The 53,738-nt window shown below is 41.6% G+C and overlaps 1 protein-coding gene across 1 annotated transcript; it reads left to right on the top strand.

The window, feature by feature from the left end:
- Positions 1-8,326: 8,326 nt before the first annotated feature.
- Positions 8,327-52,794, top strand: LOC112252717 (transmembrane and coiled-coil domain protein 3). Its single transcript, XM_024424221.2, has 7 exons — positions 8,327-8,638; positions 39,043-39,243; positions 47,642-47,731; positions 47,841-48,145; positions 48,393-48,830; positions 49,534-49,669; positions 49,998-52,794. The coding sequence occupies exons 1-7, from the start codon at positions 8,573-8,575 to the stop codon at positions 50,298-50,300; spliced, it is 1,539 nt and encodes a 512-aa protein (XP_024279989.1). The 5' UTR covers positions 8,327-8,572; the 3' UTR covers positions 50,301-52,794.
- The last annotated feature ends 944 nt before the right edge of the window (positions 52,795-53,738 follow it).

Raw genomic sequence — 53,738 nt, forward strand, 5'->3', positions numbered from 1 at the left:
GTCCCCAAGAACACAGTGGCCTCCATCATTCTTAAATGGATGAAGTTCGGAACAACCAAGACTTTTCCAGCCAAACTGAGCAATCTGGGGTGAAGTGCCTTGGTCATGGAGACGACCAATAACCTGATGGTCACTCTGACAGAGCTCCAGAGTTCCTCTGTGGAGATGGGAAAACTTTCCAGAAGGGCAACCATCTCTGGAGCACTCCACCAGACGCCTCACAAGCCCTCCAATGGCAGCTTCATTAAATAGTCCTCGCAAAACACCAGTCTCAACGTCAACAATGAAGAGGCGACTCCGGGATGCTGGCCTTCTAGGCACAGTTGCAATGAAAAAGCCGTATCCTTGACTGGCCCAAAAAAATTAAAAGATTAAGATGGGCAAAAGTTCACAGACACTAGACAGAGGAACTCTGCCTAGAATGCCAGCATCCCAGAGTCTCCTCTTCACTGTTGATGTTGAGACTGGTGTCTTGTGGGTACTATTTAATGAATGTGCCAGTTGAGAACTTGTGAGGCGTCTGTTTCTCAAACTAGACACTAATTTACTTGTCCTCTTGCTCAGTTGTGCACCGGGGCCTCCCACTCCTCTTTCTATTCTGGTTAGGGCCAGTTTGCGCTATTCTGTGAAGGGAGTAGTACACAGCGTTGTATCTTCAGTTTCTTGGCAATTTCTCGCATGGAATAGCCTTAAATTTCTCAGAACAAGAATGGACTGACGAGTTTCAGAACAAAGTTATTTGTTTCTGGACATTTTGAGCCTGTAATCGAACCCACAAATGCTGATGCTCCAGATACTCAACGAGTCTAAAGAAGGCCAGTTTTATTTCTTCTTTAATCAGGACGGTTTTCAGCTGTGCTAACATAATTGCAAAAGGGTTTACTAATGATCAATTAGCCTTTTAAAATTATAAACTTGGATTAGCTAACACTATGTGCCATTAGAACACAGGAGTGATGGTTGCGGATAATGGGCCTATGTAGATATTCCATAAAAATCTGCTGTTTCCAGCTACAATAGTCATTTACAACGTTAACAATGTTTACACTGTATTTCTGATCAATTTGATGTCATTTTTATCTGCAAAAAATGTGCTTTTCTTTCAAAAACAAGGACATTTCTAAGTGACCCCAAAACTTTGAACGGTAGTGTAGGTCCAGATGGCATTGGGCAGTGTGCAGTTCAATGGCGAATTGCGTCATCCGTGGATCTATTTGGGCGGTATGTAAATTGCAGTGGGTTTAGGATGTTGGGTAAGGTGGAGGTGACATGATCCTTGACTAGTCTCTCAAAGCACTTCATGATGACAGAAGTGAGTCCTACGGGCGATAGTCATTTAGTTCAGTTACCTCTCGCTTTCTTGGTTACAGGAACAATGGTGGACATCTTGAAGCAAGTGGGGACAACAGACTGGGATAGGGAGAGATTGAATATGTCCGTAAACACTCCAGCCAGCTGGTCTAGGGATGCCGGCAGCCTTGCGAGGATTAATGCGCTTAAATGTCTTAGGTGGCACTGTGTTTCCCTTGAAGCAGGCGAAGAAGGTGTTTAGCTTGTCCGGGAACAAGATGTCAGTGTCCACGGCGTGGCTTGCTTTTGCTTTATAATCCATGATTGTCTGTAATCCCTACTGCATACATCTTTTGTCTGAGCCATTGAATTGCGACTCCACTTTGTCTCCGTACTGAATAATAAAGCATTGCATGCATTTTCATCACTTTTGCGTAGTGGCACAGAGCACTAGATCAGTTGCACACTCATCACAGGAGGCCGGTGGCACCTTAATTGGGGAGAACGGGCTCATAGTAATGTCTGGAACAGAATAAATGGAATGGTATCATACTCATCAAACACATGGTTTCCATTCCAATTTTAGCCATTTATTATGAGCCATCCTACCTTCAGCAGCATCCTATGACAGACATAGCTGTGGGAAGTAAGGGTGCAGAGGATGCTGCAGCACCCCTTGAAACCATGTTTGATACCATTTCACTGATTCTGCTCCAGCCATTACCAGGAGCCCATCCTCCCCAATTAAGGTGCCACCAACCTCTTGTGGATCATTCTGATCCAGATGTCACAATGATCAACATCCTACAATCTGGATTTTCAGTGCATTGAAAAATCACCACCTTACTGGACAACTCAAATCATTCTAAATACATATCATCTGAAAACGCAACTTGAGCTTCTTTCAAGTGTGCTTGGAGTAAGCGAATGCACAGTTTTGTCTCTTTGTTGGAGCATGACAACTTGATTTTCAGCCAACAAGTCTGCTTTTCTGCCCTTCCATAGGCATTATCACTGGTGTCTTTCTCAAGATGCATTTTATCCTAATCACTATCTTAGAGCTTTGAAAAATGTAAAAACAACATTTAATCCTGATTTAAAGGTGAGATTGGATGACTCAATCCTTATCCCTATCCAGATGATCAGAATCACATTTTTCAGTTCTGAAAACCCAATTCTAACATTTAATCCTATCCGATTGGGGAAATCCTAGCAGATCATTTTTGAAAAACTGGCCCCTGGTCTGTACAGGCTAATTTAAATGAATGAATTGCAGTAATTCCAGGTCAATTCAATGTAAATCCGTAGAAAATGAGGCAGAGGAATGGGGAGATTCCAGAGTTAAATTGCTTTACATATGGAGCTGGTTTCCCAAACACAGATGAAATCTAGTCCAGATTAAGCCTGGACTAAAAATCCAGGACTATGCTTAAGTCTGTGTCGAGAGAACCTGCATTTAGGATTTATTGATGGTGACCCCAAGCTTTTATTCATATTCAAAAAGGTACAGTATGTAATGTCTTAATGGACTCCCTGGAGTCAAGTGTACTTTCATTGTTGCTGATATTGATCTCTACATGAGGTGAATTGGAGTTAACCACATGCTCTCAGCTAAATGGTAATAGCAAGTGTCCCATTAACCCATACACTCACTTGTATTATGAGAGGCTTTAGCTAAGAATGTATATAAGCAGCTTTAGGCGTATATAGGCTATAAGAGTATAGCTAAAAAGCTATACGCATGTGATTTGCTGCAGAATTTGAGAGAATTGATATTGCTGAATATCACAAAAATAATTTGTCATTCAATACGGTTTGAGTAGGTGAGACACAGAATGAGAAATTGCCATTTCTATGGATCATGCTGCTGGACTGATGTTGCGTACCCACTGTTTCAATAAATTGAGAAGGTCAACAATCTGCATCATGAAGGTTTCTCTGTGAGTATCAGAAAGGGGGCAATTATCTACCCACAATGCAGTCACCTTCCCAGGGTCCAAGAGGCTATTTCTGACCTGGATTACCATATTTCCCAATAATATTGACTGACTTTTCTGGGGGGTTTTCTGTTCAGATTGCATTGCTTACCATTCAAAACAATAAGAATCTATAGTATAATTGCTTATTATACTGTGTGTAGATAATCTTGACCTTCTTATGACTGCGACTTATCCTGTTGTGACGTTGTTCTTGCAGCGGACTATGCCAGAGGTATGAATATCTATTATTGTTTTTGCAAAGAGGTGATAAATGGTGACCAATTCGATAAAAATAGGCAAGTCTCCCCAGATCCAGATTACGTTACAGCTCTCGGTCTGTGTTCACACAGGCAGACCGTCATTTTCTTTCACGAATGAAATCTGTTGACCAATCAGATCAGCTCTGAAAAGGATGTGATGTGAAAGATCTATTGTGATTGGACAAAAGACCAATTATTGGAGAAAAAAAAAGAGTTGGTCTGCCTAAACTCAGCATTATTATGTTGGTACCATAATGAGCAGCAGTAAATGTTATTCACATAGGCCTAGATGATTTACATGTCTTTACATGTCAATTTTGCAAAATCTGTATATTGAGGTCCTAACAGCTTTGTGTTATCTGAGTCAAATGTCTTAAAGTGGAAGTTAGTCCTATTGGTTGATCAATATTTTATCAGGCTGATGCACATGGGGTAGTAGTGACACAAGCACAGACATATGTCAGCCCTGTTTTGCTGTTGTCACCTGGTGAATGTCTCCTAAAAATGGAACTCTCATTAAAACTTGATGACCTAGTGAATACATTGCTGGCTTCTGTTTTTAGATTCCATTGTCACGTAACCAGGGATCTAATATCCTCATATCTGATTCTACCGCTTCTGCACGGCCCCGATCATATTATCTTTTTTATTTTTATTTATTTTTGTAAATACATTTTACCCCCTTTTTCTCCCCAATTTCGTGGTATCCAATTGTTAGTAGCTACTATCTTGTCTCTTCGCTACACCTCCCGTACGGGCTCGGGAGAGACGAAGGTTGAAAGTCATGCGTCCTCCAATACACAACCCAACCAAGCCGCACTGCTTCTTAACGCAGCGCGCATCCAACCCGGAAGCCAGCCACACCAATGTGTCGGAGGAAACACCGTGCACCTGGCAACCTTGGTTAGCGCGCACCGCGCCCGGCCCGCCACAGGAGTCGCTGGTGCGCGATGAGACAAGGATATCCCTACCGGCACATTGGTGTGACAAGGATATCCCTATTATCAATCAACTTCCCTTTTGCCCCTTTTGGCATTGGAACTATTATTTTACTGCACTGGGCACGAAGCATCTCTGAGTAAGATCACGTCCTCTCTGTCCATATAATCAATCATATTCATTATGATTGTAGTGGAATTTGAATGTGTCTCTTTCTGCTTACTGTGTCTCACACTTGTCATACATGCTTGACCTGTTGCATACTTAACTGATCCTATATCAGCACTCCGACTCTTTGTGAGTACGGGCCCTGTTCTCTGTCTGTGTCCATACTGGTGACCACTCACTCATAAGAAGTTTTGCATTTCAGACACAACCCAAGCCTCGCCAACAGAACAGGAGACGTCGTAACAACAGCATGTCTGTTTGAACTCCAAATAAGGTATCCTATTCAGGTAGTAAGCCTTCAAACACCTTCAAATCTAAGAACAGTAACAATTGTTTGTAAAGAAAAGGAACAAAGTTAAGCAATTTATGATGCAAGATAAACTAGTCTGGAATGGCTGGCCTTTTCCCAATCCCATGGACTCTGGTCCTGGTAGGGTGGGTCTCTGAGCAAAGAGTTAACACTCAAGCTAATGTCCTGATAAATCCTTAATCCTTAATTGCTTTGAGGGCTCTGTTTGGTGTTTGGTTGATACTGGCTTCGGGGGGAATAGGCTATGGGTGTGGAGGTTTAGATAATGAGTGGATAAGTGAGTATGAAATGTGTACGTGTGTGTGTATGTATGTGTTTTTGTGTATGCGAGCGAGAGATAGAGATTAAGTGTCAGTCTGCTTTTGTCCTTTCAGATTTTCAGAAATTTACCATGGTGTCATCCGTTTCTGTTGTTGCACATTTGTTACGGTTGGAGTAGTGATAGGATAGGCTGAGCCATTTGTCAGACACTTGTTAATGTTTGTAAACTGCTCAAGAGTCTCACAGATGCAGTCTGGCAATATTCAGAACTGTTCTTGCGCTCTCGCTTTTTCTCTCTAGGCTTCACAACAATGCTGCTCGTAATCCATGAGATGAAATGATTGAACGACCGCAACAGGTTCCAAACACGTAGAGAGTAGAGCGATAACACAGGCGAACTACCTTTTATAATCTAAATACGCCAATACTGAGTTGCATAGACATTGTCAGCGCAGCAGTTTTCAGAGAGCTCACACACAGGTAGGATAGCTGTATTACTTCTGCCTTCCTGACAGCGGGTGCACACTTAAAGTGGCAACGCACGGTGAAGGCTCTGTGCAGGATTTCGCCACACTCCTCCCCCCCATTAAAAAACCAAGCCTGTAGAAACCGAGACAATGCAGGCTTTGGCAGGCGAGATTCATACTACTCAAAACCAGGGAAGTTCTCATCATCAGAGTCCTCCAAAAGAGTTCCTGCAGGCGATATCTGGGCATCAGTCCAATTTGTGTTATTACGCAGTTAGTACAAGCCACTGTCAGCAACATTAGCATAGCAAGGAATGATTGGACTGGTGTGTAGATATATCTGATGCTACATGAGTCACCGAGGGCAGTACAGACTTACTTTGTAAGTATTAATTGAGGACCAGGTGAGGAGGGACACAATCGTGTTGGCTGCCAGGTCCTCTGCTGCCAGGTCCTGCACCCTGATGGACACAGTGATGTGGTAGAGCTTGAAGAACCTGTCAAGAACCTGTTGGGAAGCACGGCACCAACTTCCCTGCTCACTGTGGCCTCCAGCCTTACCATGGTGCACTGCAGCACTATACACAATTGCTTGGCCAGGTCGTCCGACAGGCCCTGCACTTTGCTAAAGTAGTTTCGAATGAGGTTCATGTTGTGCGTGTTCTTGATGCCCATGCAGTGCTGATCGTACATAAGGTCATTCCATGAGCCCTCCGGGTTCATGAGCTTGCGGTGGCCCTACATTAGCTCTGCCGCTAACTCAGGCACTGCACAGGAAGGGATGAGAAGTATTAATACACAAATACATTGTAGCTGTACAGTATCACATCAAATGCAATGCAAGACAACCATAATAGTTCCCAATCAAGTGGCATGTAACTGGTGGAGTTAAAACACACCTGAAAAGATATTATTCAGGTTCCCCACGGCTGAGGCAAGCTGACTGTGTTGCAGGATCCGTCCCAGCATTATTCTATGTCCTTCGCGTTTGATTTGATTTAGTAATATCCTCATTAGCCGACACCAATGGCCATAGCTATTCTTACCGGGGTCCGACACGTAACAGAAAATACATTACAGACAAAGACTTTACAATTGACATACATTTAAAAACATGAACGTGTAGTGTGTGTGTGTGTGTGTGTGTGCATCTATCAGTTACACATACATCTCAGTACATACACACAAGTAGATCACATGGGGGAGAGGCGTTGTGCTGAAAGGTGGTGCTTTAAAAAAAAAAATAATAATTCAACCAGCTTTGCTGATCACTTGCACTTTATGAGCTGGAATTCAGTTCCATGCACTCATGGTTTTGTATAATACTGTACGTTTCCTTGAATTTGTTCCGGACCTGGGGACTGTGAAAACACCCCTGGTGGCATGTCTGATTGGGTAAGTGTGTGTGTCTGTGCTGAGTGTAAATTGACTTTTCAAACAACACGTTTTTTACAAAAACGAGAAGTGATGCAGTCAGTCTCTCCTCAACTCTTAGCCAAGAGAGACTGGGATGCATAGCATTAGTATTAGCCCTCTGATTACAATGAAGAGCAAGATGTGCCGCTCAGTTCCAGGCCAACTGCAGCTAATCCAGGTCTTTGCAACGCTTGACCATATGACAATGATCAAGATAAGATCAAACTAGAGCCTGCAGGACTTGCTTTGTGGAGTGTGGGGTCAAAAAAACTAAGCGTATCTTTATTACAAACAGACTTCTCCCCATCTTTACAACCATTGAATCTACTAAATAATATGATATCCTACGGGATTGGTGTCCCTAAACCAGGACGGTTGTTGCTAATGTGACTAGAATGTCGTAAGTAACAGCCAACTTTCCAGGACATAGACATGTCTTATATGAGCAGAAAGCTTAAATTATTGTTAATCTAACTGCACTATCCAATTTACAGTTGTCACTACTGTGAAAAAAATAACATGCTATTGTTTGAGAAGAGTGCACAGCAACAAAACACTTATCACTGCAACTGGTTTGCTACATTCACCTCTGAAGGTAAATAATGTACTTGCATTCAGTAATCTTGCTCTGATTTGTGATCCTGAGGGTCCCAGAGATAAAAGGTAGGTAGCATAGTTTTGTTTGATAAAATCCCCTTTTAGATTCAAATGTAGTAACTGGGTTCTACAGTTTGAACCCCTGCTGTCTCAGGCCCTAAACACCCACCCCTCCCGGCCATCTAGATGTGTAAAAGGTTAGTGTCTTTTCTGTAGGGAGGTTAATTATCCATCATTTATGACATTCCCGGGAGTGTGTGGACTTACATTTTTTATTACTATAGCATTTTCATATGTTCTATATAATTATGTAGTTATGCTTCACTGGATCAGTCTCAAACTTTGCACACACACTGCTGCCATCTGTTGGCCAACAGCCAAACGACACCTAAAACTATCTAACTGTCCTTTTCTCTTGCATTTCAAATATGTTTTTGATCTAATGTGTTATATTCTCCTACATTCATTTCAAGTTTCCACAAACTTCGAAGTGTTTCCTTTCAAATGGTATCAAGAATATGCATATCCTTGCTTCAGGTACTGAGCTACAGGCAGTTAGATTTGGCTATGTCATTTTAGGCAGAAATTGAAAAGAAAGGGTGGTAACTAGTTGCGACCACTCTGCAGAGGCTAGGACTAGGTGGAGGGTGGAACGATAGAGTTGAACTCATCACCCTTGCGTTCGGCAGAGCTTAAAGTGGGCGGTGTCGGAGTGCACGTTGTTTTCTTGTATTTTAGGACTTGGAAAGGAGAAACGAGAGTGGTCAGCTCAGTGTGTGAAGGGTTTGTCGACATGGTGGGAGAGTACAGATGATGAAACATTGAGAACGGAACACTAGACCGATCATAGTTCCTAAAACGGACCGCGAGACGAACACGGTGATTATGCCCAGCGCAGCAGTGAGACGTTTATCACAAGTCGAAAAATACCTCAACAGCCGGAACGATATGGTAACTTGACGACTTTTTGTTTTCCCTTTCTTTTACTCAGCGTAGTTTATGGGCTAGGCTGCTCAAACATTGGAGGCATTGTACTGAATCGTCATCATAACGGATCGAATGCCTCCGTATGTGAACATCTGTTGTCCTACTTCTCGCTCATATCTGATCATTCACTGGGTTATGGGCTATGCGACTATTGCCCTGAATAGGGTTTAGTTGCGTTTTAAGTAACGTTACGCGATTGTATGCTACACTGTGTACACTATTGTTTGTGTTTCATATAAATGTTGAGGGGGGATTGGAGGAGTCTATTCTTTATAACCGTGTTAATATTTTCAACAGATTTTAATAACACAATCATGCCGTTCAGTATTGCCTAACATAAATTTGGATTATTATTTGAGCATTTCAAATAACACAATTGTGTTTAATTGGTCTTCATAAAAATAAATTGTTACCGTTTTTTAAAAGTTGAAAGAACACAATAGCATATAAAGGGTTAGCAGCTCACCACGACAACCACTCACTTGGTTTTGGTCCAATATGACTTCCTAGTGTCCAAAGCAATGTTCTGTTCTCTATTATCTGTTCTGTTCTCTTACTGTTGTTGCTGTTCCGATTGACAGCTGGATAGACCTGTTATCACTCAGATAAAAACGTTAAATATGGCTCACAGTGGGATACAGTTAGCTATTCCATGTTATTACAATGTTGCAGCTGTACAAGCATTATCGAAACCCCAGTGTACTATTGAATAACATGGACGTGTGCACATCATGTACTTGACTGGAGTATTTGATCATTTATTGATAGTTTACCCCTTATTTCAAATTAGAGTATAAAACAACCTTATGTTTTGGCTTATGATGGGGTTAGACAGTTTACAAGGATGGAAATATCACAGAGTGGCCCTTTAAGGAAATAGTTGTGTCACTGTTGAAAATTGTCCCTAATTCTAGTCCACTGTACAAATTAAAAACAGATTGGTCTTCTCGTAGGCCTAATGACACACACACACACCGAGTGTACTAGTACAGTGACACACACACATTGGAATGCCCGTTCCCTCGAGCCTGGAGCACGGTGTGTCCCATGGTTATGTGTGAACACTCAGTGAAAACCAAAAAAATCACTCAACTGTCAAAGAGAGAGCATGTTGTTTCTATCTATCCTGGAGGATATCATGCCTGCCAGCCAAATAACCACAAACCTTTGAGGATTAGCCAGTTTGTCTGTTTACTGACTGTTTGGCTGACTGGTTATTTCCAAGCTGTTTATCATGTTTGAACATGAGGTGGATCATCTTGAGCCGGATGTTAAAGTGTCAAGTACACGTTCCTTGATTGCTGCACTCAATGCCTCACCTCTCCTTTGCAATATACACTACCGGTCAAAAGTTTTAGATCACCTACTCATTCAAGGGTTTTTCTTTATTTTTTTTATTATTTTCTACATTGTAGAATAATAATGAAGACATCAAAACTTTGAAAAAACACATATTGAATCATGTAGTAACCAAACAAGTGTTAAACAAATCAAATCAAAATATATTTTATATTTGAGATTCTTCAAATAGCCACTCTTTGCCTTGATGATCAATGGAAACAGCATGCACCTGAGCTCAATTTCCAGTATCATAGCAAAAGGGTCTGAATACTTATGTAAATAAGGTATTTCTGCTTTTCACTTTGTCATTATGGTATTGTGTGAAGATGGGTTATAAAAAATGTTTTTTAATCAATTTTAATTCAGGCTGTAACACAACAAAATGTGGAACCAGTCAAGGATTATGAATACATTGTGACACCAATGTACTTAATGCATTGCACTGGGATGCAATCAGATATGTAGACGTTTTAATATGTAGTTATGTTCTTGCCAATCTGACAACTTTTAATCAGGGTGCAATACGACTGAACATTGTGAAAGGTTATGGCTGTAACTCACACTGCGGTTATGCCACTTGATAATCCCCCACTGATTAAAAGTTTCACATTCACAAGCTGTCGAACCTTTTCATACTTCTTCCGAACAGGGCATTGTGCCATACAGCTCAACATTTTAAAAAGTTAAAGCTCTACCAGCAGTTATACCACTTGATAATGCCACTAATTTAAGAGCTTCACATTCGTAAACTGTCTTGACTGGGTCATACTTCTTCATCTTACCTTCTTAGTTGCTTCTTTACCCTCCATTCATGCTTTCCTTCTTTCTGCAGCTAATGAATTGACTGCACTTAATCTCCAATAGTCAGGGTTACGCAACACTTTAAAATGCACTGGGCCTAGGCTATACCTGCTTAGTCAAGGTTTTGTCTGTCTGATTGGTTCTCAGACAGGTGCTGCTTCTTCCTTACCTTGCATTCATGCTTTCCATCTTTCCATTTTCCCTTCTTTCTGCAGATAATGACTGTGCACTTTTTCCGGAAACAAACTAGATGCATAAGGGGATCAGGGGCCCTCTGTTATGCAACACTGCTCTAGCTGTAGGCTAACTGCAGTGCTGCTTAATTTACTTGCCAGCAGCATATCACTACTTTCAGTCTCTTTACAGATTTTTACAGATTTTTCAATTTTTTACTAACGACATGCCACTAACTTTGAGTAAAGCCAGTGTCTATGTATGCGGATGACTCAACACTATACACGTCAGCTACTACAGCGACTGAAATGATGGCAACACTCAACAAAGAGCTGCAGTTAGTTTCAGAGTGGGTGGCAAGGAATATGTTAGCCCTAAATATTTCTAAAAGTATTGTATTTGGAACAAAACGCTTACTAAACCCTAAACCTCAACTAAATCTTTAAATAAATAATGTGGAAATTGAGCAACTTGAAATGACTAAACTGCTTTGAGTAACCCTAGATTGTAATCTGTCATGGTCAAAACATATTGATACAGTAGTAGCTAAGATGGGGAGAAGTCTGTCTATAATAAAGTGATGCGCTGCCTTCTTAACAACACTATCAACAAGGCAGGTCCTACAGGCCCTAGTTTTATCTCACCTTGACTACTGTTCAGTCATGTGGTCAGGTGCCACAAAGAAGGACTTAGGAAAATTGTAATTTGCTCAGAACAGGGCAGCACGGCTGGCCCTTGGATGTACACAAAGAGCTAATATTAATAATATGCATGTCAAACTCTCCCGGCTGAAAGTGGAGGAGAGATCTTCATTTTCGCCTGTCACATTATTTTACATTATGAAGCTTACCGTAGTTCCCCAGAACAGTGTAGCCAGTAATGTGTTTGTTTGTAAATAGCACAACGGGAGAAAGTGGGAGCAGGTGAGTCCAGCAGTGTCCAGCCAGGGGTTGCATTTTATATTGAAAGTGTTGTTGTTTTTTGCTTCAATAGAGTAATGAGGGACATGCAACTATAGTTTCCCTTCACAGAAAATACATTAGTGAAACATTGTTTTTTTTTTGCAAAAACAATGCATCGCCATCATATTTCTAATGTTTATCATAGAGAATGTAACCAGCTACATTTCCTAATGTTTTGCTGAAAGTTAATCTTGCATTTTTCTGGAGAAGTGAACCTGAAGCACAACATTTGTTTGATGCTGAGCAAAAAAATACAGTAAGAAGCATTTATGTCTGTTTTTTATACTTTTCTCGGTATAGCCAGCCTACTTTTCTCAGATAAAATGCGAGGTTAGCTTTTTCACACATAAGTTCCAAAAATATCTAGCGGTCGCCCCAGCGTGAGTTGCTTTCTGCACGTGATGTCAGAATGCACTCACTGTTCCAAAATGTGATTGGAAAGTTAACGCTGCCTGCTAATCAAATCTAGTTTTATTTGTTTAGCAGATGTTATTGCGGGTGTAGTGAAATGCTTGTGCTTCTAGTTCCGACAATGCAGCAATATCTAACAAGTAATATCTAACAATTTCACAGTAAATACCTAATATACACACATTTAAGTAAAGGAATGGAATTAAGAAAATATAAATATATGGACGAGCAAAGTCAGAACGGCATAGACTGTAAGACAGTAGATAGTATAGTTTCAGTATATACATATGAGATGAGTAATGCAAGTTATGTAAACATTATTAAAGTGACATTTTTAAAGTGTCTAGTGTTCCATTTATTAAAGTGTCCAATGATTTCAAGTCTGTATGTAGGCTGCAGCCTCTGTACTAGTGATGGCTATTTAACAGTCTCATGGCCTTGAGATAGAAGCTGTTTTTCAGTCTCTCGGTCCCTGCTTTGATGCACCTGTACTGACCTCGCCTTCTGGATGACTGTGGGGTGAACAGGCAGTGGCTCGGGTGGTTGTTGTCCTTGATGATCTTTTTGGCCTTCCTTTGACATCGGGTGCTGTAGGTGTCCTGGAGGGCAGGTAGTTTGCCCCTGTGATGCATTGTGCAGACCATTGGTTTCTGTCAGCCGAGAGTTATCTAAATATGACCACTTGTGTTATGTCAATATTTCCTCAGTTAGCGCTAGGACTAATGTAACCTACATTTTTCTCATATGATGGCCATGGGTGGCTACTTTGAAGAATCTAAAATATATTATGATTTGTTGAACACTTTTTTGGTTACTACATGATTCCACATGTGTTATTTCATAGTGTTGATGTCTTCACTATTATTCTTCAATGCATAAAATAGTACAAATAAAGATAAACCCTTGAATGAGTAGATGTGTCCAAACTTTTGACCGATACTATATGTGTATAACTATATGAGCTGGATAGCCTGTCTTTGCAATTAATTTATTTTTGTTTGCGCTCATGAGCATATTTAGCTAGCAGCCTCCATGGAAATCCGCTATTACTTGTGCTAATTTTGTTATCATTTGCCAATGTTTTTTTGGCACCCCCTTGTGTCCTAAGCCAGTCATACCATACATCTCGGGATGAGAGAAGGACGGTATGACAATATAACTATCCTTACTTGAATTCAGTTTTTTCATGACGTTTAGACTTAGCCATATTATAGCATTCACTCACCATATTTTGGCCATTTGACAGTGTAAACATTTGCATAACTTGTTAATAAGATATGTAATAGGCTGTTGTCCCTGTTTCCATCATTGAATCCTACAGACGAAGAACCATATGTGACAATTTTTCAATTTTAAGATAGTCAGTTATTTTTCATTATTAATTTTCTGTACCACATTAGGTGTTTTATGGTTGACAAATAATTCACCATACCCAAACCTTTTTTTAATGCCATTTTAATTTTTAGAATGTGGAAGAACAGTATATCTCCAGTGATGATTTCAGTTCGTGGAAGAACAGTATATGTGACATTTTGCATGACTCTTGTAAGATGTCTTTTTTTAACACCTGATATGATGTTTTAAGTACTTTCAAGTACTGATGCCCTTCATGTAAATAACTTAAATGCAATATGTAGTTAATTCATTTGTATAGAGATTCATTTAAAGGTGGTCTATCAACTTTAGCATTGATGACGTTTCTTAAAAGTTGAATATTGAAATCTTAGTCTCATTTTAAAATGAAGCCCTCAATGTGAACATACCATAGAATAACTACAAAAATAGAATACAATTAAATTAATTCAATCAAAACAAGCACAACTTGTAAATATCAAATATGGATCAATGTGATGTGCCAATATGCATGTCCATTATGCAGGTCCCTAAGGTCAATATTACAAAACGTTCAGAAAACCATTCTCTTTGCGTTTAACACTATGATCAGCAATTAAGTTTTGAATTGCGTTAAACCCATGCTAAAGGCAAGAAATGTCCTTCTGAACTGAGGTGGCAGCAGTAAATAAGTAACTTGTGACCTTGCACACATTAAATCTCTGGCCTGTTTGCTGTACATGGTATTTGAAGGTTTGTTTCCGTCGTTTGTTCTCCTTTTTATCCCCAGGTTTACGTCTCAGTTTCACCTCATGCTGCAATAAAAATTGACAATGATACATTCAGAATTTAATATACTGTAGCGCATTCAGGGTATTGCTAGATCAGGACCTCCATCTTTCACACACTCCCAACCTATACACAGAATGAGTTTGTATTGCACCATTGTGTAACACTGCACTTTTAGAGTTAACGTTAATGTACGTATCATTACCGTCAAAGTTAAACTATGCAAGTGTTCAATATAGCTATTATAATAATAGGCGTTTTGTCTTATTTGTAACCTGTCTAAGCGGAGAGAATCAACGCTGGTTGTTTCTCGTATGGGACAGTGTAGAAACTGTTGAACAGATGCAGCTTGCGCTCATCAGTCAACTTTCCACAATCCTTTCTGCACGTCGTGGAACATGCTCTTCCCTGCAGGAGACAGTCTAACGTTACATATAACTAGCTAGCCACTGTAGCCATGTCGAATCATCCGGTGGATGGAGAAAACGTAGCTAGCTATGTTTTCTTCTATAATCTAGCAATAACATTTGTAACGATAAAGTATAAGTTCGTAGCCAACAAACTTTAGCTAATATGTTTTCTCTATAGTTACAAATTAGACAACCCAGAACATACATGTTAGTTACTGTACTCTATAGCTAGCTAGCTTGATTGTTTGATATACGGTTCTTCCATATACCTCTTTTGTTTTTGTCTTGACCCTTATGATTTGTATAGGGTTTTCCCCGCATCCTGTAAGATCTTCCTTTGCCTGTCTTTCCATTCTTTTAGTTTTGTTTAACGTTTCTTTCCCACATTTCAGCGATTTTCATCAGCAACAGAAAAGTTGTGCGCTTGTCCGTCCATTCTGAGTGGTGCACATATTCTATCTTTAAATTTAAAATGATTCTTAATTAGCGCGTGGAAAGCTTGTGAAACCGGTTCACTATAGAAAAAGGGTGTCCAATAATGATTTTTCATGTATATCTCTTAAAAAAAAAAAATTAAATGTCACATATGGTTCTTCGTCTGTAGGATTCAATTAGTCTTCTGCTCAGAAGCTGTACTTTCTGTGAACAAGCCGACAACGAACATCTTTGTGTCATGACTGTATTCATCTGAGTGTTATTCTGATGAAGGCCACTGTAGGCCAAAACATTGATCTTTTAACCTTGCTTGAATAAAACAAAGATTTTTCAATGGTGAGCGAACGTTGCGCCTTTTTGTTTGCAATGATGATTATATTTTTGGGTTACACCTCGACTCACGTAGGTTGATACTCCCTCCTCTTCTTTCCTTAATCTGAGCGCCGCACATTCTTTACATGCATGTAAACCTACATGTATGTACATTTTTATGGAAGCTCTTCATCCCATGACAGGCCCTGTTGCCACATTTCTTGGAATAGACACTTGATCCCAATGCAAATCTGATAGGATCAAATATTCGTTCAGCAGAAGTACTCATTTTGCTTTTTTCTTGTCTTTCAGGAATTCAATCAAATCTTTCATTTCAAACACTAATTTGTCAGTGCCTGTTCTCCATGTTAATCCTAGTACTTTCGAAGGAGTTTGAATTTTCGCTTACATTTTTTTCCTTCATACTTTTACTTTCTCCTTTTGTCCATTCAGTTTGCATCTTGTGTGAATTTGTTTTGCATTTGCATAGTTTCAAGCTTGTGCTGTCCATGCTCTCTTTAGCCTTCATGGTTATATCAGAGGCTGTTTCTTTGTCCTCTGTTCTGCAGATGAGGTCGTCAACATGCACGCATTCCATCAGTAAAGTTACCATGTCTGTATAGACCCCCTCATACTTGTTCAGATTGTGGCTGCTGAAAGCAATGGGCTTGCAGGTGCTCTAAATGGAACTCTCGTCAAGAGTGTACATCTTGATTTCTTCATTTAACATGGGGATTTCACTTGTCCATAAGAATCTCAATACGTATCTGTCCATTTCGTTTTGTGATTTGCAGAAATGCTTTCGTGGTGTCTGCCATTAGCACTACTCTGTGCTGCCTGAAGTTAATTAGGATACTCAACAGGTCAGGGTTTAGATTTGAACCTGTTAGTAAGCAGTCATTTAATGAACGATGCTCATCAAACATCTTATTACAAAATCATGAGCATTAATATGGAGTTGGTCCCCCTATAACAGCCTCCACTCTTCTGGGAAGGCTTTCCGCTAGATGTTGTAACATTGCTGTGGGGACTTGCATACATTCAGCCACGAGTATTAGCGAGGTCGGGCACAGAGGGCTGGCTCGCAGTCTGCATTCCAATTCATCCCAAAGGTGTTTGATGGGGTTGAGGTCAGGGCTTTGTGCTAACAGGTAGCATTCTCCTGGCATCCGCCAAACCTAGATTAGTTTGTCGGACTGGCAGATGGTGAAGTCTGATTCATCACTCAAGGCAATGCGTTTCCACTGCTCCTGAGTTCAATGGTGGCGAGCTTTACACCACTCCAGCAGACGCTTGGTATTGCGCATGGTGATCTTAGGCTTCTGTGCGGCTGCTCGGACATGGAAACCCATTTCATGAAGCTCCCGACGAACAGTTCTTATGCTGACGTTGCTTCCAGAAGCAGTTTAGAACTCGATAGTTAATGTTGCAACCGAGGACAGACGATTTTTATGCGCTACGCGCTTCAGCACTCGGTAGTCCCGATCTGTGAGCTTGTGTGGCCTACTACTTCGCGGAGTCGTTGTTTCTCCTAGACATTTCCACTTCACAATAACAGCACTTACAGTTGACCAGGGCAGGTCTAGCAGGGCAGAAATTTGACAAACTGACTTGTTGGACAGGTGGAATCCTATGACGGCGCCACGTTGAAAGTCACTGAGCTTAGTAAGGCCATTCTACTGCCAATGTTTGTCTATGGGGATTGCATGGCTTTGTGCTCGATTTTTACACACCTGTCAGCAACGGTTGTAGCTGAAATAGGCAAATCCACAAATTTGAAGTGGTGTCCACATACACTTTATATACAAAAGTATCTCTCTCATACGAGGATGCATCAAACACTACTCTGAGGGATATCTAAATGATCACTAAGCACCTGCTCTACAATACCTTGGCTTATATAGTCTTGAATCACTTCTGTAATGCAGAGTAACATCTTTCTCATCAGATGGTGTAATCTATTTTCTGCAGTTACATAATTGGATTGAAGCCTCATTTGATATCTCCTGTGGATGTACATCACATTCTCTTCAAACTTCTATAGTGTGTCTTGATTCAACTGTGTTGCACTCTGTTCTTTTTCCATGTGAATACCGATAGATTCCGTTTCCCAAAATGTGCGCTATTGCTCAGAAGCGCTTGCTCTTCTCCACCACTCATGTACATTAGGGAAAGGAAATGGAAAGGGGGATCCCTAGTTTTAGTTTAGTTCAGTTTATTAATTCAACCATTTTTAAAAACAAGCACACACAAAACTTAAAAAGCCAAACATGCACAAATCATAGAGGATAACACACAAAGTCTGGGACTTATTTCCATTGTGGTCCTCTTGAAACAAGATGACTTGGCAAGATCGAACACAGTTGAACACAGTATGGCATTGAGATAATAAAACATAGTTAGTTGTACAACTGAATGCATTCAACTGAAATGTTTCTTCCACATTTAACTTACTCCAATGTCTTGAGGTTCAAATGTGACTGATAACACGGATGTTTCTGTGCCTTGCACTAGCCATCCAATTATGCTCTCCAGAGCCACTAGTCCTTTGTTCAGTCTCTCAATTCTTCCCGTCGCAATTTTTCAATAACGATCACCTCCTATTAGAATAGACAACTCTTCTGTGTTCATACCTCTGATTGGGATGTTGGGCCCCATGCAGTCCTTTCTCTTCAAAGATTTCTCATCTTTTCACTTGCCAATTTCATATTTGACTTGCACACTTGGGGTGTCTCCAATAGCTTTATATCTACTCCTGGGCTATTTTTCAGATTTCTCAAACGCACCCTTACTTTCCTGTAGATTATTTTCTTGGGTGTAACTGAGCCGGACATATGCACATTCAAGACTTCCTGTCCTACTACAGGTAATTTAAGTGCTTGTGAAATGTCTTTTAATGCAACTGTGTTGGCCGCCCCCGTCTAGAAAACACCTGGCTACTTGACTCTGTTTAGGCACTTGTATAAACACTGTAGCTGTTTGCAGTAATACTGTGCTACCTTCACTGTTTCCTGGTGAAATAGAAACTACAGCATCTGATGTGTCCATGTGCTCTCCATGGCATGTCTCTGTGCGCAATTGGCCTGTGCATTCTTGGCGAGTCTCTGTGCATTGGGTACTCTAGGCGCTGATTGGCTGATTGAGTGCAGATTGTTCGGTGACGTATGTCTTGTACCTAGACACACAACACTTGTCTAGTCTCCTCAGCTTTTCTCATTTCCACCATTAACTCATTACAGTATTTGGATTTGTGATCCATTCTGTCACAGAATATACATTGTAACTCCTCCTTCGCACATGTGTGAAAAGTTGCTGTCAAGGATGTGTTGGGATTTCTTCTCACGAATGTTCTCCTCTCCCATGTACTGTCTCCCGTTCCTTCTCTCTCTCGTGGAACGTTCTCCTGCTTTTGTGTCGGTGTCAGATTAGCCGTCCCCTCTCGGCTCTCGACCTCATTCATGAGATCTTTAACACTGAGAACTAGAGGTCAACCAATTATGATGTTTCATCTCCGATACCGATTATTGGAGGACCAAAAAAAGCAGATACCGATTAATCTGCTGATTTATATATTTGTAATAATGACAATTACAACAATACTAAATGAACAACAAACACTTTCATTTTAACTTAATATAATACATAAATAAAATCTATTTTGTCTCAAATAAATACTGAAACATGCTCAATTTGGTTTAAATAATGCAAAAACACAGTGTTGTCTCCAAAAAAGTAAAAGTGCAATATGTGCCATGTAAAAAAGCTAACGTTTCAGTTCCTTGCTCAGAACATATGAAAGCTGGTGGTTCAATATTCCCAGTTCTTCAATATTCCCAGTTAAGAGGTTTTAGGTTGTAGTTATTATAGGAATTATGACCCGTTGACTATTTCTCTCTATACCATTTGTTTTTCATATATCTTTGACTATTGGTTGTTCTAATAGGCACTTTAGTATTGCCAGCCTAATCTCAGGAGTTGGTAGGCTTGAAGTCATAAACAGCACTGTGAATCATGCATTGCTAAGAGCTGCTGGCAAACACAGTAAAGTTTGAATGAATGCTTACGAGCCTGCTGCTGCCTACCACCTCTGTCAGACTGCTATATCAAATCTTAGACTTAATTATAATATAATAAACACAGAAATACGAGCCTTTGGTCATTGATATGGTAAAATCCGGAAACTATCCGAAAACAAAACATTTATTCTTTCAGTGAAATACGGAACAGTTCTCTATTTTATCGAACGGGTGGCAACCCTGAGTCTAAATATTGCTGTTACATTGCACAACCTTCATTATAATGTCATAATTATGTAAAATTCTGGCAAATTAGTTCGCATCGAGCCAGGTGGCCCAAACTGTTGCATATACTCTGACTCTGTGTGCAATGAACGCAAGAGAAGTGACACAATTACCCTAGTTAATATTGCCTGCTAACTAAATATGCAGGTTTAAAAAATATATACTTCTGTGTATTGATTTTAAGAAAGGCATTGATGTTTATGGTTGGGTACATTCGTGCAACGATAGCATTTTTCACGAATGCGCTTCTGTTAAATCATCCCCCGTTTGGCGAAGTGGGCTGTGATTCGATGATAAATTAACAGGCACCTTATTGATTATATGCAACGCAGGACAAGCTAGTTAACCTAGTAATATCATCAACTATGTGTAGTTAAGTGGTGAATATGTGAAGATTGATTGTTTTTATAAGATAAGTTTAATGCTAGCTAGCAACTTACCTTGGCTCCTTGCTGCACTCGCGTAACAGGTGGTCAGCCTGCCACGTAGTTTACTCGTGGAATGCAATGTAATCGGCCATAATCAGCATCCAAAAATGCAGATTACTGATTGTTATGAAAACTTGAAATCGGCCCATATTAATCGGCCCATATTAATCGGCCATGCCGATCTTGTGAACAAGTGATCTCTTCAGGGATCATTTCTATTAGTATTGGAAATAGTAAATTACCTCTACAACCCCCATTGAGTCTAGATTATGTTTTTGGATTTCAATGTTTGTTGCTTTCTTTGCTGAAGTCAAGTTCAAGAGCTTGTTCAGTAATGACTAGATTTTTACGTCCAAATCGATTCATTAGCATTACAGTTTAGATTTTTTTTTTAACCCCCCTTTTTCCCCCAATTTTTGAAAATCTCATCTCGGCCAATTGTGCGCCGTCCTATGGGACTCCTGGCCAAGGCCGGTTGCGGCTCAGCCCGGGAAGGAACCCGGATCTGTAGTAACGCCTCTAGCACTGCAATGCAGTGCCTTAGACCGCTCCGCCACTCGGGAGGCCCCGTTTCATTAGCATTCTGATTGCATTGTCTTAGTTCTCATCAGATAATGCTAGGCCCACAACTACATTTGCAGCCTACCAGTTAGAAATTACTTGAGATGGGTAAACTTATCTGACTTATTGAGATTTGGGTTCTTTTCAATATCCGTGTCATATTGACTCCAAAGCGTTTTGCATTGGCTAATGTCTTCCAATAACGTTTCAATGACCAGTTTGGGTAGTTTCACTGTGTGATTTCGCACATTGTCCAAACGATGGGAAGTAGCACTTGCATTGTCCTCAAACTGTTTGATACATGTTTTCCATACAATTATTTTGTCCATATAACCCATTGCACTGTTCACATCTTAATTCAATTTGTCAATGTCTTGGTCATAGTCATTCAATGTCTTCTCCCAGTACCTGATTCATTCTGATTAACAGGCGTGTCGTAGCCGTCCTAGTCATTCCTCAAATCCATTTCAATTGTGCAAGTTGCTCGGCTATGGTTTCTCCTGGTTAACTCCACGTTTCCAATATAATCCTCATTATCCCTTTTGTCATTTTCTTTGAGGAATCCTTTCATTCCCTTCCTCTTTGGTTATGGCACCAATTTGTGGTGTATAGTCAGGGGGTATTGATTCGGTGGTTGCAGTTTAATTAAATACAGGATTCTAAAACTTTGGGGAAAGGGCAATGGGAACAAAATCAAATCATAATGGCATTGACTCGTCCGGCCGATCATCAAACATTTCGGTAGCCCCACATTCCTCCTTCCCAGGTGTGCGTAATCACTCGTTATGAGCACTGCTGTGGTGCAATACAGCTAAAGAGTGGTCGGAAATAGAGGTCTTCACGGTTTCAACAGAGTGGGTCCTGGGGGACCCACAATACCTCATAATGGCAACGCTAAAACAGGTTTTTAGAAATGTTTCCAAATGTATAAATAAATAAAAACTGAAATAAAACATTTCCATAAGTATTCAGACCCTACTCAGTACTTTGTTGAAGCACCTTTGTCAGAGATTACAACCTCGAGTCTTCTTGGGTATAACGCTACAACCGTGGCACACCTGTATTTGGGGAATTTCTCTCATTCTTGAGAGCATCTGCAATCCTCTCAAGTTCTCTCAGGTCTGACGGGGAGCGTTGCTGCACAGCTATTTTCCGGTCTCTCCAGAGATGTTCGATTGGGTTCAACTCAAAGACATTCAGAGACTTGCCCCAAAGCCACTCCTGTGTTGTCTTAGCTGTGTGCTTAGGGTCGTTGTCCTGATGGAAGGTGATCCTTCGCCCCAGTCTGAGGTCCTCAGCACTCTGGAGCAGGTTTTCCTCAAGGATCTCACTGTACTTTGCCCCATTCATCTTACCCTCAATCCTGACTAGTCTCCCAGTCCCTGCTGCTGAAAAATATCTCAACAGCATGATGCTTCACCGTAGGGATGGTGCCAGATTTCCTTCGGATGTGACGTTTGGAAATCAGGCCAAAGAGTTCAATCTTGGTTTCATCAAATTGGAGAATCTTATTTCTCATGGTCAGAGTCCTTTAGGTGCCTTTTGGCAAACTCCAAGTGGGCTGTCATATGCCTTTTACTGAGGCGTGGCTTCCGTCTGGCCACTCTACCATTAAGGCCTGATTGGTGGAGTGCTGCAGAGATGGTTGTCCTTCTGGTAGGTTCTCCCATGTCCACAGAGGAACTCTGGAGCTCTGTCAGAGTGACCATCAGGTTATTGGTCACCTCCCTGACCAATGAACTTCTCCCCCGTTTGCTCACTTTGGCCGGGTGGCCAGCTCTAGGAAGAGTGTTGGTGGATCCAAACTTATTCCATTTAAGAATGTGATGGAGACCACTGTTATTGGAGACCTTCAATGCTGCAGACATTTTTGGTACCCTTCCCCAGATCTGTGCCTCGACACAATCCTGTCTGAGTTCAATGGACAATTCCTTCTATGGACTCTTAAAAATGGCTCTTCACCAAAATCATTTTCAGTGTTGTAACCAAATAATTTCTCATAATTTGTTTTACAAATGAAACTTATGTTTCGAGAAAGTAGATAATTTACATCAAATGTAACTATAATTTCAGTGAAGTGCAGTGACATAAACAATGTGAGTGACATAAACAAAGTTTGTTGCATAAATATATTTGATGTAATATTTTTTTTTTCAAATCAATAATTGCACATGAAAACAAGCAAATCAAACAATTACATCTCGACTTCCATCCCTATATTGTCACAGAAATCACAATAAAAATCCAGCTCCACCGCAACCTCCTGGATCCCCTGCACAGACCTGCAGTGGAACCAGTGCTGGCAGAAATCACAGTACACCCATGGCACTTCAGACTTCAGCTTGCAGGCAGATTACGCTCCCCACAGCAAGCACTACAGGTGGAGTCTTTAAAAAAAATAAAGAAAATAAAAAGAAACTATCAAATTCATTAACATGGTTTGCAAATGTTGAAGTACTATAGCAACAATAGTAATTCATACAACTGAGAGAGTGAAAAACAGATTATGAAGTACCCGAGGGTGGTGCCATGGGTGGCGAGACAGAGGTGGAGCTTTTCTCTTCCTTTTCTGTGCTGCAGTTGAGAGAAAAGGCAGACAGAGCATGGTTCATGAAAACCATTTATAATTTTTTGATGAAGCTGAAGAAGTTTTGGAGGAGGTGGACATGCCTTGTTGCTGGTGCTGTGGACTGTAGATATGTAAAGAGAGAAAAAAACTCCAGTTTTATAAAACACATAACAAAAAGTACCCATGGAGGTGGCTGTATTCAAATTGCTGGGGACAGGTACACCAGTGCTTAGACCCGGTAGAGACGGCATTAAACGGGGCCCTTCAATAGCTGAAAAGTCAAAAGGGAAGAGGCTACACTTCTTAAACCCTTCCACCACATAGCGCATTTCCTTGTAGAGCTGGTAGGGGTAGCGGAATTCTCTGGCAAATTGTGATTTGTTTACCATGTAGGAGTGGTCAAAATAGCTACAGTTCCTTGGATAATTCAGCCTTTAAAGGGCCAAGGTATGCAACGTCCAGCTGCTGCAGGACATGGGTGCAGTGTGGTGGAAGACAAAGAAGTATAACCCCTTCCCTTAGTGTAGCCGTGAGCACCTCCGGGTCCATGTGGCTCTTGTGCCCATCAAAGAGGAGAAGGAGAGTGCGCTCCTTCACTGCATGCTTAATGAAGTGCTGAAACTACTTCCTGAACAAGTCCCTGTCAATGTAGCCACTGTTGGACCGTCCATACAAGGCTTGGGGGGGGATGCCCCCCAGTGTGTAGTGGCCGCCGGGGAAACAGTTGGGGTAGATGATAAATGGGGGGCCGTCTTACCCAGCTGCATTGAAGAAGGCCAGTACTGTTATGTGCTCCTTGGTCCCCGGAGCCTGCTGGTACACTTGTTTTGCACCCCGGGAAGCCAGCAGTTTGTGCCTGCTATGGCCTCTACAAAACCCAGACTCATCACAGTTTTAGATTTGTCTGGGTTTCTTCCTCAACCCACTCTCCTCCAAGTGCTTCTTATAAGAAGTGAAGAAGGTGTCCATTGTCAAATCATAGACTTAATTAGACTTAAGAAGGTGTCCACATTTCCCACCACCTCTTCCCCAGTGGTGGAATTGTCTCCCCTGAGTGCCGAAACCTAGAATAAAATAGAATATAAATGGTTGATCCAGGATTAAAATGTTTATTTTGGCATCACCATAAACATCCACATTTACATCACACGCATTGAGAACAGTCAGTCCAGCATTCTACATACACAAACACATGTGTATTTTGTCAGCGTATTTCATCAGCCTCTGTCTGGTGAAGGGTAACCCATGGCTGGCGAGGTACACCATGCACCTTGGTAGATAAGAAAAGAAAACTGTTACTTACAGATGAAATTCACATACAGGTGATAATCTCCGAAAAACAAAAGAAGACTGTTACTCACGCCTCTTGGGAGGAGGGAACGCAACACCCTGCTACACTCAACTCCCCATGGAATGAAAGAGGTATGTGATTGTCGGTGGGGTGTTCCGTTCCCTCCTCCAAGAGGCGTCCGTAACATAATGGGGGCTCATCCGTGATAATTAAACGAACCAGACCCCACTGCTCTGAGCTCTCTGATTGGCGATTGAGGTGTGGTGGTAGGTTGTGAGTTTGGGTGACTTGTTTAGTTTGTGTGTTCAGTAGGCTGCTGTGTACAAAATGGCTGCCTCAGCCGTCTCCAAGTTTATTGAAGCGCCCACTGTTGATCGGTTGGTGGGGTTGCGTAAAGTAGACCTTTGCGCCACAGCTGACCATTATGGACTCTTCGTCCCTGAGAAAGCCCTAAAGGCCGAGCTTTTGGTGCTAGTCAGGGAGGGTTTAGTGAGAAAATTAATTTTCTCGTTGAAAGATGAGAGGGAGGCTTCAGGAGAGTAGACGGGTAGACCTTCTGATGCCAAGTCGGAGGATGGCGCGGAGGAAGGGGTTGCTCGTACTCCCTTTATATTGCCCCAATTCGACACTTTATCTTCTGCTTCGGGTCGTTAGGCTAAAGGTGAGGCTGGCCCATTTGGAAATGGAACAAAAAGATAGTGTTAGACAGATGGAGTTTGATTTAGAAATGAGGAAAATGGAAATAGAAGCCGACAAGGAGGTTAGGATCCGACAACTGGAGCCAGACGCTGACTCCACAACCTGCTCATCATCAAGCCCACTTCGATGTAAGTAAAACATATTGCGTTATTCCCTCCATTTCGGGAGTCGAAAGTTGATTCCTATTTCTCTGCATTTGAACTTATGGCCTGTTTGCATTGTAAATCCAAAAATTGTTTACAGATAGATTATTTCACTTATAATTCACTGTATCACAATTCCAGTGGGTCAGAAGTTTACATAAATTAAGTTGACTGTGCCTTTAAACAGCTTGGAAAATTCCAGAAAATGATGTCATGGCTTTAGAAGCTTCTGATAGGCTAATTGACATCATTTGAGTCAATTGGACGTGTACCTGTGGATGTATTTCAAGGCCTACCTTCAAATCAGTGCCTCTTTGCTTGACATCATGAGAAAATTAAAAGAAATCAGCCAAGATGTCAGAAAAAAAGTGTAGACTGCCAAGTCTGGTTCATCGTTGGGAGCAATTTCCAAACGCCTGAAGATACCACGTTCATCTGTACAAACAATAGTACGCAAGTATAAACACCATGGGACCACGCAGCAGTCATACTGCTAAGGAAGGAGATGCGTCTCTCCTAGAGATGAACATACTTTGATGCGAACGGTGCAAATCAATCCTAGAACAACAGTAAAGGACCTTGTGAAGATGCTGGAGAGTACGAAAGTATCTATATCCACAGTAAAACGCATCCTATGTTGACATAACCTGAAAGGTAGCTCAGCAAGGAAGAGCCACTGCTCCAAAACCGCCATAAAAAAAGCCAGACTATGGTTTGCAACTGCTCAAGGGAACAAAGATCTTGTCTTTTGGATGTCCTCTGGTCTGATGAAACAAAAATAGAACTGTTTGGCCATAATGACCATCGTTATGTTTGGAGGAAAAAGGGAGAGGCTTGCAAGCTGAAGAACACCATCCTAACTGTGAAGCACGGGGGTGGCAGCATCATGTTGTGGGGGTGCTTTGCTGCAGGATGGACTGGTGCACTTCCCAAAATAGATGGCATCATGAGGAGGGGAAAATTACATCTCAAGACATCAGTCAGGAAGTTAAAGCTTGGTTGCAAATGGGTCTTCCAAATGGACAATGACCCCAAGCATACTTCCAATGTTGTGGCAAAATGGCTAATTAAGGACAACAAAGTCAAGGTATTGGAGTGGCCATCACAAAGCCCTGACCTCAATCCTATACAACATTGTGGACAGACCTGAAAAAGCATGCGTGAGCAAGGAGGCCTACAAACTTGACTCACTTACACCTGCTCTGTCAGGAGGAATGGGCCAAAATTCACCCAACTTATTGTGGGAAGCTTGTGGATGGCTACCCGAAAACGTTTGACCCAAGTTAAACAATTTAAAGGCAATGCTACCAAATACTAATTGAGTGTTTGTGAACTTCTGACCCACTGAGAATGTGATGAAGAAAAAAAAGCAGAAATAAATCACTCTACTATTATTCTGGCATTTCACATTCTTACAATAAAGTAACTGACCTAAGACCGGGAATCTTTACTAGGATTAAATGTCAGGAATTGTGGAAAAACTGAGTTCAAATGTATTTGGCTAAGGTGTATGTAAACTTCCAACTTCAACTGTAGTTAAAACAACTGTGTTTGGGGCTTATGCCTGAAGCTTATAGGCAGCGCTTCAGGAACCACAAAAAAAACCTCTACTTCTCCGACGACCCTAAGCCTTTGCACGAAATCCGTGAATGTTTTTGCTGTCACGATTTGCTGTCACGAAAAGGGTAACGTGATTGTGGACTGCCCATTTAAAAAATAATAATACACTGCAACAGTCCCTGTCACCATCCCCTAAATTAAAAAGCGTGGTTTTAGTCCGGTCTTTGGCTCGTCCATTGGACCCAGTTATTGATTCAGCATTTGGGAAACCGGATCCTATCTGTGCTTCATTTATCTCTGCCGATTGTGTTCCCTTAACTGAAGAACAAGCAGATCAAAAGCCCATACAATCTTACGAGACACCGGGGCGGCGCAGTCAGTAATCGTTACTGATGCTTTACCCTGGTCCCCTGAAAAGTATTGTGTCTTCAATGTCATATTACAGGGGATAGAGACAAAAAACGTACCTGTACCATGACACTGGGTCCACTTAGTGTCAGACTTGGTGTCAGGACGTTTCTGTGTTGGTGTAGTGTCTACACTGCCAGTAAAAGGAGTCACATTGCTACTAGGGTACGATATCGCTGGTGGAAACGTCACTCCTGTGTTGTTATAAGTAGTAGACAACCCAGAAATCAAAACTGCAGATGATAAATTGGTTCAAGCATTTCCCCATGTTTTTCGTTCTTGTGTGTTAACTTCTTGCGTCGAGCCATCCCGGATCCGGGATCGTGAATACAGCCTCAAGCTCATTACCATAACGCAACGTTAACTATTCATGAAAATCGCAAATGAAATGAAATTAATATGCTAGCTCTCAAGCTTAGCCTTTTGTTAACAACACTGTCATCTCAGATTTTCAAAATATGCTTCTCAACCATAGCAAAACAAGCATTTGTGTAACAGTATTGATAGCTAGCGTAGCATTTAGCGTTAGCATCAGCAGGCAACATTTTCACAAAAACCAGAAAATCATTCAAATAAAATCATTTACCTTTGAAGAACTTCAGATGTTTTCAATGAGGAGACTCTCAGTTAGATAGCAAATGCTCAGTTTTTCCTGAAAGATTATTTGTTTAGGAGAAATCGCTCCGTTTGGTGCGTCACGTTTGGCTACCAAAAAAACCCGAAACATCAGTCATCAAAACGCCGAACTTTTTTCCAAATTAACTCCATAATATCGACTGAAACATGGTAAACATTGTTTAGAATCAATCCTCAAGGTGTTTTTCACATATCTCTTCATGATATATCGTTTGTTGAAAGCCTCCTCTCTCCTCTCAATCACTGGATGACTGCGTGCAGCTTGTAGATTACGCACCAATTTAGACAAAGGACACCGTGCGGACCCCTGGTAAATGTAGCCTCTTATGGCCAATCTTCCAATGATATGCCTACAAATACGTCACAATGCTGCAGACACCTTGGAGAAACGATAGAAAGGGCAGGCTCATTCCCGGGGCATTCACAGCCATATAAGGAGACAATGGAAAACAGAGCCTCAAAAATTCTGCCCATTTCCTGGTTGAAGTTTCATCTTGGTTTCGCCTGTAGCATGAGTTCTGTGGCACTCACAGATAATATTCCGACAGCAGGTGCTGTCACTCACCCAAACGGGAACCGTTTGAACGAGTGATAATTGATTGTGTCGGTCCGTTGCCGAAAACCAGGTCAGGTAACCAGTTCTTACTAACAATAATGTGCAGTGCTACTCAACACCCAGAGGCTATCCCTCTCCGTACTATAGCGGCTAAGACTGTGGTGAAGGCACTAGTGAAGTTCTTCTCGACGTTTTGACTCCCTAAAGTAATCCAAACTGATCAGGGAACCAACTTTATGTCAAAACAGTTCTCAAATGTGTTAAAGACACTGTGTATTTCCCATCAGGTCTCCAGTCCGTATCATCGTATCAAGTTTTGAAGGAGAATATCCTATCTCCTAAACCCAGTAGCTCCCCTAAGAATGTGTTTGATTATGTCAGTAAGATGCGGGAGAGACTGCACGCCGCATGTGTGTTAGCCCTGTCTCCTCTCCTCCTCCTCAAAAACGCATGAAGTTACATTATGACATTATGAAGTTACATTGGCCGTTCTTTTGCAACAGGGGATCAAGTTTTAGTTTTGTGGCCAATCCCTGGCTCATCTCTGTCGGCACGTTTTTCTGGGCCATATCTTGTGGAAAAGATCTGTGACACCAATTATGTGATAAAGACCCCAGATCGTAGGTGTTATTCCCGTGTGTGTCATGTTAACATGCTGAAAGCATTTGTTCGTAATTTTTCAGACAGCTCCTCAGGTAAACCGTCTCCAGTGTGGCTGCGGTGGTGCTGAAGCCTGGCTGGGACCTAGAGGAGGATAAGGAGGACGGGTTGGAGTTACGCCATACGTTACAGCAATGTGAACACTTATGTAATTCGGAGATGCTGAAAAAGTTACCCTCTCAAATGGATCATTTGGATAATGATCAAACTAATGATCTTATCCTATTGATAAATAGTTCTCTCAATGTGTTTCAGGACGTTCCAAGTCGCACGTCTATCTTAGAACATGACGTGGATGTGGGGAACACTGCCCCTATACGTCAGCATCTGTACCGGGTTAACGCTAAGAAAAGGGAGGTAATAAAAAGTGAGGTAGCTTATTTATTACTGAATGACATGGTAAAACCCAATAACAGCTCCTGGAGTTCCCCGTGTATTCTTGTTCCTAAACCTGACAGTACGCCCCGCTTATGTACGGACTATTGTCGCGTAAATGTTGTTACAAAGTCTGATTCTTTTCCTCTACATCGCTAAGATGACTGCATTGATAGAATTGGCTCTGCTGCTTGCGTTAGAAAGTTAAATTTGCTAAAAAGTTATTGGCAGGTGCGTCTGACCTCTCGAGCTTCTGACATCTCTGCTTTCGTTATGCCTGATAACTGATGCCCTTTAGAATGTGTAATGCACCTGTCACTTTTCAGCTTCTAGTTAACATTGTGTTTGCGGATGTGCCAAATTGCACTGCTTACCTTGACGATGTGGTGATTCATTCGTCTACTTGGTCTAATCTCGCCACCTTGAAAAGTGTGTTTCAGCGGTGAAATGTAACACCCAATCAAAATCTTGCCGCTGGGTGCGAGTGGACAATCCATTTATGTACTACAAAATTCTCCAGACTTCCAAGGGAGGCGTGACCACGACATGATTGTGGACGTATGGCAACGCAAGACTAGTCTAGGCCTAGCCTATATTCTGACTCTTCATTTTCTGCTGTCTAATAGATAGAGTTATGGAACAAATATTGAGATTCATCCCCCTTTTTCCAGCTTCTGTTTAAAGACGTGGAATCAGTATTTCACTCATTCAAATTTTGACGTAGACAGTGTGGAAACAGAGGATTATAAACATTTAGAGTAGAGCATTTAAACTTTGAAGTGGCACTCACCCCTTTTAAAAAGTGTTTTACTTTAATTGAGTCTATTAGAGATAGCAGCGGCGTATTTAACTAGCCTAAATAAAATTCCACTCTGGGAAAAGTGCTTAGGTTATTCAGAATTAGTCTTGTCATTAGGTGTTAGGAAACTTCTACATTTCAACTGATGTCTCCCTCTTTCTCTGCATCCCTTAGTTAGTCTAAGTCAAATGTGTGTTGCACAATGTTAAATAACTGCACAAGTGCAGTTTTGTTCTTTTTTTAATTTTGTGGTGTTAGTTATTCATGTTTGTCCTCTACACTATACAAGGGGTTTTATAATGAGTATGACACTGGAAAGGACAGCTATGGGATGCAGATGAGGAAGAGTGGTAAAGAGAGGGGACGGGGGATGAAGAGTGACAGATACAGCACAGATGCAGTCTGACTACATTTAGAAATGTTTTTGTGAACGAGTTTTTGAAAATCTTGTTCACATAAAAAAATCTTTCTCGGCAACATTCCGTTGAAACCAGGAAATTGCCCCACTCTCGTTCCGCTGCTTGCTCTCTGCACCATGTGCTGAGGAGGCTAGCCCATATTTGTCTCCTTTCTCTTGTTCTGTCTTCCTCTCGCTCTCGCTAGCGGGATGGCTCTGTCTCTGGTGGGGGAGTGTGTGTGTGTCTGTTTCTCGCTTCTCTCCTTCTCTTGTCTTCCACTGAGACTAGCAGGATGGCTCTAGTGGCGAGGGGAGTGTGGTGTGTCTGTCACCATGAGGATCAGCACTGGCCAGCTGCCTGGTAGCAATACCAATAAAGCACCACAGGATCCTTCCCCCCCGTGTGTGTGTTCTCTTAGAGATGCCAGCTTCGTGTGTTTGTGTTTTACTGAAACGTCCCCCTGGTGAGGAGCAATGGATTCACTGTGCAGCTTCTCACATTCAGCATCGAACCACACACTACTCAATATTTATCACACAGCTCAATATGTTACCACACCCCTAGTATATGGCTTTTTCACACCATTTTTTTGCATTACTCAATATTTGTTCCATAACTCTATCTATTACGCCCTTTGCTCAATTGACTGGTATTTTTGCTTCAATTGATAGAATCAAGTATTTTTATGCTGCTCAACTCAATAGCATAGTCATTAAACACATTTTTTGAAGGTGTAGGGTTGGGATAGCATATTGGGAAAGCATATTTTCTTCAATTCAGACAGATTCTGTGCTCTAATAGCATCAAAACGAAGTAAATAGCCGATTATGACAGCAGTATAACTGGCCCCTCTCAATGCTCCATTGTTGTGTGCATATGAGTGAAAGGTTTGTTATTGCATGAAATTGGATTATAACTCAGATCATTGATCCAAGAAGGGATTCATTGTAGCACAAGATATTACAGCAATATCTTCTAGTGCTATACTGGCCCTGACCATACCCGAACAGGTTGTCTGTCAATGGACTTGAGTTGTTGTTTTTCCCCAGACCACAAAAGTGGTCCCTGATGTGTTTTTCTATTCGAGTTAAAATGACACAAAAACACACACAGATACACTCGCTACAATCTTCAGTTCAGTGTGTCAGTCAAGACTAGTGCTAGGAAGGTTGTGTAGTGCTGGGTTTGGTCTGATTGACGCAGCCTTGATTACAGTCACCGGATTACAATCATCACTCATACTCACATTCTCCTGACCTCAGTGCACCCTGTCTGACCTCAGTGCACCCTGTCTGACCTCAGTGCACCCTGTCTGGCCTCAGTGCACCCTGTCTGCACATAGGCTTGTCTATCAGGTTTCAGGTAAGACCCAAATGCAGACTGTGTTGAAGTAACAATGTTTATTACAGCAACAGGGGCAGGCGGACGACAGGTCAAGGCAGGCAGGGGTCGATAATTCAGAGTAGTGGGCAATGGTACAGGACGGCAGGCAGGCACAGGGTCAGGAGCAGGCAGGCTCAGAGTCCGGACAGACAAGGGTCAAAAACCAGGAGGGCAAGAAACAGAGAGACTGGGGAAAAGCAGGAGCTGAGGCAAAACATTGGTTGACTTTACAAACAGAGAACGCAGGTATAAGTACCCAGGGGATAATGGGGAAGATGGGTGACACCTGGAGGGGGGTGGAGACGAGCACAAGGACAGGTGAAACAGATCAGGATGTGACATCTCTACTACTGACTGACACACTGAACTGAAGATTGTAGCGAGTGTGTATCTGTGTGTGTGTTTGTGTGTGTGTGTGTGTTTTGTTCAGGCAGGTAGATGTAACCTTGCCTGAAACTAAGAAACCTCACCTTCGTTGAACTGTGTGTGATTCAATGTGAATCACTATAATTGACTGGTAAACACTGTGTGGAGCAGGGCCTCTTGTGCTAATGAAGAGACTGCTAGCTAGTGGACAGAAGAGCAGGCAGATACTCCTTTACAGCTGAGGCAGGCTCCCTCCCCTGAAAGTCCTCAATCTTGGTAACGATACCATGATACTTGCTTTTCCATGGCAAATAAGAAAACACAAAGCAGACTTACCTCTATGTTCCTTTAAAAACCTGCTGTATGTAAAATATTGTGTGATATAGCTTGGAAAAATATAAATGTGACACGTGACAGAAGGTGGTGTGTTTGCAACATTATAATGTTTTTTTCTCAGGTAAATAACTCTGCTTCATGTTTTGTTTCCTTGCCACAATATATCCATGTATTGCGATAACCCTATTGGTTAGAGTAGGGCCATGCATGGCCGGCCCCAGGCAATTCCCCCCCCCCTGTTTCAGCCATGATGGAAACACAAACGTCTGAGTCTTTTTAGACCATGCACAGGTTTAAATCCCTCCAGTGGAAATGGCCCACAAGACTCTGGACCCAGTGAGGCCCCAACATCGCTCGCCTATTGCTGTCTCCTACATTAGTAGAATCCTCTCCCTTCTCTGTTTCATTTCTATAAGTCCTCACCCAGGGACCTCCACTCGCCTCCCCAACTTCCCTCCTCACCAATAGTATACCTCTGCGCAGCCTTCGGAAAAAAACTTACGTGAAAATGAGAGTAGCTCCAAGGCAGATTGGGAGTACAGTCAGTACACTTTCTTATTCATTTCTAAGAGTCTTTCATCCAAAGAGAAGTACAGATTGAGAAGCAGTTGTGTAGAAACGCCAGACGAACGGCAGTGTAAGTTATAGCGCGACAAGGAGCAGGTGTGCAGTAAATGTGAATGTAGCCTACTAGTTTTGTTTTTCTGATGAGTACTATTCTTTCCAAGAGCACCAACTCATGTCAGGTTTTGCCCCAACTGCAAGCCAAGAGTCATCAATATAGAGTCATCCGAGCACCAAACCTCTCCCTTAATTTATTTATATTTCTATGTTCCACATCATGGCACCGTTCAGTACTATAACTGCAATGGCAGCTTCACGCTTCAATCTAAACCAGAAATAGCCTAAACGGGTTGTCCTCAAACTGAAGGCATAGAATCAAAGAGCTGTTGCCTCAAGCATTTTCCAGTGGTTCCAGAGCCAGACTAACATGCTGTGCATTCTGGGTAACTCTGGGGCAGAAACAGACAGGTCTTTGTGTCTGTCTCTGAACTCAAACACCACTGGTAATCGGACCAGACACACACGCACACACTTCTCTGCACTTCCTCATCAAAGAGGACATGTAACCAGCTTCTCTCTCGGAGTCTGACAGAGGGTACCATTTTGAGTTTCCGAAGGATTAAAATACAGCGTTGTATTGGGGCACCATCTTAGATATTAAAATAAGATTAAACTTGTCCCACCCAGGGCCCATATGTCAGAAGACACTGATTGAGTCAGGACAGAGGATCCATATGCATTAGCTGGGCCATTGGACCACAGTCCTGGACAGAGGCTGGACAATGAATTGTTCTCTGCAAAGAATGAGGCCTCTGTTTAGGGAAGCTTGACACGCAGTGAGAGGGAGAGAGGCTGGAGAAAGAGAGGGAGGCAGGGATGTGGTTGTGAAGAGAGTGTTCTGTTCTGTCTCTTGTTCTATAGTATTTATACATATACAGGAGCCACGTGCTACGATAGAATGGCAGATAAAGCCTGAGTAGATGCATACGTAAGAACTAAAGGCTGCTGCAGGTAGTAGTTCTCACAGTGTATCTGTAAAACCATAATGGTTCAACCCACATCCTACCAAGATCTGTGCAGACCTACGTTATAGTCTTCATGATGTTCATAACTTCACGCTTTCTCACTGTATCACACAGAAACCTAGTGTGTGGCATCAGGAAGGAGAGGCATCAGCTGACGCGATCTGAGAAAGATGGCATCCTAGCAGTTCCTCGTAGGCTACTCTACCCCTTTGTCTTCCAAATGATAGTTTGAACTACCACCAAGCTATTTGCACTAATAGATTAACTTTCAGTTATAGCCAACAGAAACGCAACCTTCCCCATTACGCACATGCCCCAGAAACGCTCGATAAGGCCTGCAGCATGGAATCGTGCAAGAAAGAGACTTTATCCAATTCTTTTGAAGCTGTATTGGAGAAACACTTCGCACGAGCCTCAATGCCTGCCTGGATGAGCTGAAATCTGGCCTGAATGAATACAAGAAAGACATCAAAGAGCTGTGCGATGACTGTGTTTCTTTGTCCAAGCTCGTGGGAAAATCCGAGGCCACTATTACCAAACACAGAAAATCACTTGAACCCCTAGAACCCATGCTTGAACTTCTAGAATCCAATATATTCGAGATGGAAGATTAAAAGAAGGTTCTCTCCTTGCTCAATTAATCTAGAAGAAGGAATTGAAAAGAACAATGCTATTTCCTACTTAACAGAGTATATCCCCAAATTGTTCCCACTGCTGTCTGGTTCTCCCATAGAACTTAAAGTATGTGCTGTCACCACATAGGCATACCTCGGCCTAACAAGAAGAGGATAATGATAATGAAGCTTCTCCGGTATACTGACGCCGACCACATGGTCAAGGCTTCCAGGGATTAATCACTGGATATTGCGGCCAAGCCGTGCGCTTTGCCCATGACTTCAGTGCGCACAACAGGAGCAGACACCAGTCCTGCTACCCTCTGATGAACAAGGCACGGGAGGCCGGCTACCAAGCCTTCCTCCTCTACCCAGCAACCATCAAGTTGACTCGGGCGACAGAGCAGCTAACCTTCCAGAACATTACCACGGCTGAATGCTTCATTGCATCCTGGGACTCTACTGCAATGAAAATTAATTACTTAAAAATAATACAATGACATTTTCTGGATTTTTGTGTTAGATTCCGTCTCTCACAGTTGAAGTGTACCTATGATAAAAATGACAGACCTCTACATGCTTTGTAAGTAGGAAAACCTGCAAAATCGGCAGTGTATCAAATACTTATTCTCCCCACTGTATATATATATTCCAACTCAAACAAACATTACCAATCTGTTCATAATGGAACAAAGATATACCAGCAGTAGATATTAACTGCAGTACCTTCTGGTCCAGTATCACATTTTCATCAAGAAACCCAAAACACCCACTATAATTTTGCCCATGAGTTATGCGATTCCCAAAAACTTTCCAGATGAACATATGTCTGTATGCTCTGCCCCCAGGGTACTCTTGGCACATTTATTCATATGGTCTGGAAGTGCCCAGAGGTTTTCTCCTTTAGGCATTCTGTGGCTTCATCACTATCAGGCATTTTGTCTAAACCCATCCCATGTCTGCCTAATGTGCTTCTGTTTAATGACGACTCCTCACTGATCATAACATACAGGCAGAGAAAGATTTGGCTTGCCGGCCCAACAGCAGCCAAGACACTCTGCCACATCAGAAATGTATTTACTAATGGACATAGCTCAAGTTGAACTCTCGATCTCTCGATTGCATGTTGCAAAATCAGAGAATATTAACATGTGTACAACAACACTTGGCAGTATGAAATCATTACTTAGGGGGCAGTATTTTGATGTTTGGATGAAAAATGTACTCAAATGAAACTGCCTATTTCTCAGGCCCAGAATCTAGAATATGCATATAATTGTCAGATTACGATAGAAAACACTCTAAAGTTTCCAAAATGGACAAATTATTGTCTGAGTATAACAGAACTGATATTGCAGGTGAAAACCTGAGGAAAATCCAACCAGGAAGTGCTGTTTTTCCTGAAACCTCTCTGTTCCATTGCATGCCTTCCCTCCATTTAAAGGGATATCAACCAGATTCCTTTTCCTATGGCTTCCACATGGTGTGAACAGTCTTTAGACAGTTTCAGGCTTTTATTCTGAAAAATTAGCGAGAAAGATCACATCGTGTCATTGGATGGCTGGGTGCCAGCAGAGTTTTGCATGCATGAGCAGCTTGGAGCAGACATTTTCTCTCTCACTCCTATTGAAAAAGCTACGGTCCGGTTGAAATATTATTGATTATTTATTGTAAAAACAACCTGAGGATTGATTATAAAAAACATTTGACATTTTCTACAAACTTTATAGATAGTATTTGGAATTTGTCTGCCCCGTCGTGACCGCTCGAGCCTGTGGATTTCTGAACATAACGCGCCTTGTCAACAAAAAAAGTTATAAAAACTTGATCACAAAAAAAAGAAACCTAGTGTGACAAGTTGAGTGTAACCGAGGGTAAGATAGTTAGTGCCAGTGAGAGACAAAGAGACTAAAATGTTGCTGTTTCAAAACCAAGCAGGAGTAGGCTTCTGTTGTGTTCTTGCGAAACACATCTGACCCTTGTGGGAGTATAAATGTTGTATGAAGACAAAGATAAGGTTGTCAGCAACTTTGGTGCTATACTAAGAGCTTGATACACAGTTTTACAAAATACCAAAATACTGGTACCGACAGTGATGGGAATGAAAAGAGGAAGCGCTGAGCTGAAAGTGTGTATCTGAATATGCGTGTGTTTGTGTGTTGTGTGTCTCTCTCTTTGTGTGTGTGTGTGTGTGTGTGTGTGTGTGTGTGTGTGTGTGTGTGTGTGTGTGTGTGTGTGTGTGTGTGTGTGTCAAAACAACTTAACCAGGCTGTTTCTGAACCCTCTCAATGTTTCAGCTGACAGTCATGGGGCAGAGGGGAAGCTTTAACTCTAGATGTCAAGTTGTGTTTTAGTCCATTGATCAAGGGTTAGGCTACAACAGGGTTAGGGTTAACCCTAACCCTTATGTGATTTTCCCCCTCGCATTTCCTTGGTGGTATTCAGTGTTATAAAATGGTTAAAAGTAAGTGCTGTTGGGAACCTATATCGATCAAGGATTAGGCTACAGCATTCTGAAGTAGTTTTATGGGTGTTTTTTGTCTTTCCCTGTATGCTTCAGTAATTATATGAATTGATAGTTTAAGCCTTTTTATCTCACATGGCTTTGATATTCAGTCAGTAAATAAATGATTAACACAATGACTTCGGAAGTGTGAATTATTCTCTTTTCTCGTAATGATGAACTTCTCACACACTTAATATTCTCACACAAGGTTTTGCCAAGATGGTTCACTTCAACTCTGTGAGGAACAAGACACTGTAGTTTAGTGAAAGCTATATGAACAAGAGACTGAAAAACTGGCAGCAACAAAAACCCTAACCCCAATGGTTGTTTCTAGTCAGTTGTGGTGTAGATTCTAGTCCCAACCATAGCCCACCCACCTGGTAGGTAAATATCTGATTAGTACCACCATTTTACTAATCTAAAAATATTATTACTTGTCTTACAGGATCAACGTGATAACAATGTGCTGATTCCATAGGAAAATAATAACACTGTGTCAATACCGAAGGATGGAAGATTGGTTCTTCCATCTTTGTGGGGACCAAAAATCCCCAAAAGTCCCAACAAGGAAAATTATCCCATGTGGGGACATTTCCCACGTCCCCATGATGAAAACGGCTATTATAAGCTTAGGGTTAGTGTTACAATTAGGGGTTAGTGGTTAGGTTTATGGTTATAGGTTAGGGTTAAAGTAAAGGCTTATGAAAAATAGGATTTTGAATAGAAATCAATTTTAGGTGCCCATAGGGATAGAAGAACAGGGTGTGTGATGGCCATATTGTGTGTTATGATTATGAGAAATGCAGCATGTACATCTAGGTCAAAGATAATGACCGAGCTACACACAATACAGCACCAGAAAAATAGGTGTTTGGAACACATTTTTTAAATAGCCTTTGTGTCAATGTAGATAAGGTTGAGCTTTCCAGTGGCATTTGGAATATGTCTCATGTCAGTTAGGGGATTGAATGTTACATTGTAATATTGTCTAATCTTGTTGCCAGCCCTATGCAGCTCTCTGTGGATTAGTTTATAAACCCTTATGTAAAGTATACTTATGTACCTTATCTAAAGTGTGACAAAACACTTCCATTGTGTGGTGGGGCTGGGTACTGTGACAGGAAAAATAACAACTTCAATTGTCTCTGTATAATGGATAAATAAAGAGGAATTGTATAGCATTGTGTCTGTCTGACTGAAGGTTCTGTGGTTGTCTCGGGCAGGCGGAACGGAGCAGTGGCGAAGGGAACTCCCGGAACATTCCGGAGTCGATGCATCACGGCAGCTTGGAGAACAACCTCGATCTGGACCTGAGCGGCATCCCAGACTCCCAACGCTACCTCGACTCCTCCCACCGCAGCCTAGACTCCTCCTACCGCTCCCTGCCCCCCGGACTCAACAGCTTGCAGCAGAAGATCCTCAGGGTTTGTTGTTTAATGGTTATAAAGATCTCCTAGAGTTTAGAGTGGTGGGACAGCAACAGGGGGAGGGATGCTGGTTCAAATCCAAAGGCCGATTGGAATATCTTGTGGGGAGTGGCCGGGCCGCAAGAGGGTTCCTGGCATAAGTATCCTAGATGCAATCGCTTGCCATTATACCCTGCCATTATACAACGTGTTTGTGCCTAGCAGGTTTGGCTAAAATAAAATAAAAATTAATTTCTGTGGACTGTAAGGAACATGGTAAAGAACAAGAATGCTCCCAATTAATGCTTTATTGACAACGTTTCGATCCAAAACAAATTTTCATCAGGTTTAACGGACTGAGTGCTCACTTCGCAAAATATACAGATTACACCTAGTATGACCAAGCGTCCGCATGCTTCCCAGCCGAAACAGTTCGAAAGAGTTTGTGTATATATTATGACAACATTTTGTGATGTTTTTCTTCGTTTTGGACCTCTTCAGTAAGTGTTTTTTTGGCTGTTCGGGCACACACATTTTTTTCTCAGAGCAAGCCTTAAGTCGGTAGCTGAAGTCTACTACCCTTCATTGATGACTGGTCAACAGTAGGGATTCTTCAATAAAGTCTTTGTTGTCATTCAACGAGAGACAACTCGTTTTCATGTACATTTTTTCATTGAGAAATACTGCACCAAACATCTTAGTTAGATGTAAAATTGCGTAACTAAGATCACTTCGTCAATGTTTTATTATTTTTTAAATTACATTTCTTTAGTTGTCTTAGATTACTTGACTATTTTGAAGAAGTGTATACTGGCTACAAAATAGACAAACGGTATTATCAAAGATTTACATAACTAACCCAAATAGACCACAGCCTGACACTGATCCGGTGCTCCATGTCCTTTCCTACCGCTCCGTTAAAAATCACTCCGCGCTCACAGGAAAAAAACTCCCGCTCCAAATTTGCTCCATTAATTACAAATCACAATTTAATTAACACCCATCTTTTTTTGTGACTACCTGGACCTACAATTTTTTTTAGGTATTGAAACCAAACCATATGGGTTTGAAAGAAAAGTATTTGAATTAACATGAAAAGGTGAATGTAAGAAGCGAACATCATTTCAAATGGGCTACATGTCATATTAAACAGCATATAAACACTCTAAATAGGTCAGGAGCCAGACAGGGAGCATAAATAAAATATTATTTCTATTATTTCAAGGCTATGGGCTATAGTACATTGTGAAAGATTTGCAAGTGCGACACAATAGGCTGGTAGGGACATAAAGAGCTCAACATTTAAACAACATTTTGCTGTATTAAATCATTATAGTCTATAAATTGCACATACTTGAAATTCAATTGTGACTTACTTATAATTAAATACAAATTAAAATGAAAAATGACACAGTTGAAGTCAAAAGTTTACATACACCTTAGCCAAATACATTTGAACTCCTTTTTTCACAATTCCTGACATTTCATCCTGGTAAAAATCCCCTGTCTTAGGTCAGTTAGGATCACCAATTTATTGTAAGAATGTGAAATGTCAGAATAATAGAAAAGAGAATGATTTATTTCAGCTTTTATTTCTTTCATCACATCCCCAGTGGGTCAGAAGTTTACATAAACTCAATTAGTATTTGGTAGCATTGCCTTTAAATTATTTAACTTGGGTCAAACGTTTCGGGTAGCCTTCCATAAGCTTCCCACAATAAGTTGGGGGAATTTTGGCCCATTCCTCCTGACAGAGCTGGTGTAACTGAGTCAGGTTTGTAGGCCTCCTTGCTTGCACACGCTTTTTCAGTTCTACCCACACATTTTCTATAGGATTGAGGTCAGGGCTTTGTGATGGCCACTCCAATACCTTGACTTTGTTGTCCTTAAGCCATTTTGCCACAACTTCAGAAGTATGCTTCAGGTCATTGTCCATTTGGAAGACCCATTTGCGACCAAGCTTTAACTTCATGACTGATGTCTTGAGATGTTGCTTCAATATATCCACATCATTTTCCTCCCTCATGATGCCACCTATTTTGTGAAGTGCATCAGTCCCTGCTGCAGCAAAGCACCCACACAACATGAGGCTGCCACCCCTGTGCTTCACCTTTGGGATGGTGTTCTTCAGCTTGCAAGCCTCCCCTTTTTCCACCAAACATAATGATGGCCATTATGGCCAAACAGTTCTATTTTTGTTACATCAGACCAGAGGACATTTCTCCAAAAAGTACGATCTTTGTCCCCATGTGGAGTTGTAAACCGTAGTCTGGCTTTTTTATGGTGGTTTTGGAGCAGTGGCTTCTTCCTTGCTGAGCGGCCTTTCAGGTTATGTCGATATTGGACTCGTTTTACTGTGGATATAGATACTTTTGTACCTGTTTCCCCCAGCATCTTCACAAGGTCCTTTGCTGTTGTTCTGGGATTGATTTGCACTTTTCGTATGTATGTCCATCTCTAGGAGACAGAACGCGTCTCCTTCCTGAGTGGTATGACAGCTGCATGGTCCCATGGTGTTTATACTTGCATACTATTTTTTGTACAGATGAACTTGGTACCTTCAGGCGTTTGGAAATTTCTCCCAAGCATGAACCAGACTTATGGAGGTTTACAATTTTTTTTCTGAGGTCTTGGCTGATTTCTGTTGATTTTCCCATGATGTGTCAAGCAAAGAGGCACTGAGTTTGAAGGTAGGCTTTGAAATACATCCACAGGGACACCTCCAATTGACTCAAATTATGTCAATTAGCCTATCTAAAGGCTTGACATCATTTTTCCAAGCTGTTTAAAGGCACAGTCAACTTAGTGTATGTAAACTTCTGACACACTGGCATTGTGATACAATGAATTATAAGTGAAATAACCTGTCTGTAAACAATTGTTGGAAACATTACTTGTGTCATGCACAAAGTAGATGTCCTAACCGACTTGCCAAAACTATAGTTTGTTACCAAGACATTAGTGGAGTGGTTGAAAAATGAGTTTTAATGACTCCAACCTAAGTGTATATAAACCTCTGACTTTAACTGTATTAGTGCTTTTGAATTTGTTTTTAGAAAGACGAATTTGGCCGGTCTGTGGCTTCAGGCTCATGCGATGGTGCCTGGAGAGCTGGCCAGCAGCAGAGAATATCCTCTCCAAACAGCCACTGGGCAGAGATGCAGAGTTGTTTTAACATGTTTCTTTCGGTAGGCCTGAAGGTTTTTAGGCAAAATAACCCAATCAAAATGGAACACTCCTTGAACGTGGGAATACGCCAGGCCTATTGGGCCAGAAATCAATGATGGCCTATTGTGTAGATAATAGAACGAAAATGAATGAAACGTTTAAGAGATCAGATTTTTTGTTTATAAATACTTTGCTACAATGACAGACTTAGTTATCGACTCACCTCGTTCCTTTCTTTTAGCATGTGCGCGTAGTAAGTACACCATCATACTTTTGGGACACTACATCACCACACTCACTCTCTTGCTCTTGGTCCTCATCTTTGTAACTCACCTTGATTTAGCACCTGTGTGTTTTTATCAGTTTCTTTATGAAAATATTTAGCAAACTCCATGACAGTAGCTAAAGCAAGGGGCTATTAGCAGCACACAAGTAGTCTACAAATGCATGCTGGGGCAGGCATACCCTGAGCTTGTGAAGTGAGCGCTACTGGAGCGAAGTTGGAGCGGGCGAGAAGGCCGACGCTCCAGTCTTTGGGAATGTCGCTCGATGCTCCAGTCAAATTGGGCACGCTCCGCTCACATACACTGAATGGGAGTAAATGAGTCATAGTGGACAGAACAAGCGAGAGGTGGGCAGAGCCAAGCACGAGCTAGCAAGAGTCTATTGGCTCGTTCTAGCATGTATTTGCATATTTCCGTTAGCGAAGTCCTACTCTGAAGTGCACATGTGCAATATCTGAATTATCCTTTGCACTTCTTCTTAACAACACACTTTTTTGAAACCCACTCTGTTCAAAACAGATTCTATTTTTCAAAACATAGAACTGTATTGAGATCAAATGTTTCACCGGATGCAGAACACAGGTGTAAAATCAGGACTCTTGATCAGAAAACGCCTGTGGTTGCGCATTTCATGGAGGCTCGTCACATCAGCTCTCTGAGATACATTGGTATCGAACATGTTAAGGCTCCTAGGAGGGAGGAGATACTGATAATCTATCACTGAGGAAATAATTGTATTGGACTCACAATTGATCCAACATGTCTCCTAAAGTTCTGAACCAAGAGTTTGATGTCAGGCCATTTCTTACATGAATATGTTACGTTGATTTATTAAAAAAAAAAAAAAAAATTAAATGGAAATATTACATTTACATAATTATTCAGACCCTTTACTCAGAACATTGCTGAAGCACCTTTAGTAGCGATTACAACCTTGAGTCTTTTGGGGTTTAACGCTACAAGCTTGGCACACCAGTATTTGGGAGTTCCTCCCATTCTTCTCTGTAGATCCTCTCAAGCTCTGTCAGGTTGGATGGGGAGTGTCGCCGCACAGCTATTTTCAGGTCTCTCCAGAGGTCAGTTTCAAGTCCAGTCTCTGGCTGGGCCACTCAAGGACAATCAGAGACTTGTCCCGAAGCCACTCCTGTGTTGTCTTGGCTATGTGCTTAGGGTCGTTGTCCTGTTGGAAGGTGAACCTTCACCCCAGTCTGAGGTCCTTATCCCTCTGGAGCAGGTTTTCATCAAGGATCTCTCTGTCCTTTGCTTCGTTCATCTTTCCCTCGATCCTGACTAGTCTCCCAGTCATGCCGCTGAAAAACATCCCCACAGCATGATGCTGCCACCACCAAATTTCCTTCAGACGTGACACTTGCCATCCAGGCCAAATAGTTAAATCTTGGTTTCATCAGAACAGAGAATCTTCTGTCTCATGGTCTGAGAGTCCTTTCAGTGCCTTTTGGCAAACTCCAAGCGGGCTGTCATGTGCCTTTTACTGAGGAGTGGCTTGTGTCTGACCACTGTACCATATTGGTGGAGTGCTGCAGAGATGGTTGCCCTTCTGGAAGGTTGTCCCATGTCCACAGAGGATCTCTCGAGCTCTGTCAGAGTGACCATCGGTTTCTTGGTTCCCTTTTTTCTTTATTTACTTCACCTTTATTTAACCAAGTAGGCCAGTTGAGAACAAGCTCTCATTTACAACTGCGACCTGGCCAAGATAAAGAAAAGCAGTGCGACAAAAACAACACAGAGTTACACAGAAACAAATGTAAAGTTAATAACACAATAGAAAAATATACAGTGGGGCAAAAAAGTATTTAGTCAGCCACCAGACAAAATGAGAAATAAAATTCAGAAAATCACATTGTAGGATTTTTAATGAATCTATTTGCAAATTATGGTGGAAAATAAGTATTTGGTCAATAACAAAAGTTGATCTCAATACTTTGTTATATACCCTTTTCAAACGTTTTCTGTAAGTCTTCACAAGGTTTTCACACACTGTTGCTGGTATTTTGGCCCATTCCTCCATGCAGATCTCCTCAAGAGCAGTGATGTTTTGGGGCTGTTGCTGGGCAACACAGACTTTCAACTCCCTCCAAAGATTTTCTATGGGGTTGAGATCTGGAGACTGGCTAGGCCACTCCAGGACCTTGAAATGCTTCTTATGAAGCCACTCCTTCGTTGTGTGTTTGGGATCATTGTCATGCTGAAAGACCCAGCCACGTTTCATCTTCAATGCCCTTGCTGATGGAAGGAAGTTTTCACTCAAAATCTCACGATACATGGCCCCATTCATTATTTCCTTTACACGGATCAGTCGTCCTGGTCCCTTTGCAGAAAAACAGCCCCAAAGCATGATGTTTCCACCCCCATGCTTCAAAGTAGGTATGGTGTTCTTTGGATGCAACTCAGCATTCTTTGTCCTCCAAACACGACAAGTTGAGTTTTACAGGTCTGTGAGAGCCAGAAATCTTGCTTGTTTGCAAATAAATTCATTCAAAATCCTACAATGTGATTTTCTGGATTTTTTTTCTCATTTTGTCTGTCATAGTTGAAGTGTACCGATGATGAAAATTACAGGCCTCATATTTTTAAGTGGGAGAACTTGCACAATTGGTGGCTGACTAAATACTTTTAAAACTTGTTTAACTTGTTGTTAATCCCACCACAGTGTCCGATTTCAAATAGGATTTACGGGGAAAGCACCACAAACGATTATGTTAGGTCACCAACAACTCACTAAAATACACAGCCAATTTTACCAGCCAAAGAGAGAGAGAAAAAAATCACAAAGAGATAAAATTAATCACTAACCTTTGATAATCTTCATCAGATGACATTCAAAGGACTTCATGTTACACAAGACATGCATGTGTTGTTTGATAAAGTTCATATTTATAAAAAAAAAAATCTGAGTTTACATTGGCGCGGTACATTCACTAGTTCCAAAAACATCCAGTGATTTTACATAGCCACATCGATTCAACAGAAATACTCATCATAAATGTAGATGATAATACAAGTTATACACATGGAATTATAGATATACCTCTCCTTAATGCAACCGCTGTGTCAGATTTTTAAAAAACGGAAAAAGAAACCCATGCAGTAATCTGAGACGGCACTCCGAAGTAAAAATCACCACAGCCGCAAGATGGCGTCAACATAAACAAGAAATTACATGATAAATATTCCCTTACCTTTGATGATCTACACCAGAAAGCACTCCAGGAATCCCAGGTCCACAGTAAATGTTTGTTTTGTTCGATAAATCCGTTATTCATGTCCAAATACCTTCTTTTGTTAGCGTGTTTGGTATACATATCCAAACGCTCATTCTGGTCAGCGTTACATCGGACAAAAACTTCAAAAAGCTATATTACAGGTCGAAGAAACATTTCAAACTAACTACAGAATCAATCATTGGGATGTTTTTAACATATAGCTTCAATAAAGTTCCAACCGGAGTATTCCTTCTTGTCTTCATGGGAACGCAAGTGGATACCATGAGGAATAAGAGTGATCAGAAAATGGCTGCTTGATAGACACCTGATACATTCTGCTCCCATTCACTCCCACAACACCATAGAAGTCTCATTAAAATGTATATTATTGGTTGACATCTAGTGGAACCCCTAGGCAGTGCAACATCATTAATATCTCAAGGGGATTTCATTGGGAACTCTGGTGAATACATACAAAACTCTGATTTCTCACTTTCTGTTTTGATTTCAACTCAGGAATTTGCCTGCCATATGAGTTCTGTGATAATCACAGACATCATTCAAACAGTTTTAGAAGCTTCAGAGTGTTTTCTATCCAATACTAATAATAATATGCAGATATTAGCAACTGAGACTGAGGAGCAGGTCGTTTACTTTAGGGACCTTATTCATCCAAGCTACTCAATACTGCCCCCCAGCCATAAGAAGTTAAGCATATCCCAGTTTAGGTCACCTAACAGTACAAACTCTGAAGATAGATGGGGGGCAATCAGTTCACATATGTTGACCAGGGCATAGCTCTCTGACCAAGGCCCTTCTCCCCCGATTGCTCAGTTTCAGAAGAAAGGTCATTTTTTCTGGCCATTTTGAGCCTGTAATCGAACCCACAAATGCTGATGCTCCAGATGCTCAACTAGTCTAAAGAAGGCCAGTTTTATTGCTTCTTTAATCAGCACAACTGTTTTCAGCTGTGCTAACATAATTGCAAAAGGGTTTTCTAATGATCAGTGCCATTGGATCACAGGAGTGATGTTTGCGGATAATGGGCCTCTGTACACCTATGTAGATATTCAATTTTTTAAGAATCAGCCATTTCCAGCTACAATAGTCATTTACAACATTAAGAATGTTGTCACTGTATTTCTGATCAATTTGATGATATTTTAATGGACAAAAAATGTGCTTTTCTTTCAAAAACAAGGACATTTATAAGTGGCCAAAAACTTTTGAACGGTAGTTTATGTAAATAAGCCATTTCATTTTTTTCATTTCATTTTTCATTAGTAAAATTTTCAAAAAACCTGTTTTCGCTTTGTCATTATGGAGTATTGTGTGTAGTTTGTTGAGAGAAAAATACATTGAATACATTTTAGAATAAGGCTGCAACGTAACAAAATGATCAATGGGTCTGAATACTTTCCGAATGCACTGTATGTACCTCTGTGATTAATTATGATTAACTATGCGCAAAAGTGAATTGAATTGTATCCACACCCGCCATGTATGAAATGTGTATATTTTGGGATGTGAGAGCTGTCTGTTTGACCTGATGAATATCCATTTGGAATGGAAATGTTGTCAATAAAGCGTTAAACAGCATTAAACAGTGTGCAGGCCTGCCTGTTCTTTACATTGTATTCCTCATTAGCCCAGCACCTACGTTTTTAAAGATGTGCGTATGACCACAAACTTTTCTGTAAGGAACATGGACCATAAAGTATCCTTCTTCTCCTTCCCAAGGTGACAGAGCAACTGAAGATTGAGAAGGAGTCACGGGACGACAATGTGATAGAGTACCTGAAACTGGTGAACAGTGTCGACAAGCAGCAGGTGTTTACCTTTTTAACGGTTGTACTTTCTTTTCTTTCTTGCACTCGCACTCGTATTTTATTACAAGAATAGAATCTGATTGCTAAATGTCCCCCTTATGTTGATGCAGGTGGGTCGCATCAAGCATGTGTTTGAGAAGAAGAACCAGAAGTCAGCTCACAGCATTGCCCACATGCAGAAAAAGCTTGAGCAGTATCATAAGAAGATGAAGGACAGCAGCGAGAAGGACACCAGCTCCCAACACCACAGCATCTCTAAAGAGAGCTCAAAGGACATGCTAAGCCACACCATGAGCAACGTGAGCAGTGGTAGTGGACGACACCCACTGGACAAGATCAAGACAGTAGGGCCTGGCGTCTCGCTCTCGCCACCCTTCTTTTTCAGCAAGCCCCGGGACTTTGCCAATCTCATCAGGTACTGATGCAGTGTTCCATGCTGACCATGTGCTCTAACCTCTGTCGGTGTGCGTGTGTGTGTGTACACAGTGGATAACCCAGAAGGGTTGATTTTGGGCCTCGGACAGAAGAAACAGCTGGTCTTATCGCACACCCTCAGTGGCTGCAGTGGATATGGATTCATCAGGCCACCATAGGACACAGATTTGTTCATCTACGACGATAGATCATACAAGTTCATCTTCTTTTTTTCTCTTTTTCTTCAGGAACAAGTTTGGCAGTGCCGACAACATCGCTCACCTGAAGACCTACCTCGACACGCCCTCTCCCTTCCACTCTGAAGGAACCGGGCGGGCCTTGAGTGGGAGCGCCACCTTAGTGAGTGGGAAGACCCCTGCCGCCACGCCCAAGTACACCAGCGATGACGAGTGTTCCTCGGGCACGTCCCTGTCGGCGGACAGCAACGGGAACGCAATGGCTCTGGGCGTTGGCCTGGGTCTAGAAGTGGGTGTCGGGGCGGTGATGACCCCAGGGCAGATCCTGGAGTCTGGGGACAGCCAGGAGAGGCTGGGCCTGACCACGGAGGAGGTTAGGGAGATCAGGGAGGCCCAGGGGCAGCTGGAGGAGGACATGGAGGGATTCAAGACCCAGTTCAAGAAAGACTATAGCTTCATCACCCAAACGCTGCAAGAGGAGAGATACAGGTCAGGTCACAGTTATATACACTATACAGTGCATTCGGAAAGTATTCAGGCCCCATGGCTGTTTTCAGATTTTGTTACGTTACAGCCTTATTATAAAATTGATTAAATAATTTTTTCCCCTCATCAATCTACACACAATAACTTATAACGACAAAACAAAAACTTTTTGGAGAAATGTCCTCTGGTCTGATGAAACAAAAATGGAACTGTTTGGTCATAATGACCATTGTTATGTTTGGTGAAAAGGGGGAGGCTTGCAAGCCGAAGAATACCATCCCAACCATTACGCACAGGGGTGGCTGCATCATGTTGTGGGGGTGCTTTGCTGCAGGAGGGACTGGTGCACTTCACAAAATAGATGGCAACATGAGGGAGGAAAATTATGTGGATATATTGAAGCAACATCACAAGACATCAGTAAAGAAAGTTAAAGCTTGGTCGCAAATGGGTCTTCCAAATGGACAATGACCCCAGGCATACTTCCAAAGTTGTGGCAAAATGACCCACTGGGAATTTGATGAAAGAAATAAACGCGGAAATAAATCCCTCTCTCTACTATAATTCTGACATATCACATTCTTAAAATAAAGTGGCGATCCTAACTGATCTAAGACTGGGATTTACCAATTTTAGTGTTTATGTAATTCTATTTCCTGGTAGGTATGACCAATCACAGTGTAAATATAATTGTATTTCTTGGTAGGTGTGAGCGATTGGAGGACCAGCTGAATGATCTGACTGAGCTCCACCAGGCAGAGACAGCCGACCTGAAACAGGAGCTGGCCAGCATTGAGGAGAGAGTGGCCTACCAAGCCTATGAGAGGGCTAGAGACATACAGGTACTGTACACACACACTGGTGCATTGCTACTGTCGTCAGCACAATGACAGCAGCTAGCTGTTCCCATAGACTTCCAGTCATAGAGCCAATGACTATCAATTGAAAGAAATGTATATTTAAAAAATTATATCATATTTTTTGCGGTTTCCCCTATAAATTAATATAGGGGAAACACTGCACACAATCTAGATGACTCTCTAAACTGCTTTTATTTGAAACAAATCCCATTGCTTCTATGTTGAAATTGAATTCTGAACCCAAAGGCGACATTTTCTAGACAGGGTTTATAGACCACGTTCTTCCCTCCCTCTCCCTCCCCCTCTACAGGAGGCCCTAGAGTCATGCCAGACACGGGTCTCTAAACTAGAGCTCCAGCAGCAGCAGCAACAAACGGTACAGCTTGAGTCCCGTGATGCCAGGGTGCTTCTGGGTAAAAGTATCAACATCATGCTCGCCATCGTCACCGTGATCCTTGTATGCGTCTCCACGGCCGCCAAGTTCGCCGCACCCCTACTGCGGAGCCGTCGCCACGTGATGGGCACCTTCCTGGGCATGTGTCTGTTGGCGCTGTTCTGGAGGAACTGGGAGAATCTACAGTGTGCTGTGGAGAGGGTCCTGGTGCCAGCCTGAGGGGGAACAATAGTCTAATGCTGTCCATGTCACTCACTGCAACAAATGATCTATGGACTGATCTCAGAGCTTCAACAAAACAGCCTATTGATGTAGTAAAATGCAGAAGGTGCATAATGCAAAAGAAGTCCGCTGGGGGGAAATGGAGCTAGCAAATCATGGTCACTGACTGGTTAATCGCATCACCTAGAATAACACTGAATATCAAGACATTGTGGGGTGAATGAACACACAATGGCTGACATAACAACAGAAACGACAACCACACTGCTTGAGAATGTTGTAATCCTTGATCAATGCTGTTTCTTGCAATTGTAAGGTTTAATCGATGCTCCCAGAAACAAGTCTCGCAGTGTTAAGTCCATCATGAGAGACTACTGACTTCAACATATAGGTTCTCCATTGGTCAGAAGAGCTGATGCTGTCCAGAACACACTACAACAAGTCATTTCCAGACAGTCAGATCACGTGCATAGTGCAGAAGAATTGCGATAGAGCAAGCATGATTGGGGAAAGATGGGAGCTGGGTAAAGCATGGTTACTAACTGACTGACTGTTCATTATACAGTATATTGTTGGATCACAATCTCCAATGTCTCTGACAGGGTTGGTAGGTTGGTCACGGCACACAATCATCAGAGGGCACGGTTGCATCACGGTTGTCTTACGGTCGCAGAGGTTCATGGTTCTTCACCCTATCCACGCCATCAATACACACACGCACACACACAACTCAGCCTTGATGGGCGGCCCTGCCAACATTCTACTACAGAGACTACAGTCCACAATACAGGAGTCAGGGAGGTGGACATCTTGTTTTGATCTTTTATGTCTTAAGGCTTATGTCTTACAGCCAATCCTCATTCCTTCTTTATTACCTTGCCTGCAGTCAGAAGTTTGTCAGCCTTCTTTTACAACTGCTGTTGACTTGGTTAGTTTACTTCTTTTAATGGATACATTTTAAAAGTGAAATATGTTTGATTGCTTTTTTAAATTTTTTTAACAGCCACTTGTTTGTTTTTAGGAAAGGATGTTCTCTGTTTCCCTCTAGATGGAGAAATGACAGGATGCTGTCTGAAGGTTTGGGGGATGTAAAAAAAATAATCATATATTTTTTTTCTCCATATAGAAACGTATACATACGAACAACAAATTACAGACACAGCCAAACAATGACTACATCTCATCTGCCCAGAAACAGCATGCTCACACCCCCATCCCTAGTGCCTGCATTATTGTTTGCCACTTGTCCTTAAATTGTATCAATTTGTTTTTCTCAGTCGCCCCTACTATTTCCATATTTCAATAATACCGAATGCCAATCGTTATAATTAATAGATAGAGAAAGTATTTATCAGGGAGGAGGAGGGACTGATAAGGTTGATTTGGCCAATTGATTGATGTTTGTTGACCTTCGAGAGGAAGTAGTGGACTCTCTATAACACTGTCATATGAGGCATTGGGTTCTTTTACTGTTCCTCTGAAACACTTTTTCTGTTCCAATGGGTGATAGGCTAGCTAGCTACTCTAGTACAATGAGAAGCAACTGAGCATTGAGCAGCCTTACATATACTCCACAGTGGATAGAGATAAGCCATAAAAGGAGTATATTTGGGGGTCTGGGGGGTCGACTAGCACGAGGACTAGTATCTGTATGTGGACTTAACATGACAGATACAGACCATATCTAATGTTTGTTTGTTGTAATAACATTTCCTCTAATTTGTTTGTTTGTATTGACCTAGTCACGCACAGACAGGGTTGTTGTTATTTACCTGCTGCTGTATGTACAGTATGAGATTTGGGTAATACTTTATTTTACAGCACAGTTTAAGATGGTTCTAGTGTTGCAATACTCGTGTAACTTTCCCAAAATGTCCATGTTTTCCATAAATCCTGTTTTATTAGGATTCCCAATTCTCTGCTTATTCCCATTTTGATTCCAGGAATCTTCCAACTGTGAATTTGGGGAAAGTTACCGGAATTTTGCAATTATTATGTAATTACCGTTTTAACATTTTAATTTCTAACTATAGTACCTGCTAAACAGGGGGTACAGAGATTATGTATGTTCCTCTGTTTTGATACACCTGAAGAATTTACCTGAACATGGATTAGATTTATTACAGTCTCTTATTCATCTTCAGTGAACATGGATTAGATTCATTACAGTCTCTTATTCATCTACAGTGAACATGGATTTGATTCATTACAGTCTCTTATTCATCTTCACTGCATAATAATATGATTTACCTGCTCTCATACATTATGTGCCTTCTTGTATGCGACAATTCTGTTTAAATTAAACAAAAAAATGTAGTCAACAAACCACTCCATGATATTTGAGTGAGTGGGATATTTTGTGCTTGCCTGTCAGATATTTGACTATGATAAATAAATAAAATTAAAGTCAGGAATACCACCTTAGTGGTATGGATGACAGTAATGGTCAAAATAATGAATAAACTAATGAAATAAAGTAATTATTAGTTCATTCATGTCTGAGGTTTCTCCATTGATAAAGTTGAGCTGTCAACTGTCCAGGTCTGTTCTATAACCACAAGGGGGTGTAAGTGCTTCAACAAAAATCCTAATGAACCTGAACAGTGCAACAGCAGCCTCGACTGGCCATGATATATCATGACATGATTCCTCTACTAAGCTCTCTCCCATCTAGTTTCCGTCTAACACTGCAGTGAATCAAGGTCTGTCTGTCCGTGGATCGATTCCAGTGTAACTATGGCAAAAATGACCCCTCTTTCTCTCTGTGTGTGTTGTCTCCAACAGGGCGGCCATCCATGGGTTTCTAGGGTAGTGTTGATGTTCACAGAAAGAGATGCTGCTTAGCCTGGCAGGGGGGGTAAGAAAACAGATTTCCTCTGCCTCTGCGATGTGGGTCACCTATCTGGCAGTGCCGTGTGTGTGTATGTTTGAGCCTGCGTGACCGAATTTGTGACTACCGGCATGTCAGGAATAAGTGCAGAGAGAGAGAGAAGGAATGAGGATGGTACATAGATGCATAGAGATAAAAAAAAAAATATGTATGTGTACAGTGTTCTAACTCCAGATAGATAGCAGTATCAAAAAAGTAAAATATGAAAATAAGATACTGTAGCTAGCTGTATCTGACTGTGTGGATCACTGGTACCCATGTAATAGCTCTATCTAGCTGTGTGAGGTATGGGAGCCATAGACTGGGAGGTTGGATCTTAAAACAGCCAGCCCCACTCTCAGTTTGTGTGTGTTGTGTGGGTGGACTAGCTCTGGTTGGCTTTGTGGAACAGCGAAGGCCTCTAGGGGAAAACACAAGCATCTCAGATGTGTATGACACAGAGAGCATAGATATGACTACGAGCTACACACACGCTCTGGGACACAGGGATTAAGAGATGTAGTAGTGGGTTAAATGGAGGGGCAATAATTTCTCAATTCTCTCCA

The sequence above is a fragment of the Oncorhynchus tshawytscha genome, linkage group LG06 (assembly GCF_018296145.1).
Source record: "Oncorhynchus tshawytscha isolate Ot180627B linkage group LG06, Otsh_v2.0, whole genome shotgun sequence".
Taxonomy (NCBI): domain Eukaryota; kingdom Metazoa; phylum Chordata; class Actinopteri; order Salmoniformes; family Salmonidae; genus Oncorhynchus; species Oncorhynchus tshawytscha.

Coding starts and splice junctions, on each gene's coding strand:
- LOC112252717 (XM_024424221.2), top strand. CDS start 8,573: ATGCCCAGCGCAGCAGTGAGACGTTTATCACAAGTCGAAAAATACCTC. Junction 39,244..47,641: donor TGCAGCAGAAGATCCTCAGG/GTTTGTTGTTTA, acceptor CTCCTTCCCAAG/GTGACAGAGCAACTGAAGAT. Junction 47,732..47,840: donor ACAGTGTCGACAAGCAGCAG/GTGTTTACCTTT, acceptor ATGTTGATGCAG/GTGGGTCGCATCAAGCATGT.